The 72089-nt window shown below is 35.8% G+C and overlaps 1 protein-coding gene across 1 annotated transcript; it reads left to right on the forward strand.

Annotated features, from left to right (window-relative positions):
• Positions 1 to 17483: 17483 nt before the first annotated feature.
• C1QTNF1 (C1q and TNF related 1) lies at positions 17484 to 51922 on the forward strand. Its single transcript, XM_023502650.2, has 5 exons — positions 17484 to 17697; positions 17823 to 17960; positions 46658 to 46850; positions 50174 to 50319; positions 51178 to 51922. Exons 3-5 carry the CDS (start codon positions 46669 to 46671, stop codon positions 51726 to 51728), a joined length of 879 nt encoding a protein of 292 aa, XP_023358418.1. The 5' UTR covers positions 17484 to 17697; positions 17823 to 17960; positions 46658 to 46668; the 3' UTR covers positions 51729 to 51922.
• Positions 51923 to 72089: the final 20167 nt, after the last annotated feature.

Below are 72089 nucleotides of genomic sequence, written 5' to 3' on the forward strand. Positions count from 1 at the left end.
CAGCTTCCCAGCAGCTTACCCAGCAAAGCTGAATATAAATATTCAAAGGGGAAAGCAGAGCTGGCACAGAAACAGGAATAAGTGAAGTATGGTTCCGCTAATGCAACTCCTCCATATAAATTAGAAAATATATTAGATTGAGTTCTGACTGAGAAATCCAAGCAGGGGAAAATAACAGTGAGTTAGTTTTCCAATTCAGGTTGGCATAAGGAAATGGACTGAGAGATGCTGACAGAGGAACAGTGTCTATCTAGGAGTGACTGCCTGTTACATTCCAGTACAGGGTCTGACAAAGGCTGTGCATCAGAATTAAGAAGTTCCACATAGAGGGGTCTGACCTTTTTCAGAATTCAGAAATAGTTGCCAACTGGTAGCTCTAGTACTCACTATCCAGTTCCAGATTACAGATTCAAGGTGAATTAAAGAAAAGACATTCACCTAGGGGGTGGTATTGTAGGGTGAAGAGAGATTACAGAGCTAAGCGTAAATCAGAAACATTAGCTCTGGGGATTTTATCTTGGGAACAAAGGTGGTAGGGAGAGGGAAGGGGGGGGGGGATATTCTTAGTTCTAGCTTCCAGCCCATCTAAAGTTTATGCAGAATAATGAGTGGAAATGTCAGACTAAAAAAGAGACTACAATTCATTTACTTTGAACTAAAAGAACTTTACAACTAGCTGATAATGACTGAATCTAGCAGCAGTCTACTGAAGCTCCAAATGGAGCAAGCCCAAAGCATATTTTTCAGACCTAAATCCAGGTCAAGAACTTATAGACCTTAGACTAGGAGGGTAGCTATCAGACTTTGACTTAGCTCAGGTCTCTTTGAGAGCACTGAAAGCTTTCAGGTTCCTAATTTAAGATATTCCTGAGCTCCTGAAATACAACACTTAATGCTCCAAGAAAACAGTTAGAAGGCCCCAAGAGAATATAAACAGCCCAAACCTTTTCTCCAGGAGTGCTCAGAGCCTAGCCCTAACATCAAGTCTTGTGCTAGAAGAATGAGGTTTTAAAAAGTAATCCCAGCATAATGAGCAATCAGTGACAATGATACTCAAAACACAAATCCTGAAAAAGAAATGACTATAAGATATTTACAAGCAAAGCGTCATAGCTTGGGCAAAAGTTGAATTAGAATTTCTGGAAGAAATGAAGCAAGAGTTTAAGAAAAAGAGTTAAAAATGTTTTTATAAATGAAATGAGTATACTAAAGGAAAAAAATTGAAATGAGTGCTATGGAAGATTGGAAAGGCATTTAACAGCTTGGCACAAGAGGGCCAAAACTTCCTCAAATAACAACCTCCTTGAAAATTAGAATGTACTAAAAAGTTAATCACTTAATGACACAGAAAGAAATATTAAATTCAAAAAATCCTAAAAATATAGGAAAAAATGTGAGGCATGTCATAGCAAAAACAATTGATCAGTGATTCAAAAAACTACAATTTAAGAATACTGGACTACCTGAAAGCCACTATTGAAAAAAAAGTCTAAATATCATATTACAATTAATATTATAAGACATCATATGAGAAAACTGTCCAGATATCTTAGATTCAAGGGCAAAATGAAAATAGAAAGAATCCGCCTCTTGATAGATATTTGCAGGAAAATTCTAGTTAAAATTCAGAATTTCCAGGTCAAAGAAAAAAAATACTGTAAGTAGCCAGAAAGAAAGAATTCAAGTACCAAAGAGTCAGTGTCAGATTCATATAGGATTTAGTGGAACTACTCTAAAGGAGAGAAGAGTTTGGAATGAAAAATGGCAATATAAGTTTGCAACTGAGAATAACTTTTTCAGTAAAACTGAATATAAAACTTCCAGGGCAAAAAAAAATATGACCTTTAATGGAATATACTTTTAAGCATTTTTGATGAAAAGACAAGAACTATATAGTAGAAAGTTTGAAATGCAAACACAGGGATCTAGAGAAATATAAAAAGGTAAACATGAATAAACTATCATAAAGAACTAAACAAAGATAAACTGAATTCTATTATGGGGAGATGATACATATGTCTCCTCTGAACCCTATCACTATCAGATGCTAAGTGATGCCTAATGAGACAGAGCATATGGATTAGTTTTATGTTTTAATGATATAAAAAGAAGAATGAAAAGAGGAAAAAGGAACATACTCTGGGGAAAAGAAAGGAAGGCAGGAGGAAATGGTCTTAAAATCAGAGTTTATAAGTAGAAGGCCATAGAAACAAGGAAGAAATAATTGAGACAACAGGTAACGCTAGATCCTCACTTTTATATGAACTAGTTAAAGGAAGGAAGAGTGGGTTACAGAAATACATTTCACTCAACTTTATATTAGGAGGAAAAGGAGAAAAGGGAGAACTTAAGGGAGGGACTAGGTATCAGCAAAACAAACTCTTACTAAAGTCAGTAAATTTCTAAGACAGTTTTAAAAGAAAAGAAAGAAAGGGTGAGAAGAGAAAGAGAAGAGGAGTGGGAGAACATAAGCAGATTGCAACAAATCTAGATCGAGGTTCTAAACATACTCTTCTACTACTCTTTTCTTTATAAAGTGAGTTTGGGAAACAAGAGAAGGAAAATTATAAGAAAATAAGATTAAAGTAAATACACAATTAACAATCATAACTTCAAATACAAAAAGAAAATCACTGCAATTTAAATTAGAAGAGAACAGTTATATGGGGGAAACTTTGCAACAATATTCTCTGATAAAGGTTTCATTTTTCAAATATATAAGGAAATGATTGAAATTTACATAATAATATTCATTTCTTAACTGATAAACTCTCAAAGGATATGAACAGGCAGTGCTAAGTGGAAGAAATCCAAGATCAACATATGAAAAAAAATGCTTTAAATCACTAGTAGAGAAATGCATATTGAGACAATTCTAAGTTTTCAATCTCATACATCAGATTGGCAAAGTTACTGAAAAAGGAAAATGACAAATATAGGAGGGGCTATGGGAAAAGAGATAACAGTAGTGAACTATTAATAGAACTGTGAACTAGCTAGGCATTAGCAAAGCAATTTGGGAATCATCCCTCTCCTCCAAATGTATAAAACTGCACATATCCTTTGACCCTGTTGATGATACTGCTAGGTTTATACCTCAAAGAGATAAAAAGGATTTATACTTAAGGATTTATACTTATAAGGATATTTATAGTAGCTATTTTTGCAATGGCAAAGAATTTCATAGAGAATGGGTAGCCATCAGTTGGAAAATGATTGAGCAAGTTATAGTGTGTGAATGTGATGGATTACTATTGTTCTATTGGAAATGATGAAGAAATTTAAGAGAAACTTGGACAATCTTTTATAAACCAATACAAAGTAAAGTGAACACAACTAAGAGAACAATTTATATAATTACAACTACATTTAAAAGATAACTTGGAGAGACTTAGGAATTCTGATCCATGCAATGACCAACCATGATTTTAGAGAACTCATAAAGAAATATGTTACCTACTTCCTTAGGTAAGGACAGACTTAGAGTGCATATTGAGACTTTTTTTTTTTTTGGACATGACCAATGTGGAAATTTGTTTTGTTTGATTATAAATGTTTGTAACAGAGATTTTTTCTTTTTCTCAATGGATATTGGTGATGTGTTAATGTAGGTAATGATGAGGTAATGTTAGTTAATGTAGGTAATCATTTGGTAATGATGAGATTGAGGAGGCACCAAAGGTTGGGATTTGGCACAAAATATTGGAGTTCGGCCATGAGACAAATTCATAATGGCCTTTTTCTTTGGCAAAAAGTAGGTTTATTTATGAGGAGAGGTTTCAGAAGAGATACAACAGATATCAGGAATGGTAAACATGAAACAGATTTGGGAGAGCATATAATGAGCAAGAAAAAGGATTTTAACAATTAACAATGAAAAAGGCAAGTTCCCCAAAGGAATTCACAATTAACCAAGAGAATGGGAATATACTCCATCAGGTAGTAGTGTACTGTTGATTAGCAGGCTAAATCCTGCCAATAAATAGCAGAGTTTAGCATTCTAAAAAGAGTTAGTTAGCTATAAGAAGGATAAAGGAACCCTGAGACATTTTGGGAGATGAAACAAAAGACATCATGAAGCATGGGGAAGAGGAGGAAAGAAAAGATACCAACCATGAGGCAGAATGTTGTGGAAGGCTAACCCTTAAGGGATTCAGCAAAGACAGCATAAGCCATGGACAGATTTAAAGGGGAAATTTAACCTCAGTGGTTTGACATAACTGATTAGCTACAGTAAGGTGGGGTTACCTAAGACTTCCACAGTGGGTAGGTCTGTAGGGTTCAGCTGATCTCCATCTCCATTTCCAAGCCTTTCCTTGCTTGCCTCAGGGAGTCATCTTATGTCATTAGACTTTCTCTGCCAACCCTAACTAGTGACCTAGGACCTCATCAGTGGAATGGAGGTGGAAGATGAAGTGGATTTTCACTGATTTAAAAAGTAATTTTAAAAGCAAAAAAATTAAGCCACAGGGGGGAAAAAGATGGACTTTTGAAATATAATACTTCTAAGCATTCCTGTTGAAAATACTAAAATTGAATAGAAACTGAAATTTATGTAGTAAAGATTTGTGGTTTTACATATAATTCTCTTTTTCTGTTCTACTTTGTATATGGTAATATTCATTTTGTGAGATCTTATCTTTAGAATTAAAAAATAATTAAATCAGCAGACTCCTTGAAAACCATGACCAAATTAAAAAAACAAACAAACATGGATGCCATATTTCAAGAAATCATAAAATAAAACTGTCCAGATTGGTTAGAACCAGAAAGCAGGGATATCACAGTCAAAATAAAGAGTTTCCAGGTCAAATATATATATTAATATATTCAAAGAAAATATATTAGAAGGAATTATAAAGAAAGAGTTCCAAAATCACGACTACTATACACTGAAACTAGTGTAATGTGGAGAAAATCTTTGAATAATTTATTCCAAAAGGTAAAAGCTTAAAACAAAAATAACTTCGCAAAAATAAATTTAATCTCACTGGAATTTAAAACTAGAAAACTTCCAAACATTTTTGATGAAAAGAGCAGACTTGAATACAAACTTTGAAATGCAAATGTAGTAATCATGAGAAACAAAAAGGTAAATACATTTAAGCAATTTGAAAGGAAGAAATGATAGTCAACTGCTTACATTCTAATGAGGGAGAGGAGACCAGTGATTATTCACAGTTTCAATCTGCAAAAGTCAGAGGGACATAAATCCTTGGTATGGTTTTGTTCTGTTTTGTTGGTTTTAAGAGGGGAAAGAGAAGTAAGGGGAAAAGGAATTGAAATGAAGAAAACTAAGAAGGAATAAACTATTTCAAATAATTATAGTGCTCAAAAGAAAAGTGTATATATACATAGAAGTAGTGGAGAAGCAGATATCTATGAACCTTACTTTTATCAGATGAAACAAGATTGAATACACAAAGTTGCACAGACATTTTCTTCTCCAATTATCCTCCCCACTCCCAAGTAACACAACAATTTTACTAGTATGGGAAATTCTATCACTGTTGATTTGTCATCTTATCTGTAATTTCACAAGATCATAAATATGCCCAAACTTTTAGAATGCAGGAAATATAGCTCTTAGGGGAAATTTTAAATACTTTTATAAACAAAAGAGAAAAAATAGATTGATGAATTGAGTATAAAACATAAAAAAAAAAAACCTAGAAAAGTAACAAACAAAAAAGTCCAACCAAATAATAGAAATTCTAAAAACCAAAAAAGAGATTAAAAAATTTGGGGGAAAAAAACAATTTAAGGGATAATTAAAACTAGAAACTTTTTTAATGAATAAAAGAAGAAACTCTTAGCAAATTTGATAAAAAGAGTTCCTAATCACCAAAATTTAAAAAAAAAAATGAAAAGAATAGTTCACAATGAATGAAGAGAAAATAAAGAAAGTAATTACAATCTATTTTGGCCAATTATATGTCAACAAAACCAATATTAGATGAAAGGAATAGATGTTTATAAAAATATAAAACGTCTAGATTCAGAGAAAAATAGAGATTATGTATAACTGAATGTCACAAAAAGAAATTAAACAGGTCACAAAAAAACTTTTTCCAAAAGAGAAATAGATCTATTAATAAGTTTTTTAATCAAATGTTCAAAAAAACCAGTTCTTAAATTACATAAATGTGAAGCAGCATAGCATAGCAGTTATAGAATAAATCTTTAAGTCAGGAGAACACATATTCAGTTGTACATCTGACACATATTGGCTTTGTGACATGGGGCAATTCAATGCTTTAGGCCAATGCTGTCAAACTTAAAAACAGATGCCTCCAAACTATATGTAGTAAACTGCAAATAAACATTATCTATGTTTTGTTGTATATGTATTTATTTTATTAAAAATTTCTCATTTACATTTTAATTTGGCTGAAACCATATTCTGAAGTCTTGAGGATCTCATGTGACTCCATATAAGCTACAAATTTGATATCTGTGCTCTAAGCCACTCTCCAAAACTAAAAAACCCAAGAAGTACCAATCTGCATTGGTCAGAGGAATTTCCCCACTCAGAAATTCCCTATATTAGTAAAATCACAGTTTAATTCCTATGCTATTAAATAAATTAAAGAAAGAATCCTAAAAAACAAATTATGGCAAAAATATTGCGCTAACATTTAAACTAGGCAGAATTAAAGAAGAAAAACAACACTTATAGAAACCAAACATTCTTAATAATATTTATCAAAAATCAAATAAAACTAAACTAAGAGGCTACAGCAACAAGAGTATACGTTATGACTAGCTTGTATTTATACCAAGAATGCAAGGATGGTTCAGTATTAGGAAACCCATGAATAAAACAGATTAGATTAATATCAAAATCAAAAAGATAACATGCTTATATCATTAGATGCAAAAATAACAAAATATAAAACGTAGTTATGTTAAAGAAACTAAAATGTATAAACACAACTGGAACTTTTCTTAATATGCTTAATAGACTATCTAAGACCAAGAGCTAGTATTATTACCTTTTATGAAGAAATCCAAATAACCTTTCTAATAAGGTCAGAGGTAAAACAATGATATCCATTGTCATCATAATTATTTGATATAGTTCTGGAAATACTAGCAATAACAATAAGAAAAGAAAAACATTGAGGGTAAAATCATAAGCAAAAATGAATCAAGATTACTGCTTTTAGTGCTTAATGTGAAGGACTACTTAAAGAATCTAGAAGTTCAACTGAAAATTAACTGAAATAGTTAATAACTTCATCAAAGTAACAAGATTTGGAAAAATCTCACATAAATCACAAACCTTTCTATATATTACTAACAAAAACCTAAAAGGAGAGAGAGAATCCATTCATAATAACTATAGAATATATAAACTATCTGGGAGTTCACCTGCTAAGACACAAACAAGAATTATATAAATACATTTATAAAATACTTTTTATAGAAACAAATATATAAATAATTGAAGAGATTAGTTTCCCATGATTGAATTAGATTCATATAATACAAATGACAATATCGATCAAATTAATTTACAGATATAAGAAACTACAGAAAAAAGAGTATTTCCCCTTTGCAGGTTGGTGCCAATAAGTTGTAGATGAATTTATTCTATGAGGTAGAATCAATCTTGCTGATCAGGAGCATGCCCACTTAAGAAAGTATACCATCTCCATTGGTAGTCTGCTCTCAGAAATTCCTTTAGAAAATATGCTCCAAATAACCTGTTGTTGTGTGTAGGGGTAGTCCCTGATATGATAGTAACTTGGCTACTAATTTTCAGAAGCCTCTTTTACTTTGGATGATTTTTCCTTTCTCTTTCTAGATCTTTGTGATTTCAGCAAATAACCTTTTAATCTCCTCCAAGGTCTTAGAATTGGAATGGCTCAAGTTCCAAAGAACACTTGTGTTTTGCTTTTTGTTTTGTTTTGTTTTTGTTTTTGTTGCTTTTGTTTTTAACCTGCGGAGACTCATTCTGGAAGCCATTCAAGTTTGAGTGCAATGATTAGTGTAGCTCAGGACTTTTAAGTGGGGCAAGGGATTTAGGGAATGAATTAATATTGGGTCAAGCAAGATAGTCTTCATTGCTTTAAGTGCTGGCCATAGATCTTATTAATCTCTTGTTTCAGGAACTCTATCCAAACTCTTAAAAGGAAAGGATATCTATTCTGAGAAGGGGAGCAAATGCTATGCCATATTCTGCCATCTCCTGAGTGTTCCGGGTTCCAAATGGCAAAACTAACATATTGTCTCAAATTTCATTAGTTTTTCTGTCCATATAAGGATGGGTGTTATAGCAGAAGAGATCCATAGCCTAAGCTTATTGCCACTTAGACTTTATGAAAATAAATTTTGTCAGTCATTCAATTACTTTGGCAGTTAAATGAAAAACTAAATGGAGTGGTGAGAAACTCATCAAGTTTTTGCCTTAATACAGGTATGAGGTCCTGCACCAGAATGGTAGCAGTATCAGAGGAAGAAGGTAGTTTATTTGAGAGATACTACAAAGGTGATATTGACAGGTGTTGGCAACAGCTTGGGCATCAGAGGATGAGAGATAATGAGGACTGCAGGCTGAGCTCTAGATTGTGAGTCTGAGGGACTGGGAAGATGGTATTACCCTCTATAATAATAGGAAAGTAGAAAGAAGGGGAAGAGTTTAAAGGGAAAAACAATGAGTTTTATTTTGAACATGTAGAGTTTAAGATTTTCTGTGAGATTTCTAGCCATATCCTTGCAAACCATTATTCTAGAGACTTATCAGTTTGTTTTTCTTTTTTTAAAAAATAGTATTTATTTTTTCAAATACATGCAAAGATAATTTTTCTTTCATTATTATGTCAAGGTTCTTTTTTTTTGATTACAGCTTTTGTGTAGTACAATTACTTTTATATTTTCTTTTCTTAATCTGTTCTACAGATACAAAAACATCTTATAAGATGTTTCACACTGTTCTATTTTTTCATTTTTTATATTACGTTTTGCTATTTCTTGGTTTTTATATTGTCACTGGCTTCCCCTTATCCAATTCTAATTTTCAAAGAGTTATTTTTGTCTTTAAGATTCTGTATCTCAAAAAGAAAGACTCACCTCCTTTTCTCATTGGTTAACTTTTTTATATAATCTTGTTTTTCTTCAATGTCTATTATTTTATTAAAATTTTTTTTTGAATTCTTCTATAAATTCTGTCCAGGCAGGAAGCCATTTAACATTACTCTTTGGGATAGATGAAGCTTTTTTTTTTTTTTAAACATCACTGTCCTTGAATCCCATTCTTCCATGTTCTCATAGTAAATTTCTATGATATGTTATTTCTTCTTTGCTAGGTTGTTAAATATTTTTTTGAAATGAGAAGTGTAAGCACCTCTAATTATGGGGTGGCAGGGGATGGTGCCTCCAGCTTCACCTCAGCGCTTCTCTCTGACCTGGAACTCTAAACCAAGAGTTCCTCTAGCAAGCATCTGCAGCCAGCAGCACACCTGCTACACTGCTTCTTCATTCACTGGATATGCTGGTTCCTTCTCATTCAAGTCTCCTTCTTTATAACGCAGCTTGGCCTGGTATTCCTGATAAGCTGAGGTTCACTCAATCCTCTGGGACTCAGTCTCCAAATTCAGTATGCAGGCCAGAGGTAAAAGTTTCTGTGATTCCTCTTGAGGGTCCAGGCAAATCTAGCTCTCCCAAAGGTCCCCATAAGATGTTTCTGTGGAGCTAGCCTGGAGGTTTTTATACTTCATACTTGTTAATCTTCAACTTGGGGTCTTTCTTTGGGTCTTCTCGGTTGCAACAGGAGGACCCCTGTTCTGTCCAAATGTTTCTTATTTGGAATAAACTGTAAACATCAGTTTATGTTTGCCTTGAGGCACAAATTTGTTCTGTTTGTGAGGAAAATCTGAAGAGCTTAAAATTTACCAACCTACTCTGTCTTCTTCCCAGAATCCTCCTCCAAAGACAGTTTTCAATATTCACCTTTGCTATACTTTGTGTTCCAAATTTTTCTCCCTTTCTCCCTCCCTCTACCCTTCCCAAGACAGCAAGCACTCTTATGTAGGTTAAACATGTGCAAATTTTCTAAACATATTTCCATATCTGTCATGTTGTGACATGAAATCTGGTCAAAAGGAAAAAAACACAGGAAAAAACAAACAAACAAACAACAACAAATGAAAATGTTATCCTTTGATCCACATTCAGTCCCCACAGTCCTCTTTCTGGATACAGATGACTCTCTCTATCACAAGTCTATTGGAATTGCCTTGAATCAGCTCCTTATTGAAAAGAGCCAGGTCCATTCCTGTTGATCATACTATAATCTTTTTTAAATTTTTAAAAAAAAATTTATTAAAGCTTTTTATTTATAAAGCATATGCATGGGTAAATTTTCCAACATTGATCCTTGCATAACTTTTTATTCCAAATTTTCCCCTCTTTCCTCCCACTCCTTCCCCTAGCTGCCAGGTAGTCCAACATGTTGAAATACATGTTAGATCCAATATATGTATACATATTTATATAGTTTTCTTGTGCACAAGAAAAATCAGATCACAAAGGAAGGAAAAGAAAAACTGAGAAAGAAAACAAAATGCAAGCAAACAACAACAGAGAGAGTGAAAATGCTATGTTGTGTTTTACACTTCGTTTCCATGGTTCTCTTTCTGGGTGTAGATGGTTCTCTTTATCATTGCACAAGTGGAACTGGTTTGAATCATCTCAGTGTTGAAGAGAGCCACATCCATCAGAACTGATCATCATATGGTTTTGTTGTTGCTGTGTATAATGATCTCCTGTTCTGTTCATTTCACTTAGCATCAGTTCATGTAGGTCTCTCTAAGCCTCTTTGAAATCATCCTGCTGGTTATTTCTTACAGAACAATAGTATTTCATAGTATTCATATACCATAAATTATTCAGCCATTGTCAAATTGATGGGCATCCATTCAGTTTCCAGTTTCTTGCCACTACAAAGAGGGCTGCCACAAACATTTTTGCACATATAGGTCTATTTCTCTCCTTTAAGATCTCTTTGGGATATAGTCCCAATAGAAACACTGCTGGATCAAAGGATATGCACAATTTGATAACTTTTTGAGTATAGTTCCAAACTGCTCTCCAGAATGGTTGGATCCATTCACAGTTCCACCAACAATGTATTAGTTTCCCAGTTTTCCCACATCCCCTCCAACATTTGTCATTATCTTTTCCTGTTATCTTAGCCAATCTGACAGATATATAGTGGTATCTCAGAGTTGTCTTAATTTTCATTTCTTTGATCAATAGTGATTTGGAGCACCTTTTCATGTGGTTACAAATAGTTACAATTTCTTCATCTGAAAATTGTCTGTTCATATCCTTTGAACATTTATCAGTTGGAGAATGACTTGAACTATTATAAATTTGAGTCAATTATATATTTTAGAAATGAGGCTTTTATCAGGATACAATAATCTCTTGGTTCTGCTCTCTTAACTCAGCATCAGTTCATGTAAGTCTTTCCAGGTTTTTCTAAATCAGCCTGATCATCATTTCTGATAGAACAATAATATTCCATTATATTCACATACCATAACTTAGTCATTCCCCAACTGATGGACATTTATCAGATTGTTTTTTAAGCTTGTCCTGCAACCCCTGAGTTCTAGCCTTCCTGCTCTCTCTGATTGATTGGAAGAAGCCACTCCACAGTAGGAAACAATAGGGAAGTCCAAGGCTCTATCACTAGAGTAAAATCCCAGTTTTTATCTTCACTTATGCTTTTATCTTCTTTGAATTCAGTGACATTTTTTCTTATGATGACAGTACAATTTTTCTAAGGCCATCAAAAAACGATGGCCATACAACAGCCAAGTAATACTAGCACTGATGGTACCTTTATTCTACCTGTCAACCTAAAGCCAAGGCTAATGCCCCGAATCAGTGGAGGTTTCTTTCCCCATATGATTGAGAGGATTCATCACATGCATGAGACTTTAGAGTGCCATCCAAACACTTCTCCTTTCTCTCTCCACTTCAACCATTTAAATCAGTCACAAAGTTATTTTATATCATTCTTAGAGCTACATCACCTACTTTGGGTTATTTCTGGATCAAGTCTGTCTTGGAGTTCAAATGAAGTCAAATGTACAGTCCATATAGAATCTAAGAAAATTTATTCAACAATAGCCTTGAAAAGACAAAGAAGTCAGGATATTTGAGGTAACATCAATGTATATGTTGCCCTCTTTATAGGAAGGGTTGAATCTCGAATTCTACCCTTGGATCTATGTCATGATCAAGTTTTCAAATGAAAACTACCAACTTATTTTGTATCTGTCTTTTGACAAACTTTTTTAAATGAAAACCAGATACCGAACTCATTAAGAAAGGAGGGAGAATGATCTAGGGTCCAATTGATATTCCACCAGATTCTGAAATGGATGATAGAATGAACTCAAAAAAAGGCTAAGTTCAGTTCTGATGGACATGGCTCTTTTCAACCATGAGATGATTTAGACCAGTTCCAATTATTCTACCGAATAATTCTTCATTACTATGAAGAGTCATCTGCATCCAGAGAGAGGACTATGGGAAATGAGTGTGGGCCACAGCATAGCATTTTCACTCTTTCTATTATTGTTTGGTTGCATTTTTGTTTTCCTTCTCAGGTTTTTTTTTTTCTTTCTAGATCCAATTTTTCTTGTGCAGCAAGATAACTGTATAAATATGTATACATATATTGGATTTAATATATATTTTAATATATTATGTTATCTATATAATATATAGATATACAGTAAATATTATAACATGTATTGGACTACCTGCCATCTAGGGGAGAGGGTGGTGGGAAGGAGAAGAAAATTTGGACAGAAGGTTTTGCAAGGGCCAATGTTGAAAAATTACCCATGCGACACTGATGCATTGTTGGTGGAATTGTGAATACATCCAGCCATTCTGGAGAACAATTTGGAACTATGCTCAAAAAGTTATCACACTGTGCATACCCTTTGATCCAGCAGTGTTACTACTGGGCTTATACCCCAAAGAGATTTTAAAGAAGGGAAAGGGACCTGTATGTACAAGAATGTTTGTGGCAGCCCTGTTTGTAGTGGCCAGAAACTGGAAACTGAGTGGATGCCTGTCAATTGGAGAATGGCTGAATAAATTGTGGTATATGAATATTATGGAATATAATTGTTTGGTAAGAAATGACCAACAGGATGATTTCAGAAAGGCCTGGAGAGACTTACATGAACTGATGCTGAGTGAAATGAGCAGGACCAGGAGATCATTACATATTTCAACAACAATACTATATGATGATCAATTCTGATGGACCTGGCCCTCTTCAGCAATGAGATGAACTAAATCAGTTCCAATGGAGCAGGAATGAATTGAACCAGCTACACCCAGCGAAAGAACTCTGGGAGATGACTATGAACCACTACATAGAATTCCCAATCCCTCTATTTTCGTCCACCTGCATTTTTGATTTCCTTCATAGGCGAATTGTACACTATTTCAAAGTCCGATTCTTTTTGTACAGCAAAATAACTGGTCATGTATACATATATTGTATTTAACTTATACTTTAATATATTTAACATGTATTGGTCAACCTGCCAGCTGGGAGAAGGGGTGGGGGGAAGGAGGGGAAAAATTGGAACAAAAGGTTTTGCAATTTTCAATGCTGAAAAATTGCCCATGCACATATCTTGTAAATAAAAAAAAAAAGGAAAGAGAAAAATTACCCATGCATATGTTTTGTAAATAAAAAGCTATTTTTTTTTTAAAAAAAGGATAAGTTGCTAAGTGACAGTAGCAAAGGGAGAGTCTCAAAGTGGCAAAGAGTAATAAGAAATATTCTAATAAGCTCCACAATATCAGGGAGCATGAGGGAAGGTATGACCAGTACTGGAAAATATGACTAGAGATGCGATGTGTTCTGGGAGGAGCCACGTCTTTATGAATACTAGAAGATGGAAGAAAAAAAAGAAGAGTCCAAATTGAAAGGAAGTTTGTTAATAATAGAATAGGGATTCTACAGACCAGGGGAAAACAATACAGTGAGATCACCTAGTAGTCTTGTAGTATTAGAAGCTTGAGTTACTTCCCTATATGTGTGTTCTGACTGCACCCTTCTTTAACCATTTTTTTTTCAAATTTAAAAACACTCCAACAACTTCTAGTTTTGGCTTTTCCCTATGATACTTTGGCAATGAAACCACCTTGGATCTGTCTCATGATGGATTTTCACTATGTATAAATACATAGTATTATTCTGAAGTTCCACTATTTTTTTAGAGGATAAAAAATAAAGCATTTAAAAATTTTAATTTCACCAAGACTTTGCTCTTTTTGTCAGAATGCTTAGTTTTTTGTTTGTTTGAATAAAATCATAGTATCAAGATGGCAAAAGATGGGTATTCCATCAATTGGAGGGGCTGAGGAAGACAGGCACATTAAGACACTGTTGATAGAGGTATGAATTGGTCTGAACATTTTGGAAGGTAATTTGGAATTATAACAAGATTTAAGGATTTGGAATTAAAACCATTTCTATTCATATGAAAAAATGCTCTAAATCACTCTTGATCAGAGAAATACAATTTAAGACAACTTAGAGGTACTACTACATACTTCTCAGCTTGACTAAGATAACAGGAAAAAATAATGATAAATGTTGGGGGGGGGTGAGAAAACTGGGACACATATATTATTGGTGTAATTGTGAAATGATCCAACCATTCTGGAAAACAATTTGGAACTATGCCCAAAGGGCTATCAAACTGGGCATACCCTTTGATCCAGCAGTGTCTCTACTGTATCCCAAAGAGATCATAAAATAGGGGAAAGACTCAAAAGTGCAAAAACATTTGCAGCAGCTTTTTTGTAATGGCAAATCATTTGGGGAATGGATGAATATATAAATGTATTGGAATATTACTGTTCTATAAGAAATGATGAATAGGCTGATTTCAGAAAAAACCTGGAAAGACTATATGAACTGATGTTGAGTGAAGTGAGCAGAACTATGAGAACATTACATACAGCAACAACAAAATTATGTGGTGATCAACTCTGTTGAACTTGGCTCTTTTCAACAATGAGGTGATTCAGATCAATTCCAATAGACATGTGATGGAGAGAGCCATCAATGTTCAGAAAGAGGACTATGGGAACTGAATGTGGATCACAACATAGTACTTTCACTTTTTTGTTGTTGTTTGATTGCTTTTTTTTCCTCATTTTTTTCTTTTTGATCTGAATTTTTTTTTTGTGCAGCTTGATAATGTGGAAATATGTATAGAAGAATTGCACATGTTTAGCATATATTACTTGCTGTCTAGAGGAGGAAGTGAGGGGAAGGAAGAGAGAAAAATTTGGAGCACAAGATTTGGCAAGGTTGAATGTTGAAAACTATTTTTGCATGTATTTATTATTTATTATTATTATTATTATAGCTTTTTATTGACAAAACACATGCATGGGTAATTTTTCAACACTGACCCTTGCAAAAACTTCTGTTCCAACTTTTCCCCTCCTCCCCTCCATCTCCTCCCCATAGATGGTAGGCAGTCCCATACCTGTTAAACATGTTAAAGTATATGTTAAATACAATATATGTATACATATTTATGTAGTTATCTTGTTGCACAAGAAAAATCAGATTTAGAAAGAAGGTTAAAAATAACTTGGGAAGAAAAACAAAAATGCAAGCAAATAACAACAGAAAGAGTGCAAATGCTATATTATGCACACTCATTTCCCACTGTTCTTTCACTGGGTGTAGCTGGTTCTGTTCATTATTGCTCAATTGGAACTGATTTGGATCCTCTCATTGTTGAAGAGAGCCACTTCCATCAGAATTAATCCTCATATAGTATCGTTGTTGAAGTGTATAATGATCTCCTGGTTCTGCTCATTTCATTTAGCATTAGTTCATGTAAATCTCTTCAAGCATCTCTGTATTCATCCTGCTGGTCATTTCTTACAAAACAATAATATTCCATAACATTCATACACCACAATTTACTCAGCCATTCTCCAATTGATGGGCATAAGTTCAATTTCCAGTTTCTTACCACTACGAAAAGGGCTGCCACAAACATTTTTTGCATGTATTTTTAAAATAAAATGCTATTTTTAAAATATTATGGTGGAATTTTCCTGTGATATCAGTGTTGGGAAGGCCATCTGAGGACAAAGTAGCTATAATCAGTTTGTTGGGCTCATGCCCTTATTCATTTCTGAACTTCCTTAAGTTACTTACGGTAATGAAAATGAATTTATCTCTGAAATTTCCTGGATTGATAGGCTATAAGGGATGTGAATTTGCCAGGCTTAGACTTAAATCCTACAAAATGTGAGATTTCTGACCTTATTCTTATCATTAGCTAGAACTGAATATGGAAACTAAAACACTTTTAATCTTCTAATAATGTCTCTTAAAAATAAACTGACCTTCCCTGAATTCAGAATTTCTTGAAATTAAGTTTTGCTCTATCACAAATACATTAGTTTTAAGTACTATTTAAAAAAAAACTACTGAAAAGTAATTGACAAATTTTTAATTCATATAAGTATTTGGCAAAATTCTGGCTCCTAAACTAGGATGTTAGCACTGTCAACTCATTTTGCTCATAACCTGAATGGTATGGGGTTGTCTTGCCATGGGACATCATTGCTCATCTGCCATCAATCTCCTTTTGTTCTTCCATCGGCATCCATAGCTGGCTTCCTTCCTTACTCCCATCTTTGGGGTAACATTACCTGTGCCAGATGTGTATCAAGTATGGTAGCTATTTCTTCATTCAAAAAAATATTTCCTCCCCACGCCACCCCCAGACGTTTGTACTTGGCATTCCAAGAAAAAATATGTGGAGCGCTCCAAGAAGGAAATACCAAAGCTAGGGAAAGCATCTTTCCCCTGGGAACCCAATGCCAGTATACCATATTGCCTTATTGCCAGATACAGCCAAAGGGAATACACATTGGAGTGGTTCCCTAAAGTAAAGGTACTCTGCCCAGACCAGACACTTTTCACACAGAGATTGGAGGGAAAGCAAAGTGAGAAGAGAGACAAGAGACTCATTGTCAGAGCAGAAAACAGTTCTCTGGTCAGATCTCTTTTCTTGTTATCTTTCCCTTGCTTGGCTATTAGGTTTAGTGAGAAGGAATGGAGTTGGGGCATCACATTCTCTCTTCACTCAAATGTCTTAAACTTCCAGAGTCCATTTAGGTTTGTACTGGAATGGAAACTTAAGATCCACAGGTTTGGTCTCAGACATTTCTGGACACCAAAAGCTCTAATCTCATAACCTGTTGTCTCTGACCTCTAATGCTCTTGAACCTGGCCCCTGAATATCCTTGGTCTGGGTTCCTGATGCCACTGCCTCCTAGCTCTCAAAGGCACAATAAGCTAACATCTGGATTGACTTTCAGATACTCTGATGTTGCAAGTCTGATTCTCCAGTCTGGGCTGGCTCCCAAGGGGTGGCGGGGAACAGCAGAGGTTGATTTTCCCCTGCCAACCCGGGCACATACAGAGTTAATACTTAACTGCTGCCGTTTATATAAAACGCAATGGGAGCCATTCAAGGCTCCACTGCGCCTCACATCTGGCTGAGGTTTTCTCTTTACGTGTTTGTCCTGGTTTCTTCCTCTCTTCCCCGACTTTCGAGAAACCGCATTTCCGCTTCTGGCCAAAGAAATCGTGGAGCTGTGGAGATAAAGGTGCTGGGAGGGACTGGCTGTTGCTTGCACTGTTCTCCTACCCCCACTCCTTGCTTTTTTCCTTCCCTCGGGACTTTTCCCCCCTTGCTGTCTCTCCTTTCAAACAAGTCTGTGCTTTCCCTCAGACCTGGCTGGGGAGGAGATTCCAGCCCCCAGGAGATGCTCTAAAAGAGCGAGCCTCTGCTGAGGCAACAAGACAGTTCGTGGTGAAAAGACAGACGAGGTAGAAAACAAAACCCTGAACCCGGGAAGTTAACAGCAAGGTAGGCTGAACCGGCTGGGGCTAGGTTGTGTTGGGGGTGGGGGGGAGCTGGGAGAGGAAGGGGAGCTAAAAAAGGTTCTAAGGAGAGGGTGACGGTAGAGAGAGGAACCAGGCGCTGATTTGGATTTTGCTTCCTTGACCCCAGCACCCCACAACAGTGTCAGAAGTTTGCAGCAGGCGGATTCTTAGTGATGAAGGCTGAGAGTTTCTGAGCTGCTGATAGGCGTACAAAAAAGGGAAAGGATCCGTTCCTGTCTGTTTGTTCCTTGATGTCATTCACTCCATAGACATACCCAAGGGCTGCAATTTAGGGCCTCACTCTCTGGTTATGGAAAGGGAAGGAGTGCTCGGGAACTTCTTCCGAAGACTTTTGCTAGTAAACATTCTCAGGACTAGACATACACCTCTTTTTGTTCTTCTTAAGGTATCTTTTTTTTCTTCATGTTTTTTTTTTTTTCTTGTGCTTTTCTGAGAAAAGAAAGATGGGACCCACTCTCTGAATATGCTTGGTAGGAAACAGCTACCCACCGTGGGTAGCTTCTTTTTATGATTGGAGAGTCAAGATTTATCCCAACTGTCTCCACAAATGTTACCGGAAGCATTGACTGTCAGCTTCTGCGTTTAAATAACTGAGATGTTCCTGGAGGGAATCCAGCTTGGACAGGAAAAAACAATGTCACTTCACCAGGCTCACTTGAGGGGCTTTAGGGCTGCTGCTCATGCCTCGGGAGGGTATGAGTCTTTGTTGGTACATTTGTGATACCGGAGACACAACATATTGTATAAAGTCCGTATTTTTGCTCTGTTACACACAACACAACACACAACTTGTGCACACACCAACGTGTGGACTCAGGACCAATGAACTTGCGTTTTACATTTATGTAGGTTATGTCTGAGAGGGAAGGTCTAGTCACCATAAATGTTTCTCTGTGCACCCTTGTGATTTTCTGTCGTTAGATAGAAACACCATTTATGGGGGGAGGGGGAAGGAAGGGGAGATCCTTGCCATTTGTGCACTTCTTTTTCCAAAGAGAGCGTCTATCCCGGTTCCGGGTTTCTTTGTAGATTTTTCTAATCCCTTACCATGTGTCTTCCTCTGCGGGTTACCTCAAGTGACTCTACTTTGTAATTCTTCCACTTGGAAGGGAATTTTGGTTCTCTGATCTCTCTCTTTTTCTTTCTTTCTCCTTCCCCTTCCTCTCTTTCTCTCTGTTTTCTGTCCCTCCTTCCCTTTCTCCCTCTTTCTCTCCCTCTCTCTTTCCCTCCCTCTCTTCCTCCCACCCTCCTTCTCCTTCTCTTTCCCCCATCCTCCCTCTTTCTCTCTCTTCTCCTCTTCCATGTTTTAGAAAATGAGGAATTTTGTGTAGAAGGGAGTGTCCTTCTTTAATAACCTAAACTAAAATGTAAAGTTCTCTGAGAAAATGAATTTTCCCAAAGGCTAGATATACCACAGGTCCCAGTGGGAACTGTGTGACCTCCTTGGAAGTTGCTTTATTCCTACTTTTTTTTTTTTTTTTTTTTTTTTTTTTTTTTTATAGAGCAAAGAAACATAAGCTCTTCCAATGATCTGCCAAGGCACACATGGCATCTTTGCAAATAAATGTGCTTATTCCTGTGTGTGCATTTTTGTCTATATTTGTACAATTATAGCTATTGATAGTGGCCTTGATATCATCAACAACTGGATCTGGGGACAGAAAATTAGGAAATTCTTCAGCAAATCTGCTTAGTGTCCCAGAAAGAAGAGCATCATCTTTGCTTTCTCCCATTTGCCTATGGAAATATAGAGCTTTAGAGCAATAAGAGAACTTAGAAATTGTTTAATTTAATCTCTTCACTTTTGAAGTTGAAGAAATTGAGGCTCAGAGAGATTAAATGATTTCCCAAGATGACTCAGTAAGTTAGTGGCAGTGCTAGGACTTGTCTCTCATCCCTATCTTGCAAAAGATTAGAAGATGTGCAATCTGAAAGATTTTTTCTTGCAGTTTAAAAGGAGGGAGCTCTGAGTGAGAAGCAGAACTACTAGATACTTGGGCATATGAATTTTAGATTAAAGTTCTGTCTTATCACCAATGTAATAGTTCTCTATCCTGATGATATAGTTAGTATGACAGGTACATACAGCTGCTAAGGATCACTGATGCCCACTGGGAGTGACCCAATCCAATATTCTCATAGGAAGGGAACATCTGGCCGTCTTCATTCTTAGGTTATAGCTTCCCTATCCAATCTAATAAGTACGGAACATTTTTTTTTCTAAACATGCTTGGTTTTTGTTCTTGGTTCCCTCCTCTCTCCCTCAGCTGTAATTAGTATGACTCATAAACCAAATATTCTGGCATTGAACTTTGTCCATCAAAACAAAGATGAAAAGAATTTTGTAGGCACAATAACACTGCCAAGTGTCTATACTATACACTCGCTGCTGTTTATCTTGTCCTCTATTGCCAGTACCTGGTGTGTTTCTCTATTACTTGGGATGATGGTAGCTTGTGATTCTAGGGACCAGCTGGGCCATGTGCTGGGCCTATACCAAAGGGGTGAGTGTAACAATGAGAAAAACTGGGAGGGTGGAAAGGTCAAAGAAATGTTTCCTCACAGCTGTTTTATTTTGTAATTTGCATAAAGGATAAATCACTTTGACAAAGTCTCATGTCTGTCCACCCATCTAATGCTAAATCCATCCCCTTTGAAATACTCAGCCTTGATGGTCTGAAGAATTCCATGGAAATTTAAAGGGAAAAGGTCTGGCACCAAAAGTTCATCCTTTTGATAATGAAGTATAGAAATATATACTTTTGGCTCTGGGTTTCTTCCTGCTTAGACCTGTAGTATTCTCCTTATACTGAAGGTAAAATGAAAGAGCTGATCACTCTGGGATACTGAGATGCTTCTCTCAATGCAAGAAATCATTTGCATTCTTTGGATGTTAACTTTTTAAAGACCTTTCCAAAACTTTGGGATTTTGTTCTGTTCCTCTTGTCTGCAGCCAAGCCATTTAAGTTGTTCTGGGGATAAAATGCTAGATCTGGAGTTAGGAAGGTGAGAGTTCAATTCTGATCTCAGATAATTAGCTATGTTACCCTTCAAGAGTCACTTAACTTCTAGTTACTGCAGGTTCCTGGTCTGTAACATGAGGATGATAATAATAACCCCATCTCCCAGGGTTGTTTTGAGGATGAAATGGAATGTTTGTAAAATTCTTAGCACAGCACCTGATACATAGTTAAGTGCTTAATAAATGATTTTTCTTTTCTCCTTGCCTACTTTTGCAGGCTACTAGGTGCAGGACTACAAAATGTGCTGTTTTATTGTATAATTCACTTCTTTCTTCCTTAGTTCTTACCTCACATTTCTGTGTCTACCTTCTTAAAGTGGCAGTGAAGGTTTGACCATAAACACGGAAATGAAAAGTGAAGGTTTGGAGTTTTCCCTTTTCTCTGATCCCAAAAATAAAATGTTGGGACTTTCACTAATTGAACATATCTCTTTGATCTTGCCTCATCCTGTTCCTTCTTGCTTCTCTGGGGTGAGAGTATGCTGTGTGTGTGTGTGTGTGTGTGTGTGTGTGTGTGTGTATGAGAGAGAGAGAGAGACAGAAAGAGAGAGAGAAAGAAAAGAAGGGGAGAGAGGGGAGAGAGAGAGAGAGAGAGAGAGAGAGAGAGAGAGAGAGAGAGAGAGAGAGAAGAAGGGGAGAGGGGGAAGAGAGAACACTAGTGCCTTTACAAAAAGAAAACATATCAAAGACTCCCTTTTACAACACTAACTAAATTATGCTTATTAACCACTCTAGATAAGTAGTCCTCTCAAGTATTTTATAATATGGTTAAATTTCTGTATTCTTGTTCATGCTTGCTTTTTCTAACTGGGCTTGGCATTCCTGCTTGCACAGTCTAGCTTTAAAGAGTGGGGTTGAGATTTGTACAGCTTTGTCCATAACAGCAGAAAAGCTTTTGGGGTCAGATATAGTGCCTCTGAAATAACTTTGAGGTACTTTGGAGTGATGAGCTGGATGCAGAAAAGTTCTCTTTGTTTCCAGATCCTACTTTTTCCTTCTGCAGGGGTGGTGTTGAAGGTTTGAAGGCTCTGAACTGCACTATAGCAGAACAGCTGCAGAACAGGATGTACTCAAAAGTTTGTGACCATCTCTCTGGCTCCTGCAGGAATTTTCCTTGAAATGAAATGGAACAGAACAAGAGGCAGGCAGGAAGACAGATGGAAAAAAGAGAAAGGAAGGGGAATTGGAGAGAGAGAGAGAGAGAGAGAGAGAGAGAGAGAGAGAGAGAGAGAGAGAGAGAGAATAGTTCAAATATTGTTGTTGGCCAAGGGCAAAGTTCTAATTTTTGCATCCTTCAAGTAAGTCCTTTTTGCTTTGGTTGCTAGCCTCCCTTGTGGTATATTTGACTACTAGGTATAGGAGAAACAGATTATATTTCCCAATAATTCAGATTTATGAAAGCCACCCAGGGCTGACATCTTTCTGAGGTGCTTGGGCAAGAGGCGTATAGACTCTTAGTCGTAAGACACTCAAATTATACTCTATCCTAAAGGTTTTTGGGTCTGTTCTCCAGATTTAGTTCCTTGCAACACATAGCATTTTTCTCTTGGTCTACATGTAATGATGATGATGATGATAGCTATTGTGAATTATTTCAAAGCCTTGAATTCAGTTCCACACTCATGGCTTATTTATGTAATGTAATATTGTACATAAAATAGAAACAAGTATAATGTAGTAAAAATACTGGAATATTTTATGTTTTTTGTCCATAAGGAAAATTGTTCTCTATTTAAAACATGCTACCATCATAATCATGCCAAGAAAATTTATAGAAAATATGGCATTTTTTCAGGAAGACAGAGTAAGTTCAATATGATTTAGCTAATCTAATATCCATTTTCCTTAAAATAGCTAAATATGACTTCTAAATTAAAGAGGAAGTATTATTAAATCATCTTATTATTTGATGTATGTAACTAACATCAATATATACGCCCTCATTAATACATACATACATATACACACATACATATACACTAGATAACTCTTTCATCTCATGGAGTCTTCTTCCAATGATATAAAAATATTATTTGGACTTGGCTTCAGTGCTAAAGAGACTTCCAGCTTGAATTTGGAGGTCACATTGAATTGGATGAAGGTAATCCCTACAAATATCTTGTCCTCCTCTATGCAAGATACATTGAGCAAAAAATTTCAAGAAGGCTAAGGTTGACTCTTAAGCGATTTATATTTATATACTCAGTTTTTTAGGTCCATAATAGCAGTGTTAATCTTGGTGCTTCATACCCCCTTATCCTATATATTCTGTTGCCACATCTTGCTATTCTTACTTCTATAATATATCACACATTCTACTCCTTTTCTTTCCTCATGTACCTACCACTTTAGTGTAAGATTTCATCATCTCTTATCTAGATTCTTACAACAGCATTCTCATTAGTCTCCATCCAAAAGTCTTTCACCCGTGCAGGCTGTCCTCCACATAGTGATTTCCTTAAGTGCAATTCCCCTATTTAATAAACTCAAATGATTCCTTATGGCTTTTAAAATAAAATATGAATCCTTTGTTTAGCTTTTATAGTTCATAACTTGACCTCAATCTATCTTTCTAGTCTTACTGTACATTGCTACTTATCCTATATTCTGCAGTCTAGGTAAACTGGCCATCTTTCTGTTCCTCATACAAGACATTCCATTTCCATGTCTTTGAACTGGCCATCCCCCATGCCTGGAATATATTTCCTCATTTCCTCTGCCTCATAGAATGAATCTCTGTCTCTCTCTGTTTCTCTGTGTGTGTGTGTTGGGGGGGGGGTCTCTTTCTCTTTTATGATAAAGGTCAAGCACCTCCTTTTACATGTAGTCTTTGCTGATACTCTCAACTGCTCATGTCCTCCCTCCTTAACTACCTTGAATTTATTCTTCTTCTATTTATTGCGTATATAGTTATATGTGTAGTTTTGACCTTTTATAATACCTATTTCTTCAGAGTAGAAATTGTTTCATCCTTTGCATTTGTACTATTTGCATTACCTACTGCATGTAGGAACTTAATAAATGCTTACTGATTGGTATCATCCTGAAATCAAAACTAAATGGGGAGAACACATTTAAAACTGTTAATATTTTTGTAATATTAGTCTTATTATTCACTTTTGGGAGTATAGAATGGGTTATAACAGATTTGAAATTATTCTAACAAAAATCTGGACAATGTTAATTGAATTTGGACCCGGAAAAAAAGAGGAAGAGGATGAAAAGACATTCATATACCAATGACAGATATGTCAAAAATGCACAGAAATATTTTTGGAATAAGATGACAACACTTCATGGAGCAATAGTAAAGGCTGGTAACATGTACACAATATTAAACTTGCCAACTATAACTGAAAGTAGTTTAGCTCTATGTGGAGCCTATGAATCAACTAAAGTCTCCCCCTCCCCTAAAAAAAAAAGCTTCCCCATGGTCCACATGACCAACAATTTGTTGCCAGAGAAGCTTTAAGTAAATGGTGGAATCATGTGAATTTGCAGAATCAGAAAGGTTTATGATGACAATTCAGGAACAGGTCATTTGTCCCAAGAAATTACAGAAAAATTATACTTAAGAAGACATTGATCAATGAAGATTATATACAGAAATTCTAGAAACTGCATATGTAAATATAAATGCAAATGTATCCCTGCAGGATTAAAAAATTGGACACCTATAATATACCTAAAAACATACATCCTGGTGTTTAGCATGATACTACACAAGCTTGGTATCTTTCATGGATTAATAAACAACAAATTCCCATACTATATATCCAAAAGTCAAAAATCTGGAAAAAGCAATCAAAAAACTTGACTGAAATCAAAAACTACTCTTTTACCTATAATCACCCACCATAACACTGATCCATAAAAACTCAAGAACAACATTTTTATATATACCAAATACCTATAATTTCCAAACTTCCTAGAACAAAAATCTTCAAAATATATAGAGATCTAGGAGAGGAGATAAAAATCATGTAGAAATTAGGATGTGGTATATGTCATTCCTGTTGTCCTGCATGTTTTTGGAGTTATACTGAAGATGCTTTCATTTTATAGGTATTGTACTATAACTATATAACTATAACTATATATATATATATATATGTATATATAACTATATAGTTATAAAACTATATAACTATATATGTATAAAATACTATATAACTATATATACATAATTATAGATATATAGTTATATAATTAACTACACATATACATACATATATATACATATATACACACACACACATATAAAACTAAGAGAGTTAAAGTGGCATTACTATAATTGTAGAGGACTGCAGATAGTGGGGGAACTTTGGGTAAGGTTTAAGACCCTTTTAGCCCAGAGGAAACCCACTGACAATATCTGGTTTGGCTCTCTACATCCTTTTGATGTTTACACCTTTTCCTGAAAAGTCAAGGAGGACATGACCATCTGTGTTCTACTTGAAGCAAGGATACTTACAATAGGGTGTTTACTCAGTGTGATTGATGAGATAATGGTTCTCTAGTTCACATATACTTAGAGTGATATGGTGACATAATGGTTCTACAGTTGGCACATGCTCAGTGTGCTGTAGTGATGTATTCGTGCTAAGGTATTTTAGGGCTGAGAGGACTGGAGAGGAGAGAGTGTGTGCTCAAGTTCTATCTCAGACTCAGAGACTCACACAGAGGAGACTCCAGACTCCATCCTTGACCATCCTCATGGTGGCTCTCCTGCCTTCATCACTTCTCTACTTAAGACCAAGACTCGTCCAGAGACACTCGAGAAACCTAGTCTAGACATTACATTTTGGTACCCAACATGAGGCACTGAAAGAAGCACACTACATTATGAAGCTCTGAACGTGAGGCCCTATAGTCACCAGTTCAACTGACGCAAAGCTCAGTGGAGAAGTCCCTGTGACCTGGAAATAGGGTGAGTACAAAAGTAGACAAGCAGGAAACTTTGATAAGTGACTAAATTAGTCATTTTCTTTTTTTTTCAGCTGAAATGGGGCAAATAGTAAGAAAAGAGCCTTCCCCACCCCAAGGGGAGTGTGTAGCATGCATAGTTAGGTTAATAAAGAAGGTTGTTGGTAACTTGGAAGCAGATCACAGGACTCTTAAATATATTAGAGTGCACCTTTCCTTGGATCTCTAAGGAAGAAAAATTAGAGCTAGATATGTGGAAACTAATAGGAGAGCAACTAATTGAATATTACAAAGCTAAGGGTCCTGATTCACTTCCTGAGGAAATGTTCCTTATGTATAAAATAATACAATTGGCTTTAAAGGAGCCCACAAGTTCTAAAACAAGGATAGATTTTAATGAGAACAACCAGACAAGCAAGAGTGAGGAGAAAGAGCAGGAGGAGATAGTACTGACAAAGCAGCTAAAAAGCATGGAGAGTGGACAAGAAAGGAATTACGTACAGTGCTGATGAACTTAAAGAGTGTGGTACCTCCCACTTTCACAGCTCAGTTTCCCTTCCGCCTATACCTAAGCAGGTGCCTTTAGGGCATTCCCCATCTCCTGACTCTCCTCCCCCAATTTCACCTTCATGAGCAGAGGGAGGAGGAGGAGTGGGAAGGGCAGTGATACCATGAGCACCACCCATGCTGGATCAAAGGGTATGCACAGTTTGATAACTTTTTGGGCATAATTCCAGATTGCTCTCCAGAATGGCTGGATTCGTTCACAGCTCCACCAACAATGTATCAGTGTCCCAGTTTTCCCGCATCCCCTCCAACACTCATCATTATTTTTTCCTGTCATCTTAGCCAATCTGACAGGTGTGTAGTGGTATCTCAGAGTTGTCTTAATTTGCATTTCTCTGATTAATAATGATTTGGAACACTCTTTCATATGAGTGGTAATGATTTCAATTTCATCATCTGAAAATTGTCTGTTCATATCCTTTGACCATTTATCAATTGGAGAATGGCTTGGTTTCTTATAAATTAGAGTCAGCTCTCTATATATTTTGGAAATGAGTCCTTTATCAGAACCTTTAACTGTGAAGATGTTTTCCCAGTTTGTTGTTTCCCTTCTAATCTTGTTTACATTAGTTTTGTTTGTACAGAAGCTTTTTAATTTGATGTAATCAAAATTTTCTATTTTGTGATCAATAATGGTCTCTAGTTCGTCTTTAGTCACAAATTTCTTCCTCTTCCACAAGTCTGAGAGATAAACTATCCTATGTTCCTCCAATTTGTTTATAATCTCGTTCTTTATGTCTAATCATGGACCCATTTTGATCTTATCTTGGTATACGGTGTTAAGTGTGGGTCCATGCCTAATTTCTGCCATATTAATTTCCAGTTATCCCAGCAGTTTTTGTCAAATAATGAATTCTTATCCCAAAAGTGAGGATCTTTGGGTTTGTCAAACACTAAATTGCTATAGTCACACAGAGATTCTTTAAAAGATCAGTACTCCAACATGATCAATCATCCAAGAAACAACCTGATAGGGGAAAGGGATTGCAACTGGGGAAAATAGAGTTGTATGCAGCTGGGACAACTGAGATATATCTTGAAGAGGTGAAATCTGTCCCTGTCTGGCCTATAGATCCCTTGCCTCCAAGCACAGTAGGTTTGACCATTTCACCTCCTAAGAATGCTTACAAAACAGTGTTTATCCATACACTGACTTGGGAAACTGGGGAGTATGTAGCTAACATCCCAGCCACTAATACAGGTAGACAATGTGTGATCTATCACCCAGGAGAAGTAGTAGCATCAGGTTTACTGATATACATTCCTGATAGGCAATTTGGTGATATTTATCCAGATTCTGACTCCCAACAACAGAATCCAGGAATATTCTAGACTGTTGCTATTACAGTTGACCATCCTATGCTCACTATCTATGTAAATGGCATACCATTGAAAGGTTGGTAGACACAGGTGCAGATCATACAGTCATTAGAGGTGCCAATTGTCCCAGTCATTGGCCAAAGATTAAGGCAGACACCTATATATCTGGCATAGGAGGATCAGTAGCAGCAGAAATTGGTGCTATCCCTTTGAGATGGGTATTTGAAGGTGAAACAGGAGTTTTTACTCCTTTTGTAGTAAATAAAATCCCCATCAATATATAGGGAAGAGACTTCTTATAACAGTTAGGATTACAATTGAGTACTTTGGCTTTTTAGTCAGGGCTGCTGTTGAAGGCCTGCCTGTACTCTTCCTTGTTCCCATTCAATGAAAAACCAATACACCAGTATGGGTGGAACAGTGGTCCTTAACAAGTGAAAAAGTTCAGGCCTTATTAGATATAGTACAGGAGCAACTTGACCAAGAGCATTTACAACCTTCTCTAAGTCCTTGGAATTCCCTATATTTGTTGTAAAAAAGAAATCTGGAAAATGGAGGATGTTGGCTGATTTGAGAAAAATAAATGAACAGATGGAAACTATAGGAACTCTTTGGCCTGGACTTCCATCTTCTATTCAGTTGCGTAGAGAATGGCCTCTTTGGGTTATCGACCTTAAGGATTGTTTCTATTCTATACCTCTGAATAAGGAGGATATGAAAAGATTTGCCTTTTCAATGCCCAGTGTTAACTTAGCTGAGCCTTATAAAAGATATGAATGGACAGTTTTGACACAGGGCAAAACTATGTGTCAAATGTATATGGCTGCTGCTCTTACTCCAGTAAGAAAAGCCTTTCCAAAAGTTATGTTGTTACATTACATGAATGATATCTTGGGGTGTGCACCTGAGGAGGAAATGTTAGAAGCATATCTACAAAAGACCATAGAAACACTAAGGAACTACAAATTGCATGTAACTTCAGAAAAAATTCAAAGACACTCTCCTTTTCAATATTTAGGATATGTAGTATATTCTAAGGTGCTTACAGTACAAAAGCTTTCTTTAAGAGCAGAGAAGCTAACCACTTTAAATGACTTTCAGAAATTGATAGGAGAAATCCAATGGATACATCCAGCATTAGGCTTAACTACCTATCAATTGCAACCATTATATGACATTTTAAGGGGAGACACTGATTTAAACTCACCACGCGAGCTTACAAAAGAAGCTAGAGAGGCTCTGAGAGAAGTTGAACTGGCTTTATCCAATGTGGTTGAAAGAGTTACTCAAAAACCCTTGGAAATATCAGTTTTTGTTACAAAAGAGGCACCCACAGCAGCCCTTCATCAAGGACACAGTGTGATCGAGTAGGTGAACCTTCCAGCACAACCAGACCAAAGCCTTACTCCTTAACCCAATGCTTGTGGTTAGAATTTTATTAAAGGCCATTAAGCAAGTAGTACAATTATATGGGATAAGACCTGACAAGATATACACCTTTTATCCCAATGCACAAATTAATGAATGCTATGAAACCATCCTAGAGTAGCAAATTTTGTTGGCCACAGCTCCAAATTTTACATACGGATCTCCATTAAAGATAACCTGGCTATTACATAATTGGCAGTGGAGTTTTGAAGAAAACGTTTCTAAGGTTCCTCTTAAAGGACTAACTATCTTTACAGAAGTATCCAAACATAATATTTATGCTGTATATTCTCATGACTTAACTATAAAGAGAGTAATCAGAAATTCCTTTTCAGTCCACTCAGCAGAATGAATTGTATGCAATCATGCCAGCTCTTACTGGATAATAATCCAGGAGGTATAAATATAATATCTGATTCAGCCTATTCAGTATGTATGGTACTAAGAATTTCCACAGGCCAAATAAAATTTGTAGCTTCTAATGTATATAAGTTCTTTAAGCAACTTCAAGAACAAGTGAGAAAGCATCCAGGTAAGAGCTATATTTTGCATGTCCACTCTCATGGTGGACTTCCAGATCCTATTTTTTTATAGAAATTCAAAGGCAGATAGCCTCCTAACCATGATAGCCAATACTCAGCCCAATTCAGGCAGCCCAAGAATCTCATTTTAAATATCATCAGGTTGCTCAAGCTTTACATTTGCAATTTGGAATAACAAAAGAGGAGGCTAGGAGAATAGTAAAAAGCCTGTACAACTGGCCTTCTTTTCCACACTCCTACACTGCCTCCAGGGAAGAACCCTCATGGTTTGAGATCCAATGAAATTTGGCAAATGGATGTGACCCATTATAAATCTTTTGGTCATTTTTCTTTTATCCATGTTGTAGTAGACACCTTTCCAGGATTTACTTTTGCAATACCAGCAACAGCTAAAGAGACAGCCCGAGTGGTCACTGAATTCCTTATACAAGCTTTTGCTATTATGGGTGTGCCACAAGCAATAAAAACAGATAATGGACCTGCATATACTTCTAAACATTTTGCACACTTTTGGGCACAGTATCAGGTTTTACACACCACTAGCATATCTTTTAATCCTCAAGAACAGGCAATAGTAGAGAGAAGAACCAGAGACATCAAGACGCTCCCCCAAAAACAAAAGAAAGGGGGAGTCACAGGTAGCCCTAGAGAACTTTTAAATTTAGCTCTTTACACTATTAATTTTTTGATTTTTGATAAAGATGCCCTGGGTCTGCCAGACAGGTTTTACAACCCAGTGGAAGGGTAGTGTCCAGTGTGAGCAGCTCCATTATCTTTAGATAATCGCCAGGTGATGTGGAGAGATCCATAAAGTGATGAATGGAAGGGACCAGATAGCTTAACTGCTTGGGGGAGATGGGGGGTTTGCTTGTATTTCTACAGATGGAAAAGGAATCAGATGTGTGCCAACAAGCCATATTCACCTTGTCCATCGGAGAGAGGGAAAAGACCTTTGAAACAAATGAAAAGACCCAAGAAACATGTGGTGGTTCCATCTCTGACTACATGTGCCACTGAAAAAGCATGGCTGTTAACCCAACTATATGGCAACTGACTCATGAACATCAAAAAATTGTTAATGAGTCTGCTTCAGGACTTCAAAATATGCAGGAATCATTGGATTCCTTGACATGAAGTAATGGACAATAGATTGGTTTTGGACTATTTCTTGGCTGCTGAAGGAGGTGTATGTGTGATTGTTATATACCCTCTTTCTAGGAATTATGGACATGTATAATTCCTCATATTGATTCATGTTGTTTGCTACAGCACTACTAGCCTGTGTTATATTATTACGTGCTTGTGTAATACCTCCCATGCTGATGGATTTATATATATATCTTTCAAGTCAAACAAAAGAAAGTGGGAGATATAGAGGGCTACAGATAGTGGGGGAACTCTGGGTGAGGTATAAAACTCTTTTAATCCAGAGGAAACCCACTGACAATAACTGGTTTGACTCCCTACCTCCTTTTGGTGTTCACACCTTTTCCTGAGAAGTCAAAGAGGACATGGCCACCTGTGTTCTACTTGAAGCAAGGATACTTACAGCATGGTGTTTACTCAGTGTGAATGATGAGATAATAGTTCTCTAGTTCACATATACTTAGTGTGATATGGTGATATAATGGTTCTACAGTTGGCACATACTACAGTTGGCAGTATGTATTCGTACTAAGTGATGTATTCGTACTAAAGTATTTAAGGGCTGAGAGGACTGGAGAATAGAGAGTGTGTGCTCAAGCTCAATCTCAGACCCAGAGACTCACACAGATACAGAGGAGACTCCAGACTCCATCCTTGACCATCCTCGTGATGGCTCTCCTGCCTTCATCACTTCTCCACCTAAGACCAAGACTCATCCAGAGACCCTCGAGAAACCTAGCCAATACATTACATATAATCATATAATTGAAGTAGAACTTTAACCTGATTTCCCCTGCCTCTAAGCCTAGTGCTCTCTAATCTAGATCATATTGGGTCTTTAATATGAAAAAGTCTAATGTATATTCTGACAAGAAAAAATGCAATATATGGACTCAGATATTCTTGGGGATAATAGCTAGATCTTCTTTATTCTGGTGTTATTCTTCTAGAAATGGTATAGGGAACATTTGGCCTGGATCATATAAAGTTGGTGAAATAATTTGGTTTGACCCTGCTAAGACAACCACAGGTGATAACAACCTCCCACTGCTTGAGTTCTTTAAGTTGATAATATTATATGACCTGGGAATGATGTTATAAATATGCAAATGGACCTTGGCAGGAAAAAAAGGTTCTCCACCCCTGTTCTAGAAAATGATTTCTGCAAGACTGAAGACGATGCTTCTTTTAATAATAATAATAATAATAAAACCAACTATCTAGCATTTTAAGGTTTACAAAGCACTACACAGCATTCATATGAGATAGCTCAGGTTTAATTATCTTTGTTTTATAGGTGAGGAAATTGATGTTCTGGACTGGAGCTGACTGAGGTGGGTTCAGCTGTTCAGGCTAGAAATTGGAAGAAAGTGGGAAACTCATAGGCCATCTGACACTTAACCAAAAAAAGTTTACTTCACAATAGAATGGAGAGGATACTCAGCAAGGATATAATACTGGTTCAGAAGCACAGTTTTTCTTGATTCATACAGAAATACTTCTGGTCAGAGGGTGTATTGGGTCAGAAAGAGATTTTGACTTACATGGCAGTAAACCATCGAGTTTGAGGAACATTGATTCCTTGTTGGCTGACTTTCTTATGTGTTGGGCAACTGCAGAGTCATGTTAGTGACTCTAATTCTAGTCCTATACATCATTCATGGCTCAGAGGAAGTTCCCTTGACTTTTGGGGGAAAAAAATGAGTTCTGCCTATAGCAAAGGATAATATTGCTTTTACTATAAAGCTTATTAACTTGACCAAAATTACACTGCTAATAAGTGACTGAGAGGGTGCAGTATTTGAAACTGGTGTTCAATAGGTTCTCAATAGGTGTTCAATAAAAGCAGCTATCCTCATCTGGGGGATTATTGTGCTCTTTAAAGTGAACTAGCCCTATAAAAAATATGAAGTTTATCTTCTGGCATCTCTCTGCTTCCTTTACTTTGCTTTCTACCCTTTTATCATATTCCTCACCTTCCTGAAACCATTGCCTAGTGTTATAGCCCTCAATTCATTTGCATCTTTTAAAAATGTATTATTATTTGCAAGATATTAGGGACTAGAGATATAAAGGAAAAAAATGAAAAATAATTTTTGCCTTCAATGAACTTCTTTTTATAGGGTCTTCTCTGGCAGTAGCCCCTGTTCTTTTTAAAAATAGATATTTTTTATATTTAAATTAATGAGGATTTATTTTTTCTTCCATTTTACTCCCAATTTCTTCAGGGTATTTTCTTAAAACATGATTTTATGGCCCTTCACTGTTCTGGTTGCTTATCCTTCTCCAGCAACCTCAGGGCTTACGTATCCTAGATACATTGTATCTCTTCCTTCACTTTTCCTTCAGCTAAGTATACTTAGAAATATAAGAGTTATTTGGAGGGATGGGTATATGTGTACCTATGAGAATTGCTGTTTTGAATTCCTGGTTGGTATTTATTTATGTTCCTGCATCATATTTAGCTAATGATTTGACCTAAAGACCAAATGGTGCCCAACACTAGCTGCCAAGCTTATTAAAGAGATCTATTTTCTGTTTATTGATTGTGCAAGAAAGACAAGAAGAACAGAGGGTTGTTATGACCAAGGAATTAAAATGTTCTATTTAGTTCATAAAGGCCTGAGAAATACATGGGAAAAGAAGAGAAAAGTCTAGTGAAGAATGGGACATTATAGTCCCAAACCAAATAGATCAGGTAGAATGAAAACAAGAGGAAGGAAGGAAATAAGCATTTATAAACACCTACTATGTGCAAGGCACTATGCTAAATTTATAATTTTAAATTATTATAACTATTATTTCATTTGAATCCTATAACTCTGTTGTGTTATTATTATCCTTATTTTTCAGATAAGGCAAACAGAGATTAAGTGATTTGCCCAGGGTCACAAAGCTAATTAATTAGGTGTCTGAGGCTGGATTTTGAAGTTAGATATTCCTGAGTCCAGGCCAGGCTTTCCAGCCACTGTGCCACATACCTGCCTCCATGAGCTAACTTAGTCATGCTTCCTCTATCCTCAATAGGAATAAGATCAAACTTAACTGCCATATTCTCAAAAGTCAAGAAGTTGGGGGTCTAAGGCAAAACCTGATAATTTTAAATTGAATCTTTGTTATTGATTATTCTGCTGCATTGACAATGATTCATGGCTTTTAGTAGAAAGATAAAAAATAAATACTATTAACTGATTTTGTTATGTGGTTATGGTGAATATTCAATTTGTCTTATCTGCAGTTGGAAATAGAATAAAATTCTATCTCTAGGTAGCTTCATTTAATGGTGGTTGGAAAACTGAGGACTAATAAAGTTTGGGGAAAGGGTCCAAAGTATTGGAAGAGCTGGTCAAAGCTGTTTTTGTTCCTGGTATCAATCAGTTAATCAATCAATAATTTTAATTGAATTCTGGAGACATAAAGTCACATAAATAATTAAGCCCTTTACTACCCTTCAGTTTGGGAGCTATCAAGTGCCATGTCACCAGCTACTGAGGAAGGCAGTAAATCATAAACATAACAAAAATTTACACTGTCTTTGACAAAAGTCTCATCAGAAACCTTCTTTTCTCTATTCTGTCACTAACATATGGGTTTCTCTGATAAAAAGTAAGGCTACTGCTTGAGAGCTTAATGCTAGAAGGTAATGTGAGGACATCTTTTTTACCAGAGAAAATTGGTGTTTCTACTGGGATGGAATAATAGGGTAGGAAGCCAAACTGGTATGCAGAGCTGGCAGAGCTCACTCAAAGAGTGAGATCAGTCTTGGTCCTTAGACTTCCAGGCTGTCCAGATTCTCCTCAGTGCTCTAAAGAGGTTTTTAATTCCAAGAACATGAGAAATTTCAATAGGAGAAAGTGGTGACTTTATAAGATAGGAAGAATTTTTATTTAGACTCTTTTGGGACTATTGAGTATCTGTCTATGAGGCCACCTTTTCTCTCGCTTTCATGTTTGGTATAGACAAAAAGGAAGGAAGCCACTATTTGACAAACTAGTAATCAGCTCAAGAGTATCTTCTTACTTAGTTTTATAATGAATAGTTCTAATAAAAGAAACTCTTGTCCTCATCTCAACTAATCATTCCTTTTCTAAAGATGGAGAATTTTTTTGAAATGGTGAGAGGAAGGGGCAGCTAGGTAATGCAGTGGATAGAGCACCAGCCCTGAAGGCAGGATAGACCTGAGTTCAAATCTGACCTCAGACACTTAACACTTCCTAGCTATGTGACCCTGGACAAGTCACTTAACCCCAATTGCCTCAGCAAAAAAAAAAAAAAAAAAAAAAAAAATAGTGGGAGGAAGATTCAGAGAGTGAAGGTAACTTCAAAACCTCAGCGTCTTAGCTTTACTGGTGAACCAGGAACTTATTGGTGAAACAGGAACATATGGGGACATACACACAAAATGTAGATATATGCACATGTATGTATGAATATGTGTTGTATATGTATATGATTGTATTTATGTTTATGGGAGTCACCAGATGGCACTGGTGAGCAAGACAGATTGACTTGTCAATCATCTTCTGAGCTAAAAGAGCTCGCTGGGTATGCTCAGGCAAATCATTCCCTCCTTTCCTGTTTGTGGACCTTTCCTACTGCTTATTTTTTCCCCCAGGACCTAGCTTTCTCCTCCTAAGTAATTTGTGGGATCATGCTTAATTTTCAAACTCCATGTGCCAAATATCTGCTGCCAGAAAAAAAAAAAAAGGGAAAAAAAGGAAAATGCCTGTATTTTTCTCACTCACAGCTTGGGGTTAGTATCAGCATACATTTTAAAACTGTCAGACTTTTCCAGGCTTGCAGCAGTCTAGTTCTAAGTCTCCATCAAGGGTAAGCTGGAGGCAAATCTTGTTAAATTTTCAGTGTGAGCATTTATACTTCAGAAATAAGCAAATGCTACCAATCTGGGTTTCACTTAATCGTTCGATTGATTATCTAGACTTAAGAAAGTGATGGAGAAAATGTTGTTAAACTTAAAAGTGTGTCCCTTGTACATTCCTCCAGAGAACTAGTTGTTAAAAACCACTGGTCCTCACATTTTACCTTACTGGTTCTGTCCCTATGTCTATCATCCACATGTTTGAATCAAATATTTGTCATTTTAAAGGAGAGAATACTTCCCTTTACAATCTCTTTTGTAAATCATTAAATAAAACACATAATGAGCTTAGCATTTCTACTGTTCAACAGGGTAGATAGGTAGGTTAAAAAAAAACTGGTAGATAAAATCTAAACTGGAAATAATGATGGTAGGCAGATAAAATCTAAACTAGAAATAATAGATATGAAACAAACAAAAATGTACTTGGACTAGAAAAAAAGATAAATAATTGAACTAGAAAGGTAAAAGGGGTAGTTCTGACCAATCAGCAAGCTCTTATCTTTCTAAGTCTACAAGTTCTGATGACGCTCTTTTTATTGGTATCTCTTCGACAGGTCAAATATATTTCTCTTGTTGTGACAGCTTCCTTCTTCATTCTACTCACCTATTTGCTGTGGCTTTCATTTTCATCCATCCACAAGTCCTTTCCAGGAAGGTCAGCATTAGTGGTACTTTGGGTAGTCTACCCGTAAAGTTAAATCAAAAGCTTTCCCGAGCTTAGGAAACCCTAATGATAGAAACAAAACAAAGCAATGACAAAAAACCCTGTCTGTTCCTGGCACCCTAGTTCCATGACCAAGCCCTTTGGAATAACTCAAAAGTTATATAGTTATATAGCATTACAGATAATTATATATTATAGTTATATTATATATTACATAATATATATATATATAGTTATGTAGCGGCAGAATTAAATATTAAATGGCTTTCTGGAGAGGTGAATAAATATCATTCATCAACTAAAAGCTGCTCTTTCTCTCTTCACCTTCTTCAGTTTGGCAAATGAACAATTAGTGTGATTAATGAATTCTCTGGGGAAAAAGGAAAGAACGACTGAAAGATTTTCCCTCCTCTTAATTTAGAATATAATAATGTAGTTGTTCCTTAACCATTGAGGTTACCTTTTCTCTTTCCCTCAAATCTGAATTCAAGAGAACTCTTGAAGCATAAGAAAAAGTAAGATTTTTAGTGTGGGAATTTTCATTAATGTTCAAGTTAGGTGGGTAGACTTGGGGACTAAGGCTTGCTGAGTTAACCAGAGCTTCATTAGTGCAAAATTTACTGGATAGTTACATATCAAGGAGATATCCAGAGTCAGTAGAGTCTAACTGAAAGGTAGGTATCGTTAGGCTATTGTCTATATGCCAATCCTATTTTTGTGTTAACATCAGTTAAATGTTGAATGGGCAGGAGGAAAACTACATGCCACTAAAAGAAAAAAAATCACTTAGTGACCATGTTCTTCACTGGAGAAAGATCATATTCTTGGAAATGATGACATAATGTTCTCTTTTTTGTAGATATTCATACATCCAAAGGTGTATTGTTACTTTGGAACTTTGGAAGGATGAGTATCCCTCAAATGAATTGGAATGGATTCAAACCCCATGGGAGCACTCCTTTTGAAAAAATCTTGAGAGTCTGTGGAAAATTCTTTTCAATATTTCCCTAATGACAAATCTATATTTTTTGAAGTTCTATTTAGAGAAACCATAATGAATAGTAGAAAGAGCATTCAGAAATTTCATTTTATACCAGCAAGTAGGCAATGATAACAAAATATGGAGATAGCAGAATAGTTAGAGGGGCTATGGGAAGACAGGCACATGAATAAGCAGTTAGTGAAGTTGTGCCATTCCAGAAAACAATCTGGAATCCTGTGAAAAATATGACAAAATTATTTGTACTCTTTGGTCCAGCTATTGGGCCCATAGCTTAGAGGTTAAGAGAAAAAACCAAAACAAAACAACAGAAAAATATTGCAATATTTTTTGTGGTAGTCAAAAAGCTAAAAAAGTAGATGCCTTTAAGGGATGGCTAAACAAATATTGTATGTAAATTTAATAGAATTATTATTTAATAAGAAACAACAAATATGAGGAATTTAAAGAAACCTGGAAAGATTTGGGTGAACTAATAAAAAATGAAATAAGTAGAACCAAGAGAATAATAAATATAATGACCACAATAATAAAAAGAATAATAGACTTAAAATATATCTGAATTCAAATCAACTTAATTACCAAGCAACTCCAGAGGACTTGAAGCATCCTTTCTATGCCTCACTCTACCACCTTACACTGAAATGCAGTTTGGAGGTGATTGCTATTACTTGCTCAGGATTCTAGGGTTAACTCTCAAGGACTGTACAGCTAGCACTGTTGTTACTTAGTCAAACCCTCCCACTTGAGGATCCTTCAATTATACCTAGCCAACAAGACCTAATTAGCTATTAGCAAATATTTTCACTGAGAAATTAGAGCAAGAAGAGTTGATACAAAATATTTTCCCCAAACATTGGGACACACTTTCCCATAAATGCTCATAATGTCCATGGGGAGAGTTGACTCAGTCTTAAAGCATAATCAAAATGAGGCACACATGTGGAGAACACATGTAAGAATGGGGTACCTCCCAACTTCTGGCCCAAAAGTACTTTTCTCCCCTTGTTGAGTTCTCATGAAGATTCTCTTAAGTGTAACTCTCTTGTTAGATTCCCAGGATTAGTGACTTTCTAGAAGCCATAGCTGGAACTTCTCTCTGCAATGAAAAGCTATATTCCTTGAAGCTGCTGCCATCCCTGGGGATCTTGCTATCTGTTGTAGGTACTTCTACTGCTGTCTGTCATCAGTGGACAATGCTACTGCTACCATTCATATTGGACCCCTGGATTTCCCAAACACACAAGGTCCGTGGACTATTCCATTTCGCAGTGTTCTTTTACCTAAGATCAGGAAAGAACAAACAAAAAGACAGAGGTAGCCATGAGCTCACTTCTACCAAAGCCAAGTGGAAGTCAGGGCAACTACTTGTCCAGTAACCTGATCTCAGAGGTAATTCAAAATAGTCCCACCCCATCAAAAGAATGAAGTCACAACTGGTCACTATATTGATCAGAATTGTGATGTCTTTTGTTGTAGTAGTTTGGTGAAGTATAAAGAGTTTTGCCTTTGGAATCAGAATTTGGGCTGGAATCTGGTCCATCACTACATCAATTGATCAGTAAAGATTTATTAAGCATCTACTAGGTATCAGGCACTCTGCTAAGCATTAGGGATATAAAAAGAGGCAAAAGACGGTATCTTCCCTCAAGAAGCTGACAATCTAAATGGGGGAAATAACATGCAAACAAATATATACAAAGCAAGCTATTTATAAAATAAATAGGAAATATGTAACAGGGAAAAATCATGAGAAGTAAGAGGAGGTAGAGAAGGCTTTTTGTAGAAAAGTTTAGTGGGAACTTAAAGGACTCAGTAGTTGGAATGGAAGAAGGAGACTTTTTCAGGCATGAAGAATAGCCAGAGAGAATGCTTCAGACCAAGATACGGGAGTGCCTTGTTCATGGAACTGCCAGGAAGCCAGTGTTACCAAAGCTAAGATTATGTCAGAGAGTAAGTTGCAAGAAAACTGGAAACATAGGAGGAGACTTGATTTTGATGCCAAACAGAACATTTTGTATTTGTTCCTGGAGACAGTTGGAAGTCTTTAAGTCCAAAGTTGGACTTTATCGATTAGATAGAAGTAAGTGCAACATGATGGGACTTGGAAAAATCTCTTTAGTGGCTGAATGGAGGATGGATTGGAGTGGGTAAAAGAGTATCCTTTTTGCTTACATATAAATGATAAATGCATGCAAAAAGTACAATACTATATCCATTAAGTTGTTTCTTGTTTGAGGGACACTGCCTTATTTGTAAGACAAAAACTCATCCTGAGCTCAGTAAAGAGTCAATCCTTTCCTAGCTGAAGTTGCCAGTTTTACCTAATGCTCTAAGCTGCCTTTGTCTCATCCATTGCTCAAGTATCCCCAAGGAAGTGATATTCTAGAATCTTATTAATTTCTTTACATATATAATGAAAATAACTTCCAACAATCAGAGAATCCTTCTTACACAATATTTTAAAATGTCAGAACTAATGTCAGAATCATTGGAAAAATGAAAACTCTGGAAAATACAATTCATTTGAATAAACTGATGGAAACAATCTTGCAGCAAGTGATACAATAAAATGATTTTTTAAAATCATGCATGAAGAAATTAAAGCTACCTACAGTCAGGTGAAAAAATGCTCTAAATCACTACTGATTAGAGAAATACTAATTAAAACAATTCTGAGATACCACCTCCTACCTATCGGATTGGCTAATAGGACAGAAAAAGGAAAAGATAAACACTGAAGAAGCAGTAGGGGAAATTGGAACACTGATACTTTGTAGATAGAATTGTGAACTGATAAAGTCTGTATCCCAAAGAGATCATTAAAAGGAGAAAGAACCTATATATACAAAAATCTTTATAGCAACTCTTTTTGTGGTGACAAAGAACTGGAAATTGAGGGAATGTCTATCAATTGGGGAATGGCTAAACAAATTGCAGTATTTTAATTTAACAAAATACTATTGGTTTATAAGAAATGATGAGCAGGTGGATTTCAGAAAAACCTAGAAAGGCTTATATGAACTGATGCTGACTGAAGTGAACAGAACCAGAGAACATTGTATACAATAACAGCAACATTGTGCAAAGATCAACTATGAGAGACTTAACTTCTCAGCAATTTGATGATCCAAGAAAATTCCAAGAGACTCAATATGGGAAAATGAAAAAGAGAAAGAGAAAGAACTATGGCATCTGAATGCAGATTGAAGATACTATTTTCACTTTTTTTATTGTTTTCTGTTTTGTTCTTTCTTGTTGTTTTTTCCCTTTTGTTCTGGATCTTCTTTCACAACAAGACTAATGTGAAAATATATTTAACATAATTGTATATATATTATTTTTAATCAGATTACTTGCTGTTTTGAGGAGAGAGGGAAAGGAAAAAGGGAGAAAAATTTAGAGCTCAAACTCTTACAAAGATGAATGTTGAAAACTATCTTTACATGTGATTGGAAAAAATAAAATACTATTAAGTTAAAAAAAATCATGCCTATGACCTTTACAAATTTTCCTTCTTCATTGTCCTCTTGATAAAACTTACTTTTTCCCTAAAGTTTTGGATGGGGAATAGAAGAGATTTGTGATCCATTGCTATTTTCATGATATAATAGTGAACAAATTACATAGAACAATAATTTTTATATGATTTCCTTATGTAACAGCAATAGTCATGTGTGTCTGTGACTCCAAACTTTGACTAGATCCAACTGGATTTAGCTGGTTTTGACATTTTTAGTGAGTTCTCTGCCAGTTGATTACTGGGACTTACTTCCATACAAATGCATTTCATTTGTTGTGTTTTTAGTTCTGTGGTTTTAAAGAATTGGTATTATTCAAAGGATGTAAAAGCTATAGTTCTTAAAGAGCATAATTCATGACTGTTAGAGGTAATGCCGTGACTATTAGTGTTTCAAGCACGCAACGAAATAAGATCAGTTACATCAAAGCACAAACAAAGCTATTAACAACAAAAACAGTTCCAAGAACCCAACAAGCTATTATTAGATGAAATAGTCTAACTGATCTTCAGGAAAGAAGTAAAGACCTTAGGAGGTTACCTAGAACTTTAAGGGGTTATTATTGATTCTTCTATAGTGAGGCTTAGATTTCTTGAAGTTGGAAAAACAATGAGAATGCCAGAAACAATTTATTTCAACAGCCATGAAGGAGGCTGAAATAGGTACTGTGAAGCACTTAAGTCCTGATCAGACATTGAAGATGTGAACATCATTCACTACATCCCCAGCCATTGGCAGTCATCCTGACTTTTTGTCTTGCCATTAGACTTTATGACTTTAGACCAACAGGATGACTTCAGAAAGGCCTGGAGAGACTTACACGAACTGATGCTGAGTGAAATGAGCAGGACCAGGAGATCATTATATACTTCAACAACAATACTATATGATGACCTGTTCTGATGGACCAGGCCATCCTCAGCAACGAGATCAACCAAATCATTTCCAAAGGAGCAGTAATGAACTGAACCAGCTATGCCCAGAAAAAGAACTCTGGGAGATGACTAAAAACCATTACATTGAATTCCCAATCCCTATATTTATGCACACCTGCATTTTTGATTTCCTTCACAAGCTAATTGTACAATATTTCAGAGTCTGATTCTTTTTGTACAGCAAAATAACGTTTTGGTCATGTATACTTATTGTGTATCTAATTTATATTTTAATATATTTAACATCTACTGGTCATCCTGCCATCTAGGGGAGGGGGTTGGGGGGGTAAGAGGTGAAAAATTGGAACAAGAGGTTTGGCAGTTGTTAATGCTGTAAAGTTACCCATGTAAATAAAAATCCTGTAAATAAAAGGCTATTAAAAAAATAAAAAAAAATCCAGAAAAAAAATAAATTTTTGCATGCCAAGTTTGTTTCCAAAAAAAAAAAAAAAAAGACTTTATGACTTTAGAAGAGAGATAGATTTTGCACAACTCTGTCTCACTTAAATCCAATTCACTCATGAGTCAAAATATCACCTGTGATGTCATTGGTCCTCTTCAAAAATGACGGACAAACAACTATTGCTATGAAGAAAGAATTGTTTATTATGGAAAAGATGATACCAAAAATGGAATAATAATGCTTCTCAAAGGTAATTTTTACTGCTAGAACTCACTTTTTCATTGAAGATCATATGAAAATAGATGACCCTGTACAGTTTGTGACATTATTAGACATCCACCCCCAAAATAGGTGACTTTTTGTTTCCAGTGGTCCTATCAGTCTTGCCCTCACTGAGGAAATGATGAACTGATAAATATATTGATATGTTGAATAAAATAATTGTTGTAGAATTATAGGAATTACCCCAAAGAGATAAAGTACTACAGAACACATTTTTGCACCATGCTACAAAAAGGGTAAGAAATTAAAAGGAGAGACAGACAGACAGACAGAGACAGACACAGACACAGACACAGACAGAAAGAAGATAGAGGAGAAATTTGCTTCAATGATATGGAAACTCACCTCATTTAAACCACATTAAAAATTTGTATGAGTAGAGCCTAGCTCAAGAGAGTTCCCTTGTATTTTCAATCTGATATTAGAATGGAATGAGACACCATTCAATAGTTAGCAAAAGGAAAATTACTTAGCCATAGCAGGACAAGGATATTCAACAAGATTATACATTGAGGACACACAAGTTGATTCATCTGAATGAAGCTACCCTGCCTCTAAATTGCTCATGGTGGTCCACTAACCAAACATCAGAAAGCACCTGGAGTTCCTTGGAGTTGTTTTGTACTTGGGTAACCTACAAGTGTTGTTAATAGCTCAAATCTTTAATTATCTGAGAATCTTGTCTAAAAGAATAGTTTCAATACCTTTTTTTTTTTTTTTTTTTTTTTTTAGTTTCAATACCTTTTGAGGAAAAAAAAAAACTTGTTTAACTTGTATGAAGGAAAGGGGTTAGGATATAACTCCCACCACAAAACCTTTGGCTTATAATTAAAGCTAGACTTGAGAAAACAGACTGTTCATCAAAGGTATGCTTAATATCCAAAGGAATGTATTGTCTTGTGATAAAAATATATCATAAACTTGTGAACTCAATACCAAATTGTGTAAAACAAGGGACCGCAGCAAAAGCAGAATATATTGCATATCAGAAGATTTTTTTAAAGATGTAACAATATTATAAGATTTGTTGTAAAAGTAAATTAAAAAGTAATTTAATCATTTTGCTTTGTCACAGTTAACTTTTACACCACAGTAACTGGTTTTGTGACTTTGGACAAATCACTTTCTAGACTTCAATTTCTATACCCCTAAAACAATGAAGTTAGCAATTAATATCCCTTCCAGCTGTAAGAGCTTAGGAATCTATAAGTAAAGCCGATTCTGATAACCTGGAATTCATCAGAGATGACAGATCATTCTGACCACTGTGAGATACTAATCCCAAGGTTTAGTGTATATAAGCATCAGGGTTTTAGTTTCATACCACAGGATTCTATCCAAGTTGACATTGTCCAAAGAGCCTTGAAATGCCTAGTTTTGAATGGTGAAAAGATATATGAAATTTTTCTTATTTTAAATTCAAGAATTGCCCTGTCACCGATAATTCAGCAAATGTTCTACAGCTTCTTTCAAGAATGAATATTTTGAGATTTTGTTAAAGATTTTAAGATCTAATGCTTTTTAAGAAAGCAGATATGAGAGGGAAATGAAGGTTGAATTAGAGTGGTATCATCTTAAGGAGGTAGAAATACTCTTTCTAAATTAGATATTTTAGAAGGTATATTAAATAATTTCCTAGAGAACTATTTTAGTTAATATACCTACTTTCTTAACCACCTAATTTACTGGGGAGGGACAATGGGAGAAAATAATCCAGTATCACATAGATGATTTAACCACTTCAATGATTACAAAATCACTTGGGAGTTTTCTCCTTTTCTAAGTGGGTCCAGTAATAACAGTTCACATTTATATAGTCCTGAATAGCTCACATAACACTTTGAGTTACCTTGGTCCAGGGAGAGCCCTCCTTTCCATAAGAACTGTGGCTTTGGATTCACAAGTACTTACATTTCAATTTTAAGAGAGAAGGCTTTTCTCACATTCTCTGGCTCATTGCACTCATGCCAGAGTGTCACAGAAAATCTCTTAAATGAAACTTATGTATGGCTCATGTCTAGAGTCTCTATTAAATTAAAGAAATGAATTGGATCCTTTCTAGAAGAAATACACAATATATAAAGTAGATATCAGATATAGGGTAACATTTATTTCCTTTTCCACAAAATAAATGCTTAAAATTCAAAAACCATATTAACAAAAATTACATGAAAGAATAACCTATTATCTATTGTTCCTGAGAGTTAAAGGCAACTTTGTAAAGCTACTCAAAAGATATTTCACATTCACCTTAGATTTGAGTCTGAGCAACTCAAAAGTCCATACTTCCTGACAAAATATAGCATGGCTTCAATATTTTTAGTCTTTTCTGCTACAGAATTTTCTTGGTAGCTATCATTTTTTTCCTCTGAGAATATGTAGAGGGAATCACAATCTACTACATTGTCAAATCCAAAATTCTCAGCTTCCCAAAGTTACTGACAAGACTGTAAATGATCCTTTCTCAAAGTTGTCCTTTAGTGACCTGGGCTCAGGGAAAGAAATACAAAAAGGAAGAGGCAGCTAGAAACATCAAGTCCAATTTCAGGCTCATCTAAACAAGCCCATGTTCTTACTACTATATGCTGTTATCATTGCATGCCACATATATGAATATTATGGAATATTATTGTTCTGTAAGAAATGACCAACAGGATGATTTCAGAAAGGCCTGAAGAGACTTACACAAACTGATGCTGAGTGAAATGAGCAGGACCAGGAGATCATTATATACTTCAACAACAATACTATATGATGACCAGTTCTGATGGACCTGGCCATCCTCAGCAATGAGATCAACCAAATCATTTCCAATGGAGCAGTAATGAACTGAACCAGCTACGCCCAGAGAAAGAACTATGGGTGATGACTAAACACCATTACATTGAATTCCCAATCCCTATATTTATGCCCACCTGCATTTTTGATTTCCTTCACAAGCTAATTGTACAATATTTCAGAGTCTGATTCTTTTTGTACAGCAAAATAACGTTTTGGTCATGTATACTTATTGTGTATCTAATTTATATTTTAATATATTTAACATCTACTGGTCATCCTGCCATCTGGGGGAGGGGGTGGGGAGAAGGAGGGGAAAAATTGGAACAAGAGGTTTGGCAATTGTTAATGCTGTAAAGTTACCCATGCATATAACCTGTAAATAAAAGGCTATTAAATAAAATAAAATAAAATAAAAAATCATTGTATGCCACGGGGAAGGGGAGGGAACCTCTCTCTGATGAAAATACAAGGGATAGCCAAAAAGAGCAGAAGGCAGAATTTTTTTAAAAATTACTCTTAAAGTTCTAGTGAGGACAACTATTCCTGGCTCAGATGTCAATCATCATTCAATCACAGGGACATATAAAGACTACTATGAACTGCTTGTTAACCATGTCCTTCAGCACTGGGCAAGAACATGTCTGTCCATAGAGCCATGCATGCCTAGTCCCAGTTCAACAAATTGGAGGGTTCTCTTAGTATTCCTCTTTATATTCACAGCCCTTTGAGTTGGTGAAGCAAGAATTGTTATCTCCATTTTACAGATAAGGAAACCATAACTCAGAAAGTTGAAGTAGTTTGCTATTAGTGCAACTAGTGACTCATGGAGCAGTGTTTCAAATCTCAACCATTTGGCTCCTGATTTAGTGTTCATTCCATCATATTTGGCTTCCTCTAAACAACTGATTGTCTAATAATTGGAATAACAATGGTTAATGGAGTTTAAATATGAATTTCCATATGTTTCATTCTTCAAGGTCTTGGAAAAGTTACTGTTCTTGTGCTGGGGCAGTGAATGTTACTTTAAGAAATGAGCCAGTCAGTTCTCATCTCTCAAGTCTCAGACAGATGGGCCCAAGTCCCAGGTTGTGGATCCTATCATTATAGTTTATAAGATCAAAATAAGTTCTGGCAGAGACATTTCCCCATAGCTATGGATAAGGGGAGGCCATCTCAGTTATTGTTTCATCTGCTATGGTTTGACTCTCTAACTTTTCCTGTGTGTCTCTTTCTACCCTAGAGCAAGAAAAAATGATTGGTTCCTACAAATTCGGATTCATTTTTGGATCCTGTCTGCTGCTGACTCTCATCTGGTGTGACATAGCATTGGGCAGGGTATCACAAAAGCAGCAACCTCAGAAGGACCAGGAGGAAACTCAGGAAGAGTTTAAGATGGAAGCCACACCATCACCATTGCCAGATCACATTGAAAAGTGAGACATTTAAGGCACTGGTATAAAACATGGGAATTGGGTTATGTGAGCCATTTGTCTTGGTGGTGTGATGTAATGAAAAAAGTTCTGTATTTGTAATCAATGGACTTAGATTCAAATCCTGATTTTCTTACTGCCTACCTTATAATTTTGGGAGTTATTTATTATCTAGGAATCTCACTTTCTTCCTTTGTAAAATAAGAGGAATTGAACTGCATTGATCTATATGAGCTCTTACAATTTAAAAATCCTATGATTTTATGAACATGAGCTTTTAATCACTGGTTTTAATGAACTTGATGCTGGATCTCCCAGCTTCACAGGCTTATCACTTAATGATTATGTCTAAAGTCCTTGGCTAACAAGACAGGATTTTTGGATTCTAAGCCTAGCTTTTCTGCTAGATTGCAATCTTCAAAACATTCTGCTTAATGACTCAATTTCCTTATCTTGAAAGTGAATAATCCTTTAGTCTGGACAAACATTTCCCAGTACAGAAATTTCCTTTGACGAAGATCAGCATGTTTTCTTAGAGTTGCCAGAGATACTAAAATGTTAAGTGATTTGCCCAGATTTTCTGTGTCAGATTTGAACATAGGGCTTTCTGACTTCATTGTATTATAATTATCTATATAAATTCATGTTTTTCTCTACTTTTGGAGTGTAAGCTCATTGAGAGCATGAACTTTGCCTTATTTATATTTTCAGTGCCTATCTACTACAGAAACTTAACAAATGGTTGAGTTCATTTAAAAAAAAAAAGTGAATGGTCTCCTTCCTAGCTTTCTTCTACATATAAAGGAATGAGATTAATCCTGACTTTCATCTGGTGTGATACAGCATTGGGCAGGACATCACAAAAGCAACAACTTCAGAAGGAACAGGCAGAGATTCACTAATAACTACTACTAATTTATTTGTATGAATTTGGTCAAGACACTTAACTTTTCAGTGACTCAGTTTCCTCCTCTGTAGAGAAGGTTGGTTGACCTTTAAGATCTTTTTTAGTTCTGAATGCTATGATTCAAGTGGAGAAGGATTATAGGATACATCATAGAATCATATATTTAGGACTAGCAGTTCTGGCCCAACACTTTCATTTTGCAGATGAGGAAATTAAGGCCCAAATTGTTACTTGCCTAACTTTGCACAAGTAGTGTGGAGGGAGGAGAAATTTAGAAGCCAGGTCCTCTTACTCCAAATCTTGTGTTTTTTTCCCCACTGGACCACATTGTCTCCTCTTGTTCTCCACAGCAAGATCAGAAAAGGAAAAACTTAGGATTTACTGCCTCTTGTGTTGGATGTGTAAACTTCAACCTCTCTGTGATAAAGTACATTGAGTTCCTTGTAAGAAAAAAAAAAGCCTATGTGGAAATTGTTACCTCATTTCTTTTACCTCTTAATTATCTTGCGAACTGAGCTCACTTGTTTCTTAGCTCTGTTTTGAGGACATAGGAAAGGGATATGAGCTGGGTTCAGAGTGAAGTAGCAGAATAGAACTATATGGACAACCTCTGGATTTAATTTTCTATCTTAAAAAAAAATCTAGAATTAAGATAGGCTGAGTCTTTAAATGCAATGCATCTGACAAGTTGGGTAACTTTGGGTAGATTACTTCATTTGAATGAGTCTTATGTAATTCTAGTCTAAAATTTTAAGCCTAATGAGAACACCCCGTCTGTGCAAAATCAGCTATGATTCAGAGCTCCTAGTCAAATACCTTTCTTGACTCAAGAAATCTGTACAATTCAACAGGAAACCACTAGGTGGTAGCATGAAACTGTTGCCTTATAGGTGATCCTAGTGATTTTCTGGCTCAAGATGTAAACATTATAATACAATATAGAAGGTTAGACCTGGGCATTGTCTTGCAGATAATTTAAAAAAGAAACAACCTTCTTATGGGACACATGAGGAACCAAGTCAAGGATGTATTTTATTTTATATTTGATTATAACTTTCCATATAAATAAGCCAAATGCAAGGTGCTCTATTCTACTTAGATTTATCGTGTTAATGAAAGGCAATGTATTATAATGGATTAAGTTAGAATCAAGAAAAACAGGATTTAAAATACAGCCTCTAAAACTATCTAACTGAGCCTTATGTAACTCCAGCTAGATTGTTGGCAGCTAGGTGGCACATTGGATAGAGACTTGGTCTGGATTTACTTAGACCTAAGTTCAAATCCAACTGCAGACATATACTAGCTATCTAACTGGGTAAGTCACTTCACTCTTTTTGCCTTATTTCCCTCATCTGTAAAACTAATTGGAGAAGTAATGTCAAACTATTCCAGTATTGGCAAGACCCTAAATCTGATCACAAATAGTTGGATGTGATTGAAACAATTCAACAACAACAGTCAGGCTGAATGTAGTTGCAATGAATCTGATAAGCTTTACGTTATACATGGGATGTGATCTGTGCTGGTGCTTGGATAAGATCACAAGTCCTTATTGATGGCCATGTTCATAATGATTGTTGTTGTGCTGCTAATAGTGTGGTATACTGGTAAGAGCATCAGATGTCAAGTCAAAAGCCCTGGTTTCAACATCCATACTGCCACTCAGTATCTCTTTGACTTTAGATCAGGCACCTTATCTCTCAAGGACTCAGTTTCCTCAATCCTTAAAATGAGGAGGTTGTGCTAGATCATCCCTTAAGACTTTTTCCAGTTCCAAACAGATTCATTTTCATCTTTCTAGTTATATCACCTAGAAAAGTGTCTGACAAAATTAGATACTTAATGAATGCTTGTAGATGAGCTGATGAGACCTGATCTCTTTACATGCTGACCCATCATTGGTGTAAAAAACCCCTAGACAACCTTGCATCTTTCATTCATTTTCTTCTAATTAACAAAGTTTAGGACAATATCTTGCATAGTAATAAATAGATGCTTGATGATCATTTGTTGAATGTGTTTGGTTAAAAAGGGTAAAACCTCCCTTCTGAACATATGGGGGAAGTATTGAGGGAAAGCAGGGTGGTGTGCAAAAAAATTGGTACTACTTCAGCATGGAAGCTAAGAGAGCGAACAGCTGTTAACATTATATTTTAAAAGTTCACAGATTTAGAGCTGAAAGGGACCTTAGAATCATCTAATTCAACTCTCTTTTTCATAGCAGAAGAAATCAAGGTCTTGAGAAATTAAGTAAAAGTTAAACTAGGCAAAGCTAGGACATGATTCCAGATTCTCTGACTCAAAATCCAGTTCTCCTTCCACATTCCTGTGGGAGTTATTCAGTAAAATGATTAAAAGAGATTATTCCTTTGTTAGAAGGTCTTATTTTCTTTTCTGTAATCCTTTTTTCATTCAGGGTTGAAGATCACCATGAAAAGAACAATCCCAGCCTGGAAGAACAGTCCTCTGCCTCTCAGTGTTTCCGCTGTTGTGACTCAGGCATCCCCATGTACCAGCCAATGCCAATGCCAATGCCCCAGATCAATATCACTATATTAAAAGGTCAGGGAGATGGTCTTGTTCTTTGAACACTTCAAAAATGAGTATAGGAGGGATTACACCCCATATCTAAGACTGAATACTCTATTTAAAAGGGAAATAAATTCTTCTGGGGCAGTTTGGACTACAAGGCCATAGTGATTTTTTGCCTAGAAGAGAAAGAAGAAAACTTCTGCTCCCTTTTGAGACTCTAGGCAAGGTTGTGAATACTTTTTTTTAGGATGTGGGTCAGGAGATGAATCCTCAGGATAATATATAGATCAGAATAGCAAGGTGTAGAGACAATTTGGGTCTCTTCTACCTATACTTGCATTCTTGACTGCAAGTTTCTTTGTTCTTTGTTTTGAGGTTTGGTGCTCCCCAGCCTGTTTTCTGAAATGCCACCTGAACGCCACAATACTGCGAGCATCAGATAACCTTGCACAACACTGCAAAATCTTACTGGGAACACATGTGACCTGGATTTTGTGGTGAGGAGGCTGGATCCTGGAGCTCCGACATCTGCAATTAATTCGCTTAAAGTGAGCCATGGGCTTGGTCACTGAAACTGCTGCTTTTGGACAAACCCATATTATCCCTTTTTCCTTGCCAGGGCTTTCAAGAAAAAAAAAAAATTGTTGGTTCTGGATCAAAATAGAAAGTTCCTTGGGGTTGTTGGATTGTTTGGGAATCAAATCATCTCTGTGCTCAGGATATGAAAAATAAAAATGGGATAGACAGAATAGAAGTTAGGATTGAAGAATTAATCTGGGAACCTGGATGCTGAAAGTATGAGGGAAGACAGAGTGAAGTCTGTTTCCTGGGATGATAACAGAAGGGTGAACCACTTAATGCCATGTTTTTTTTTTATATCCCTTTTAGGTGAAAAGGGTGACAGAGGAGAGCGGGGCCTCCAAGGGAAATTTGGCAAAACAGGATCAATAGGTGCCAGGGGCCATGTTGGACCAAAGGGACAAAAGGGCACAATGGGGGCTCCTGGTGACCGATGTAAGAACCACTATGCTGCCTTCTCAGTGGGACGGAAGAAGCCCTTGCACAGCAATGATTATTATCAGACGCTGATTTTTGACATGGAATTTGTCAACCTCTACAGTCATTTCAACATGTTCACAGGTAAATTCTATTGCTACGTGCCTGGAATCTACTTCTTCAGCCTCAATGTGCACACCTGGAACCAGAAGGAGACCTATCTCCACATCATGAAGAATGATGCTGAAGTGGTGATACTCTATGCCCAGGTGAGCGACCGAAGCATCATGCAGAGTCAAAGCTTGATGTTGGAGCTTCAAGAACAAGATGAAGTCTGGGTGCGGCTCTTCAAGGGGGAGCGGGAGAATGCCATCTTCAGTGATGAGTTTGACACCTACATAACCTTTACTGGGTATCTGATCAAACACAATGCTGAGCCATAAGCCTCAGCTTCTTTCTCAGCTCCAGAAGATGACTATAATCTTTTATATTTCCATGACCATCACCTTCCCTCTTTGATATCCAAGCACCAGGCTGAATCCCTCCTAAAATACCACTCTCCTCCTGGATTGCTGCTTCCACTCCATCTACATTCCACAGGATTCTCATTAAATGAAAAATGTTATCTATTCCTAAATTTGTAATGCCCTTTTGTGTAACTTTGGAAATTTCTTCAATTATCAGAGAAGGGAACATGTGAGAAGGAAGGATTGGGGATATCCTGCTTCTAACAGGATACAAATCCCTTAATAGCTTAGTAATATAGCTGAATTTCCCAGAAAAAAAAATTTCCATTCCCATTACTGGATCTAATAAGGAAACATTTAAAGAGTTACTAAACAGAGCAAAGTAAATCATGGAAAATAAGAGAAGTAATCATTTTATCTTCCCACTGAATGAAGTTCTACCCCAGATAAAATTGCTTTTAGCACATAGTTCTAGAAAAATTCTTTACAGCTCCCAGGACTACTGGTATTTGGATCATAGGAAAGTTGGGGAAAGAGTTGTTATAAGGATAGATCAATTTCTACTGGCTTCATTACCAAGCCTTCCTTATGAATTAACTGGATTGACTTTTCCCCCTCTTATACCTTTTTAAGGACTCTGCCAGGATAGAAAGTGTCACTGTGAAAGCAAAAAAGTTATGTCCAAAGAGTACCTACAACCTTGTCTGCTATGAGGAATGTGTAGGTAGGAAAGTCCCTCCAAAATTGCGAGCTCAAATGACACAATTGGTGTCCACATGGTGGCAGCTATTCCTTTGCCTAGCTGTCATCTAGAATAACTTGTTATTAAAAGAACCAAGCTAAGTCTGACTTGGCTTCTCTTTATTGGGGCAGATGAGTGTAGGAACTAATGAATAACTTCAAAAAGAAACAAGCTAAGTCATTTTAGTTGCCTTCCTGGTTGTTTACTGATATGTATGACTATTTTAGAGATAAGCCTACAGTCCCCATGATTTCCTGTTGAACTTCTCACCCACCTTGTGGTATATGTTATGACTATTTATGGACATAGTATAAGACAGCTCTTCTATATACTCCTATCACTTATGTCTCAGGAACCTAGTGGCTAGTTGAGTGAGTTGGAATTAAGAAAAACAGATGTTCCCCGAATGCCTTTTACAACCTTATCATTGTTGTGGATACAAGACAAACATGGGAGCAGGAAATATTGTGCCTGATTATGCTCTTCTCCCTGTTGCTTGGAAATGGGTGGAAAGGGAAGTGGGATATCTGTGCTCAGTGATTTTCTCAGTAATCAGAAAGCAAGATAGAATATCACATGAGGCAAACAGTAATGTGGATCAATATCAGGGCTAGGTGTATTGAAGGGGAAAGAAGGTCTTTTTGCTCATCAGATCATCAGAGTTTTCCTTTCATATTGATTTCAATCCTATTACCTGTGGCAAGCAGACTTTTGTAAGGTACCAGGAAAGGGACTGGGCCAGAGAATTATAAGATAAGTATGGCTTTATTCTAGCTGATGAAAGCCATGTTGAAGTTTCAGTGAATAGGAAAGCATAGTTGGGTTACATATTTCACGTGTCTTGGTCTTCCAGAGCCAATACTCTGGAATATGGGCACTCTTTCTCTTCACCTTTTTTTTTTTTTTTTTTTAACCTTAGGCCCCCTGTTAGTTTGATCCTTTGTGCTTTCCAAATGTCAGCACTGGATCCTAGAGGTCAGGGTCAGTACTTGGAAGTCAAGCTTTAAATTGTTTTTCTCAAAACAACTAGTGAGCAGAGTTTGTTGGCTTCTTGGTAATCCCCAAGTACTAATTTTAAAACATAACTGAACATTAGAAAAATTTTTTTCTTACTATATAGAACTTGTCTGGTGAATTATTTGTGTATTCAGTCCTGGCTTTCTTGTCTTACATCCTTTTGGATAAAGAAAGAATGGCAATGATTTAGATCTCTCTTCATCCCTGGATATAAGATCAATTTCATGAATTTAGCTAGGGACATGTCACTTCTGAAAAGCTGACTGATCTGATAAATTCGGAGAAGCCTGGTCCAGGGTCAACATAATATAAGCCTACTGGTCCATTATGCAGTTTCCTCTAGTTTTTTATCTTTGGAAATAGCATCTACCATCAAAAGGGCACTAGGCAGCCTTCCTCTGAAACAACCTGGAAGGATATAATCTGGGCACAGGGTGTAACTTGTCTGTACCCTGCTTTGTTGGACTAATGAAGGCAGCTTCTTGCTCATCAAAAGTCATCATTGTGCCAAATCCAGGAGGTACAGCTGCTTTTTGTATTTTCCTTCTCCATGCCCTTTGCCAATGAGGATAAGTATCCAGCTGTCCTTTACCCCTACTGCCAGCAGTTTATAAAGAAACTGCCTCATTCCCTCTGGCGCCAGCAGGTTGGCTAACAGCTGTTTTTTTTGTTTTTGTTTTTGTTTTTTGTTTTTAGCTTTGCCTATTGCCAGTGGGCAAGTAGGCTGCTAGTACATACATTCCTGGAGCCATGGCATGAGTAGGCAGCTGTGATACTGCTCTCTGGTGTTAGTGGACACCTGTTCTTTTCCTCCCAGAGTTAATAGCCACTGGATGTAGGAGCTTGTCATTTGTTTACACTTAGCTGGAACCAGATCATAGGGAAACCTGCCACTTGGGGTTTTTTTGTTGTTGTTCTTCTTTTTTTTTCCCCCAAAAAAGAGTGAGTCAGAACTTTGTCTAAGTGCCTGTCTTCCACCCTCTCTCTAGGGATGGAAGCAACTTCAAGAAGAAAATGCTAAATCCTTGGCTGACCCTTGCATAACATGAAATAGGCTGAAAAACCTCACACACTCCTTTCAATGTCCCTCTCCTGTTTTATGCCTTATTCCCCTACTATTGCATTCGGTGCTACTCCTTGGCTACCCATGACTCCTACTGTGGTGCTCCAAGCTCAGGATTTATCTCTTTCCCTTCTCCTGTATTCCCAAATCAACATTTCTATGACATATATTTGACAATATGACAATATTTCTATTTCTATATAGCTCTTGCCTAGTTGTCCCTAGAAGGAATGTCATTCATTTATTGAATGTTTGCTGAACTGAACAAAAAAAATCATTCATTAAACAACATTCTTTTTTTTTTCCATTAACCTCTTTATCTCTTTATCCTTATATCTTGAATAACTTGCACAGTACCTTACTTGTATATGCTCAACATATAATTTTAAAAAGCCCTCAGAATAAATAATTGTGCAAGGCATAGCAAAAAATACACAAATGAATAAGGTGTCTCTTCTACTCAGGGTTAATAGCTGAGCATAGCTCTACATATTAACTCTCCCTATGGTGAACTCTAGTTCACCTCTTACATGCCTCTTACATGTCTCAGTAATCTGGCAGAGTGAGTTTTAATATATGGTCAGTGTGTTTTAATCAAGAACTTTTGAAGATTCTAATTCTTTAAACACAGAACTATAGATTTAGAGCTAGAATCTTGAGGTTCAATTCCCCTCCCTTCATTTTACAGATGAGAAAACTGAGACCCATAAAGATTAAATTATTTTTCCAGATAATAAGAGGGTAGAGTCAAGACTCTATTCCCTAACTCAAATCCATTTTTCTTTCCACTGTACTGCCTCCCTAATCAAAAGAATGAATTTCTTAGGTTAACAGTGATTTACATGTATAAAGCTATGTTATGCTCACAACATGTTCATGTGCTTTTTACTACAATTTCCAAGAGGTGAGTAGAACAAAGGCTATTATCCCATTTTAACAGATGAGAACTAGAGTCTCAGAGAAGTCAAATGACTTCCCCAGATCATATAGGTTATACATGAAATATGGGCACTTGAACCAAGTAGCCCTAGAGCAAGTTTATTGAGCTTTCCGTACTCTCTCTGGACAGCACTGCAAGAAATGGTTCCAATTGGGGTTGAGGAGCTTTCCTAATTTCTCTAATCATATCATGTGGGTGTGGAGCAGGGATCTACTGAAGGATGGCTCTGATTGAAGTCTTCCACTGGGAGGAGTTATAGGGTGATATTACTAGCAATATAAGACAATGCTCATGATAAGTTAGATTTACTAATATACTGTTTCAGACTAGTGAAATCTGGGACAAAATGATAAGTAACAGAGCACCATAGAAGTAAAAATTATCACATAATTCCAATTATTTTATTAGGTTTAGGAGACTTCAATCCTGCAGACATCTGCTGGAGCTTTCTCTGTGCTGAAAACATTTTGACTTGCTTTAATGATAATTTTCACTCCCAGCAACCAATTCCTCTGCTTATTAGTGAAAAAAATTGCAGGAACCAGAGGAGGAAGTAACCATTCCCCCCTAGAGTTAGTTATACAAAAGACAAGGAAATTCAGATATAGGGTGACATATATCCTAGATTTTGGAAAAGCAGATTTCAAAAGATTCAAAGGAAAGATAGATAAGTCAACTCAGGAGGGGCTTTATTCAAGAATAAAATTCTCAAGACACAAGGGGAAATAATTCTAAGAAAAAAGAAAAAATGAGAAATGTACAAAGAAAAAAATGTATGTGGATGCAACAGGAACTCACAAACTAACTTAAATTTTATGAGAAATGTAGAAAAGATGGAAGCAAGATTAGGGGAAAGAGGATAATTATAAGAATGTGGAATGTCCTATAAAAACAGTGTCAAGAGAGATGAAGTTCAGAATGAGCTAAGGCCAGTAAGGGAATTTAAGGACAACAAATAAGTTTTTTTTTTTTTAAGTTATATTGGAAGAAATAGAAAGATCAAAGAAAGGATTAAATTTCTACTTGGGATGGATGGGATGATGATAATTGAAAATAGCACAGGAAGTGCTGCTGAGTTCATATTTTTCTAGTTTTCTCTGCCAAGGACAAGGGCATATAAAGGCCCTCTATAAAGAGGAAATGGCACAGCAAAAATGGCTAACAAGGTTCCCAAGATAAGCAGAAATAGTAAGAAATAATAGTAAGAAAGCACCTAATTGCCTGTGATGAATTCAAGTCACCTGGTCTTGGGTATTGAAAGAATTCAAAGATATGATTACTAAGTTACTATCAGTAATATCTGAAAGATGAATAGGAGCCATATGGTAACACTGAGGAAGAGTTTAGGATTGTTTTATAATTGCAACATAATGTGATAATATTGAAAACATCTTGTATACCATATGATCACATTAAGTTTTAAAATGCTTTAAAAGTTTTTCCTTTGTGCAATTAGTATTATTCTATATTCATATTATATAAAACATAATAATAATATTGCAAAGCAAATATTCAAATTAATATTTGTAAAAAATAAAACAATGACTGTGAGATTTTACAAAGAAGTAATAGATGATCATACAAAACCAGAAAAAGATATGTTAAGCTTAGCAAGAATGTTTTTGATGGCTTTGAGATTGTCAGGTCTGTATTTTTCCCCCTCTCCTCAGAAAGGGAAAAAGTTATTATAACAAGCACTCTGCTCTTATGTATTTATATTAACCTATATAGAGAATAGAATTTTTAAAGTGAGATTCATGGATAGAAAGTAGAAAGTTATATCATTTAGTACCATTTCTTATCGTTTGAGTCACCTAATGAGATCCTTTTCCAAAAAGTTTCAAGTGGGAAGGATTCCTCTCCTTAATGTTTGGCATGGAGACTTTAAGCTTAGGAACGAAAGTCTTTAAAATAAAATAATAAGGTTTTACAACAATTTAAAACAACTTTTCATCTACAATAAGTGTAAATGTATTTTGCTATTTCTTTATTTTTCCTCCCTTTCTCAACATTATGATTGACTGATAGATCAAAAGACTTTGGAAAATGGCATTTGGTTTACAATTTGTACTATACCATAAGGAAAATAATTGTCTATGAGGAAAAATAAGTATTGAATAATTATGCAGTTTCAATAAATATATAGTGGTAGGAATAATATTCAATAATGATTTCAATGCTAATTCAATAATTCCATTTCAATAATAGTTCAAAATCAACAATCCAAATTTGATAACTTAGAATCTATAATCAACAATCCCCTCATGTGAGTAAATAGTGAACTAGAAGTTCTATGAAGTTCATCTATGCTCCTAGATGAAAGTTTTGATATCACAAATATTCTAAATATTATAAGAACTAAAATAATGATGGTTTCTGTAAATTCCTTATTTCTGTTTTCTCAAGTATTTTGTATGGAACAGCTGTAGCATAGTTGCTGTGTACTTCTTGTTGTGGAGGAAAAGTAACATTATACTATAGCGAAACCATATATTACCAAATAGAACCAAAAAATAGAAATAAACCAAGATCTAAAATCTCTTTTCATATCTTCATTAAGTTAAATTTCATTTTTTCTAGTTGAAATTATGGATATTTTTAGGTTGGTCAGGGATGGAGTTAAGGGCAATACTTTATATATCATTTATGCACATATGTATATGTATGGCTCTGAGAAAGACTATGCTATTGTGATCTTTTAGCTGCTAGGAATGGGCAGACTAATCTTGGTCTGAGAGTTTTGAAGAGTAGACTGCCTATTTCCAGGCAGGTGAGAAAGTCTCCCTGGAGTCAGTTGGAAAATTATTAAAAAGATTGTCTGTGACAGAACTGAGAGAAAATCAGGTAGTTGGCAATAGAGGGGTGATCATGATGGGTGATCAGGAAGAGTAGAGTAGTGGACTAAGCTGTGACAGATAGAAGAGTGGTTGACAGCTAAGGAAGCAATTGCAAATTACTTTTCAGATCCCTGCATCCCTCTTGGAACAATGTATTCAAAATGATGCTGCTGGCAGCTTACAATCACCACTTTAAAAAAGGAAAGCTCCAAAAAGTTTTTCTCTCCATAAATTCTCTTCCCTGTGCCTGTTTATTAACAGGTATTTATATATACTAATTGCTTGTTTATTTATCCTGATCTTTATTTCATATAAAATCCCACGTTCAGTTATGAATTCTGTGTATTTCATATCTCTATGCTTAGTGTATATTGAGTTAAGGACAATTGATCAAATCAGAGGTTAGCTGGAAAAACATACAATTTAAATAGACCAGAGATCTAAACCTCTACCTGAAATTAAATATTTTTCTAAATGGGGGCTCTGAGCTGTTATTTTATTAACAACCTTTTGTTTTATATAAATTCCCTAACCTGGCAGAGAAAGGGATCAAAGGAGAAAGAGTATTATTTGTTCCTGGATTAGAAAGTCAGCTCAATTGCCATATGGGGTGTGACTGCTCAAACTAGAGGTCTATTAGCCAAAGTTTAGACTCTCTTTGGAAGATCCCGGAATGGGGAATAAAATGAGATCCAAAGAAAGATTATGCCTCTGGGCAGCCGAATGGCAGAGAACGGTGTGGTCTGGCGGGGGGGGGGGGGGGGGGGGAATCAGCTCCTCCCTCTTTTTTTGTTTGGGAGTAGGAATAGAACAGTGTTTTTGTGCAACTTTGTTTCACAGTGACACCTTCTGGTTACTCTAGAATAAAAAACCCCAACTGCGCTTGCTCTCCATCACGCTCCACTCCCCCACCCCCAAACCAAACAAACCCAGGAACCCAAAACTTAAGTGTGCTTACTTGTAAAGGAATATGTTTCTGCAGGAATATAGATATTGACAAAGAAAAACAATTAACTACCTTATGTACCAAAGTGATCAAGTTTCTCACATATACTGTGTAATCAATCTGTGTATAATTTATGTTATAATTAGTCCCAGCTCGTTTGAACTACATTATTCTTAAATCCCAGCTTTTTAAATTGTGGGTCATGGCCCAGAATGGAGTATCATAACTGAATGTGGGAATTGCAAAGTTATGATTTATTATCAGTAAATGATTGATTTATATACCTATATATCTAGGATCATGTAAAAATTCTCTGGCAAAAATGAGTTGGGAGTGGAAAAAGTTTAAGAAGCCCTCTGAACTAAATGACCAATTACTTTCTCCACCCTGCCACTCTGATTCAGTCTGATGAAGTTGTCTTAGTTTCATCTCGTGGAGAAATATTTGAGTAGGTTCATATTTAAATATATAATTTTTTTTAAATCCATGTATCATTTTATAATGTAGATATTAAACTGAAACTTCAAATTAAATTTTTACATGTCATGGTCCATGTTCTCAAGTAAAAAATTCACAAAAATGTTTCTTGTCTCCATACCCATTTCTACAGATACTGATATCTTTTCTCCCTTTTGTCAGGTGTCTTCTCAACAGTTCTCCAAGTTACGCATGTGCAAATATTAAATGATCATTTTCCAAAATGAAAGGCCATTTTGTTTATAAATAAATGTTTTTAAAGCAATATCTTAAGGTTTGGGGGAACTTTGTTATTTGTGTAAATGTAATTCTCAAGACTAAAAACCTATTTTCCTAGAAGAGCTACAAAGGCTAGAGTGGGAATTTTTAGTGTTTTCTTATCTCCTGAAGCTTGGTTTTAGATAAACAACTTTTATTTACTCCTAAGTCATACATTATTCCAGCTTACTGCTTGTCATGGCCTATTTCCAATTTCAAAGTTATAAATGGAGCTTTTTTATTTAAAGCATTTGAAAATTTTCAAATCACATATAGTTTACATTTTACAAGGCTTATCTTTTAGACATCAAAGTGCAAAATTTTTCAAACGCAAAACATCTCAGCTATTTTAGGAAAATGTTAGTTATGATGAGTAGGTTAAAGAGCAATAGACAAATATCCATAAAGAAATAAAAGCAATTTTCCTTAGTAGGAATCAATCCAAAAGGACTGACCACAAATATTTAAATTCTTAATTCTCAATGTTAGAAACATACTTGACACTGAAAATCAGATATCAAGGCTAATTTATTAAAGAAGAATCTTTAAAATCATCTTAATATTTCTGGCCAGAAGCGGCTCTGCTCCTCTTCAGGAAGAGGGAGCCCTGAGCACAGAAATGAAAGAATCTTTATTTAGCTTGGGCACAGTCCCTCCCCTGAGAGGTCTGATTGGTCTGTTACCTTCCAGGTTACAATCCTTCTGATATGCCCTTTGTATGTTTTCCTCTAAATATGTCCCCCCCCCCCCTTTCTCATCATACATCTCATGTTCAAAAATGGCAGAAAATTCCTCTGATGGGGTGTGTTAATATTCAATTAACCTATTAAGCAGGTGCAATAGCAATTTGGTCATCAGGTCATTGACCCCAACCAATTTGAGCTGGATTAGCTATTATCTTAAGCTTGTGATTTTCTCAAAACTACAAGACTTTTTCTGATTGGCTGAGTCCATCTGTGCCTTCCTAGTTCCTCAATTCCTTGTTTACTCAAGGCTTCTGAGAGACTGAAACTTAATTGTTTTGTGGAAATGTAACTTTCCTTAATTTCTCACATTTTGAAAATTCGCTGGTCATTGGTACTTACAGTTGGTATCTTATATTACTTTGAAGTTTACAACATTCTGTGGAAACCTAACTTTTCAGTATTTCTCACACTAACATAACTATCTATAGTTAGAGAAATATTCTTCCCATTTTTAAACACTTATTTAAACTATTTAATTTGCTTGAGGTTATAATATTCTCATCTTCTCATACAAAAAAGTATAATTTGAAATAATTCTTGGAAGAAAAGGGAGGCATTCCCTATTTATTTTTTATACCTCCCACTCCCACTCTGATTTTGTTCTGCTTGACCAGTTCAAAGCAGAAAGTTATATTACTCAAGATTGAGCTCAATAGGTACTACTTTGCTCTTTCCAAAACTGACCACACGTGCTAAGCTAAATATTCTGTTCACTGTTCACTAAATACCAGTTCACTGAACTGGTAACATAATATATACAAATACACACAAAAAGACAATCCATATATTTTTACTGGCAAACTTGCTAACTCAGGAAGCATTCTCTTCAATACATCCATGCTTGGTTTTGAGACTCCCCTACTAAATTAAAATCTTACTCTGTTGGGGTTTTGTTTTATTTTCAAAGCTAGTTAAAACAGATTAAGCTTTCTCTCAAAAGCTAAATCATTTACATTTGCTTGGAGTTTATTTTGTTGTTCCAGTAAAGCTTTGAACCTCAGTATCTATTTTTGGATGGATCATTAGAAAGATGAATTTGAAGGAGCAGTCGATTTCTCTGATTCATTTCTCAATTTCACTTTTAGGTTACTAAATACTCTGAATTTTATAAGCTCTTGGTTAAGAAATTCGTTTTACTTTTAGAAGATACTTCCTGCCAAACCTACTTGTCTAGAAAACTTAAAATTGTGAGAGATAGCTGAATTATATAGACACTGGAGTTCTCCTAAGGGGAACTGGAACTTAGTTAAAAACATATAAATATGAGAGTTAGGGCAACTTACTTAAACATATATGTCCCCCTCACAAATTCATTAAATAGGCAAAGTAGTACAATGTAAGGACTTCCAGACTTGAAGGGACATCATTAACTTTCAGTAAGGCTCTACTGGCCCTTGGGTCAATCTTCACATGACTGAAAATCAGAAATGAGAAATGAAAAGGAGACATGGATTTTTCCCTTCATAGGTAACTAGAAAAGAAAAGGAGAAGCTATTCAGGACACAGAAGAAGAAGTGCCATTTCTGCCTGCTACCAAACACAACTATTGTGGACTCTCAAGTCAAAATCTTCCTGGCATAATTCACAGATTACTTTGCTAAAGAGAGGTTCAATTTGTGAGAATTTAGACTGAAGAGAAACTTTGGCCAGTGGAAGAGCACTTCACAGGTGAGAGAGAGACCAGTCTTAAAAAAAAAAAAAATCATAAATCAGTTACATTGGGGAAATGCAACATATATACATTCTCTTTGGGTATAGATATTGCAAATTTATATAATTAAGCCATCCTAGGATATTTCAATGGAGATGAATAAACAAATTTTTTTTTTTCTTCAAAATTACCTTCCAGTAGTCTATATGCAAATAGAAAAAAACAACAACACAAAATCCTCTAGATTTTGATAGGCCACCTTTGGCCTTATCTTGCTCAGTACTTGTCCACCACTTAAGGATATCTGCCATGTTTTTGTACTCTATTCCTTCCTTCACCTTTTCAGCTCCTCTTTTTGTGCTTGCTCTCTATATCCATTTAAATACAAGATACTTGAAGGAAGTAATCCTCTTGCTTTTATTTGTATTTTCCAATGCATAGATTCCTGGCACCTGTAAACAAAATGCTTTCTTTTTCTGTCTCTGGCTTTCTGTTCCTTTTTCTCAAGGACCACAATTTTTTTGACCATTAGAAACTTTATTGAAGGAACTCAGAAAAACACAGATGCATATAAAAATATGGGGAAATTCCTTTAAGAAAGTAGCCCTGTTTCTTCTCTAAAGGAGAAATTTTATGTAACATACTACTATAATACTTGGATTGTTTTAAGTTCAGGGGTTATATATTGGCCTCTAAAGGCCTTCCTTTTGACTTCTGGAAATTTATTTTAAACAAATTTTGAATTCAATCACAACTACTCTAAGTTGCCAACAATGGTAGGAAAATTCCTAAAAATAAAACAGAGGTTGGTAGATCTCTGCCTAATTTACATTTATGTCTGTCTCTAGTTAACTGCTGTTCTCTTTGTGGTTTCAACAAAATTTCCTGGAAATGGTAATGAAATAGCAGGTTATATTATAATGTCTATGGATAGATAGATAGGCACTAGGAGGAATTATGAAAAAAAAAAAAACCTTTTTGGAAGGACTTTCCTTTCTGCTCTTAGAAATCTATTGATCCTCCTTGATATCTTTCTTCTCTGATCCAACTCTGTTCTATCTCTACTGAAATATTTTCTCCTTTGTAACTTATTACTCATGGAACTACCCAATTCTAGCAAACTTCATGCCTTTATACAGAACTCAGAAAGTATAATGACATCCCTCAGAATACTGGAACAGGCCTCTTATCTGGTGTTATTATTTCATTTGATCAAATAGTGTCAATTTTTTTTTTCATGCTTACTCTAAGGACTATGAATCATTGGGCACCATCTTACTTATTTTAAGTAGGTTGGAATTGAGTAAATCAACCTTATATATTAGAAATAATAGTTTTTATTAACGATATTCTTGTAGGTTGGCTAATACACATTTCATCATAGGTGAAAATGCTATTATTGGTGAGAAATAGGACTATTTGTTTCATTAATAAAGAAACAAGGATAGAAAAGGATGACTTAAAGGAACTAAGAAAAGAAAATATAACTCTTGCCTTTACACAGAAGATGGTCAGTTTTCTAAGATGAAGTTACTTGGTAGAGTGACATTAAAAGTTATAGAGGAATCCAATTGTCCCACATGGATACTAGCAAATATATGAAAAAGAATTAAAATTGAATTAAACAGTAACCATAGAGAATCTCTTCTCCATTTCAGAACTTCCTAAAAAGACTCTAGGAGCCAATGGAGACTGGGAGAGAGAGATCATCTCAGGGACACTTGTGCAACTTGTAGTAAACTTGCCCAAAGCTGGTGGTGTCTGGGACAAGAATCACACTAGGGAAGTCATCACTCACTCATTTCCATAAATAATCCTGAAATCAGCTGGTTCTCAATCAATTACTCACATGCAAGTAAGAACTCCAGTATTGGAGAGCTGAAGTCCCATCCTGATCCTAAACTTTCAAAACAGAAGGCAGAGAAAGAGTAAGTTCTTGTAAGTGGGGAGTTTCATCATATTGCTTTCAGCATATAATGAGTAAATACAATAAAGGTAAACTGAGGTACAGAATCTGAGCATAAGCAGTTTATTAACAATGATGTACAAAGCATGTCAGACTGGCCATCTCAGTAAGCCCACCAACCCCAATGAGAAGATAGGGAGACCCCTGTTATTGATACATAGCAAAGGAGGGAAATAATTGGTTATATTAGGAAAAATAGGTTGGTATTCAGGTATGGCTAATCATATGCCTCTCTGACAATTAGGGACTCATCTGTCTCTTGTAATCTTGGCTAAGAAATCAGTACCACGAAGTATGTTGTGCCCTGGGGGAAGATCAAACTTACCCCAATTGCACAAAGACAAGTAAGGACAAATAATAAGTCTTTGGAGGATGGTACCAACTGGTTGGGCCTTACATACAATAAACAGATGTTCCTGTACTGTAATGCCAGAGAAACTGAGGCAGGAGAGAGATTAGAGAGCTTTTTAAATATTTTATTAATTGGAGAGTATAATTGACTGGGCAGGACTCTCGTCTCAAATTATCCAGTCAGACAGAGATAAAGATATACTGGGACCAAGGAATCCATGTTGGTTCCAGGGCTGAAGGAGACTGTCATCTCAAAGAATTAAGCATGCTGCAGCCAGCAGCCAGCCTCCAGCCTCCAGCAATGAATAGGAGAAACCCAAAATCTTAAATACCTTTTCTCTAAACAAAGGAAGGGGTAAGAAGCCCAGGAAAACTTCTGTCAGGATGGGGAGGCCATAAATCCTAAAAATCCAGAGACAGGATGTCTGAATACACAGGAATAAAGATATCAGTGAGTTATCTTGGAATATTTTAGAGGAATATTGTAAATTCTTGAGGACAGAAAGTCAGGAGGTCTATCTACTCTCTTGTTTATTTTGCTAACAATTTACAACCCTAGAGCAAATGGTCCTCAGTCTTAATGGACCAGAGTGGGAGTTTTACAGTTTAGGGGATTGAGACAGAACAGTTAAGGAAACTGAGGCAAGGGAATTGAGTGCAGGGAAACTGAGCCAGGACAGTTAAACAGAACTGTGGCATAACAAAACTTCTACCTGAAATTAAATATTTTCCTAAATAGAAGCTCTGAGCTGTTATTTTATTAACAACCTTTTGTCTTATATAAATTCCCTTACCTGGCAGAGAAAGGGATCAAAGGAGAAAGAGTATTATTTGTTCCTGGATTAGAAAGTCAGCTCAATTGCCATATGGGGTGTGACTGCTCGAACTAGAGGTCTATCAGCCAAAGTTTAGACTCTTTTTGGAAGAGCCCGGAATGGGGAATAAAATAACCTGAGCAAGGTGAGTTCAGACAAATACTAATTCAATTATAAAAATCAGTACAGCACAAAGAAAATACAAGTAGAAATCAGAGGTAATATTAATTTTGATTTTTTCAATTCCCCCTTTAATTTCCTCAGTAAATCACTAGCTAATAGTCAATTATCAAATGACATCAAATTGATCCTTTTTCCTGACTCACCAGGATACAAAAAAAAACCTGAAGGCACTAACTAAGAATTGTTAATTATGAGACGTAGGTGGTTTACCATGCTGTGAATAGTGTGAGAGGTATGAGATAGAAAAAGATTGACTGATACATTGACAGAATTCTTTGGGGGCAGTCCCTTTTCACAAGGCAAACTTTCCTTTTCATAAGGCAACCTTACAGAGACAGCAGGCACATGGGAGAGAAGAGATTAAGAGTGAACCTTCAAATTCTTTCTTAGTAATCCTTTCCAATGCCCATGTCATCAACACATCATATCTTAGAGCTTAGATGTCTGATGTAGACATCTAGTTTCTGAAAAAAAAAAATCTCTTCTTGATACAGTCTTATGATTTTTCCTGAGAATTTCTCTTCTTGACTTGCTGGAAAGGGCCTGTTCTTCAAAAAGCTCTGAAGACAGCAATTTCCCTGGTTTAGGTTACTTGTAGAGATTCTTAGAGGTTTTTGCTAAAATCTTTTGGGAAACAGATATCCAAACAATTTAGGATAATTTTGTTTCTCCAATAATTAGGTGATGTCATAAAAAACAGCTCAAACCTTTTTTTTTTTTTTTTAACTATTACCAACAGAACTATATGAATAACATTAAATTAGAAACCACAGTCTACAATGACCTTTAGGGAATTTAAGTTTTTACATTCTCCTTGCTGTTTCTATCTTTATCTAAACTAAACACAGGCTGAAGGAAGAATCTTAAAGAAAATCTATAAAGATGTGACATGTAAAATGAGCCCTTCAGGTTAAAGATTTAATCCAAGTACATTCAAAGATAGTTTTCATCATTCACTTTCTCAAAATCTTATGTTCCAAATTCCCTGCCTCCCCCCTTCCCAGGACAGCAAGGCTTAGAGATTTTACTATGAAGTTAAGATGTGACTTTAATACAGCTAAGTACATTTAGGTAAAACTTCCTTTTTAAAATATAAGCCAAGTTATAAATTTTCCAGCCTAGCTGAGAGTGAAACTAGTTCTTCAAACTCTAAAGGTTTTTCCTCAATTTTCTGGACTCTGAAGAGAACTGATGATAGCCCATTCTCCAATTAGGAAGATGCTCAAATTTTTCAGTTCTGAAAAGCATGAAAACAGTCCCTCAATATTTTATTGAAAAAAAAATCCTTCAAAGGATTGTCCCCAGGGAATTTACTGGGACTTTATATTGTTAATTATTTCTAAATTGTTTCACTGAACACAAAGCACTCCAAGATATTCCTTAGTGGGGTGTCTGTAAAGATCAAGTTACCCCCAATGGGGTATCTATCTCATAACTCAGAGAGTTTTTTACACCTGAGGGGAAAGTCTGGTCTCAACTTGATTTTCTAGAAGAAATCGTCCCTTTATGTGAAAAATTTGACCAGGTTTACTAAGAAGAAAAGAGAGGGATTTTATCAAGGATTTAGGGTACCAAGCTCCTTCCCTAAATCTTGTTAGTACCTTCAAAACTGTGATGGGTAAATGTTGGCGTCCAGCTTCCATAGTGATGAAGGATGTGACATATCAGGGCCAGGCAAAGAAGTCCTGATTATGGACTCTTTGAAGTTTATTGATCAGACACACACACACACACACACACACACACACATATATATATATACCTCAAATGCTCATAGGTTTGATACAGACTACACTCTTTTAAAAATTCCTATAGCCTAACAAAATTCTACTATGATGTAAATGATTAAACCCCTTAAACCCCAGATCTTGGTTACTTAGACAGAGATGTAAATAGTTTAGATATGCATCAGAATAAAGTTTATTATACCATTTTCTCATATATCTTTCTCCCAAATACCTTTAGTCTCCTTGTGGACATTCTTTCCTGTCCTAAATTCAAAGTTTTAACTTTCAGTCCAAAGAGTAGTGCTTGCATTTTGCTTCAGTCACTAGATTATTAATTTATTATATTGACAAGCAGTGTCTGCTATTTCAATAAGGGAGGTTTGGTGAGCCAAGTTACTGTAAGACTCAAAGTCTTGGATGGAATCTTATCTCCTGGCCCTCTACAATTCTTCCCTTTTTAAATTAAAAATGAAGTCTATGGACTTCAGTTCTCATAGTTGATAATGATTACAGAACATACTCGACAGCACAAGGGGCTAAGCCAATCAACAGCAAAATAAAACATGTGAGAGGAACAAAATGCAAAAGCATAGAGGTCAGATTATAGACAGGATTTGTCTTTTTTAACCACTCAAATATTTGGTTAGCTATACTATCAGGATCAATGCCATGGACATTGCTTTTTGCCATGTTTTTTGCTAAAAAGTTAGTTGTAATTGAGATTCTAAATTGTTCACATGATTCCTTAACTATATTAATGATTGTTCCCCTAAGTTTAATTATTGTTTTAATTCATAATCTATATTAATTTTTTCTAAAAAGCTTATGATATACTCTTTTCTGATTTATCTGAGAATTGAGCAGTCTGAAGAGTTTTTGTAAGAGATGTAGCTGAAACAGCAAGTATTGTAATTGTTGATATATCTGCTAGAATTACATCAGTGAGTAATCCCACAAATCTCTTCTACTACTACTATTTTCTAATTTTCTTTGATGTTGTCTCAAACCTGTTTACCTACTGATTTATACCAATTGTGATTGATCATATTAGACATTATCACATAGGATGGATGTTTCATAGTAACAACTATAGGTATGGAATTTGACAAACATTTGAATAGAAGTAAGACATTGAAATAAAATACAATTGAAACATTTTACAATATATTCTTTTAACACATTCATGATCTGGATTCTAATGTCATTCCTTAAAATAGTATCTGCAGTTAGGAATATCTGTGGTTATTTTTAAATATGTTGTACAGTATATCTCTGAGGGGTTTGAAAAACATCATGGAATCCCATATCTGAAATGTGAAAATTTGTGCCATTCTAAGTCCCAAATACATCGTAACAGAGACTCATGCAGAGACTGGATAATTTGGGGTCCATTCACCAATCAGTTCCAATTCTCCTCTTTTAAACAAATGGTGCTCAAAGTCCTCTGGATGCCAGAGGGGATGGTCTCACCTTCTGAAACTGTTTCCTGCTGAGAATGGGAGTAAATTTGAGTCACTTGCAGGAGTCCATCTTTTTATGGAGAGGGTGGCAAGTTGGAACTGACTTAAATGTCCAAATGTTGATTTAATTCCATGAAGCTGGCCAATGCAACTGTAACTGACCAAAATCTAGAATACAAAACAATTCTAACAAATACAGATTAGGATGATCTGAGATAAAAAGAAGTCCACAAAGACTTCTATAAGATGTACAAAGACCAATATATATTGAGCAGCAATGTTTAGGTAATGAAATATATTTGTATCACAGGACATACAGTATATACCAATCTTAATGATGTTTCAGTTTTAGTTTCAAATGAACAATAAAATAACAGTTCATTCTTATGGACAATCATGTTAATTGTTCTTACATTATTTTGGAAACTTACAAAGAATTTATTTCACCAAACATTTATATGTATCTATAACAAATGGATGACTAGGTCAAATACTCATTCATCAAATTATTTAGGATATGTTGACTACATATTTTCATACTGAAAACAACAAGATATTATGTACTTGAATTTGTGTTAACCATTTGCTCTTATCATAGGAACTTGTTATAAAAGAAAATATGGAGGTATGATAATACCATCAAAACTGATTCTTCAGGCCTCAGCCTGAGGGCACACATATGACAAAATAAAACTTCTTTAGTTTAGATTGATATCCAATTCTAATAGTATTACTTTATTAGAGTCAGGAATGATCAAGTATGAAACAAAGAAACAGAATTGGGAAACTGAGTCAGAAAGATCTCACTTTGTTCAGTCACATTTCTCTGAGTAGCTTATGAAAGTTTTTTCAAGTGGTAGGTTACTGTCTTAATAATCAGGCAATCAAATTCAAAATTCAGAAATAATATATCAGTTGCTAACCCAAGAGGTTTCATCTCCCATATCAAATTCTACTAACTGCAACTTAAAACTAGATAAATTATCTCTTTTACCAAAGTTCACCAAAAGTTTACCAAACTTAAGCACACAAAGATTGTTTAACTTGTTTCATATGTTAAACTCATCTGGATGTAAAAGACTAATCATTAAACGAATTTACAGAATTTTTGTATATAATTTTCTTATAATATATTTACTATATCTCTTAAACAAGCTCTTTTCTCAGCCCTTATCTATCCTGAAAGTTTAAGAAAACTGAGAAGCTTAGAATTATAAGGCTGGGCAGTGGTTCCAGGGAAGGAGTTGAGCTGTTTGTTGTCCAACCCCCACCCTTCATGGAGTTGTGATGGGCTATGCTGTATACAGTAATTATCAGATTTAAGTTTAACATGATGACAATAGCTCCAAATAATCTAGTTAACAAATTTTCTTTTTAATTGTTTTCCCCCTGAGGACAACCAAATAATTTTTTGTTGTAATTTTTCTATTAATTTTCTAGCAGCAGTGAAATATACCTAATTCTTCAATTTACATTTACAAAATAATTTGAGATAAGATGAACATGGCTAAATAGAGTTTTCACCTTCTTAATATTTTCTACATCTATTCTGTCTCCAAACTGCTGAGCTGAGAAGCTCTCAGAGATGATTTTTATTGCCTTAAATAATTTTACATTTTTGTTTAGAGAGAAGGCAAAGCAATGTATATATATATATATATGTGGATATATACTTGCACGCGCACACACACACACACACACATGCATACCTATATTTTTGTTGAGCTAAAACAGATTTTTGAGATTTATTTCCTAAGTATCAATCAAATGTTCTGGACAAACTGAATATCCATTTTGAATATTTTCCAATTTTACAGAAATCATTTTTCCTTGTTGAGCCAGGAAAGTTTAAGATGTAATTTTTTTGTGTCTGGATCCTGTGAGGTCTGATTCTAGATAACTCAAAAGCAGGCTGATTTTTTGACAGTTTTTAAGTTTTTAAGCTGTGAACTGCTTTTCTAATTTTCCTAAATTTAATGCAAATAGATTACAACTTATATATTCTTATAATGGGCTTTGATTAAAGTTCCTTTAAACCACTTTTATAATATCTCAAATAACAAATTATATTGCATTATGCATATTTTCTTTCTCTTCCTTTTATCCCTTCTTCAGGTCAGGGAAGGAAAAAAGGAAAGAGAAAGAGATTTCATACATTATCTTCCTAGGCCTAGTGAGGCCTAATTGAATTTCTTTAATGTAATTTACACACCCCCAAAATTATATCTCTCAACATTAGCATTGCATATTGGTCACATCTAAAAATCCACAGAGTTATCAAAATATGAAGCAAGTTAACATTCATATATCATTTGGTTTTTTTTGTTAAGCAACAATCTGGCACCTAAGTGTGGGGCCTGAGGACCCTAACTTCATTGAAGAAGTCTCCAGTGACCAGGAAATAGGGTGAGAAATGCCCCAGCCCCAGCCCCACCCCCAACCCCAACCCCACCCCAAAGGAGATCTGCAGGAAGCAGACCGATAAAGACACAGGGCTTATTTATGACTTGGGAGCAGATTGATGGATTCCTGGATACATTAGAACCTAAGTCCCCTTGGTTCTTAGAGGAAGAAGAGATAAGCCTAAATAATTGGAAACTTGTAGGAGATCAATTATGTGACTATTATAATGATAATGGTTCAGAGTCACTTTCCAAAGAAACACTATATATATATACACAACATAATACAATTGGCCTTAAAAGATCCTGCAAGTTATAGAAAAATGAAAAGTTTTCAGAATGGCTAGATGAGGAAGTATGAGGAAAATGAGGAGGACAAAGGAAGGATTAAAAGCAGTATCACTGGGGGGGGGGGGAGGGGGGATGGGGAGTTAAGTGAGGGTGAAGGGGTTTGGTGAAGGGTGTGGTGATTCTCACTCTCACAAAGCAGCTTCAACCGGGACCTAAACTAGAATTGGTTCTTGACACGCCCCCATCAACTTCACCTTTCGGGATGGAGGGGGAGGAGTAGTGGGAGAGGCAGTGACACCACCAGCACCCCCCCACCACCACCACCACCAAAATCACCCCTTCCTATTATTACATTGCAAAAGGCAGTACTTACAGCCACCAAAGAAGGCCAGAATTTAAGTGATTCGCAACTGGAAATGTATCCAGTGATTCAAGAGTCTAGTGACTTTCCATCCCACAAGGCAG

The sequence above is a fragment of the Sarcophilus harrisii genome, chromosome 4 (genome assembly GCF_902635505.1).
Source record: "Sarcophilus harrisii chromosome 4, mSarHar1.11, whole genome shotgun sequence".
NCBI classification, from domain to species: domain Eukaryota; kingdom Metazoa; phylum Chordata; class Mammalia; order Dasyuromorphia; family Dasyuridae; genus Sarcophilus; species Sarcophilus harrisii.

What these genes read in the sequence shown, in the direction of transcription:
- C1QTNF1 (XM_023502650.2), top strand. Translation starts at nt 46,669, where the DNA reads ATGATTGGTTCCTACAAATTCGGATTCATTTTTGGATCCTGTCTGCTG. An exon ending in TTGCCAGATCACATTGAAAA is followed by an intron (nt 46,851 to 50,173) that starts GTGAGACATTTA and finishes TTTTTCATTCAG; the next exon opens with GGTTGAAGATCACCATGAAA. An exon ending in CAATATCACTATATTAAAAG is followed by an intron (nt 50,320 to 51,177) that starts GTCAGGGAGATG and finishes TATCCCTTTTAG; the next exon opens with GTGAAAAGGGTGACAGAGGA.